At 39.8% G+C, this 71,219-nt stretch overlaps 4 protein-coding genes, 1 long non-coding RNA gene and 8 other non-coding genes across 15 annotated transcripts in view; 1 reads left to right on the top strand and 12 right to left on the bottom strand.

Annotated features, from left to right (window-relative positions):
• The window catches only part of spp1 (secreted phosphoprotein 1), an 8,807-nt gene extending 3,483 nt beyond the window's left edge, over positions 1-5,324 (top strand). The window contains exons 2-8 of one of the 3 annotated variants that reach the window (XM_071466652.1): positions 579-650; positions 822-866; positions 964-1,026; positions 1,721-1,774; positions 1,894-1,989; positions 2,783-3,121; positions 4,090-5,324. In XM_071466652.1, the coding sequence (XP_071322753.1) occupies positions 597-650; positions 822-866; positions 964-1,026; positions 1,721-1,774; positions 1,894-1,989; positions 2,783-3,121; positions 4,090-4,515 (1,077 nt within the window). In that variant the 5' untranslated portion in view covers positions 579-596 and the 3' untranslated portion in view covers positions 4,516-5,324. Of the gene's footprint in view, positions 1-578; positions 651-821; positions 867-963; positions 1,027-1,720; positions 1,775-1,890; positions 1,990-2,782; positions 3,122-4,089 lie in introns of all 3 variants that reach the window. The other 2 variants (XM_071466653.1, XM_071466651.1) reach the window with 2 other exon arrangements.
• On the bottom strand, positions 1,441-2,906 carry LOC139611760 (uncharacterized). The gene is made up of 3 exons (XR_011686351.1): positions 2,762-2,906; positions 2,006-2,052; positions 1,441-1,650 (listed from the first exon to the last, which is right to left on the bottom strand). It is a non-coding gene; the product is annotated as an uncharacterized lncRNA (long non-coding RNA).
• A 9,743-nt stretch (positions 5,325-15,067) lies between the features above and the next one.
• LOC139611781 (mucin-2-like) lies at positions 15,068-18,882 on the bottom strand. Its single transcript, XM_071466695.1, has 3 exons — positions 18,744-18,882; positions 18,402-18,473; positions 15,068-17,507 (listed from the first exon to the last, which is right to left on the bottom strand). The coding sequence occupies exons 1-3, from the start codon at positions 18,873-18,875 to the stop codon at positions 16,539-16,541; spliced, it is 1,173 nt and encodes a 390-aa protein (XP_071322796.1). The 5' UTR covers positions 18,876-18,882; the 3' UTR covers positions 15,068-16,538.
• A 3,918-nt stretch (positions 18,883-22,800) lies between these two features.
• trnap-ugg (transfer RNA proline (anticodon UGG)) lies at positions 22,801-22,872 on the bottom strand. Its single transcript has one exon. It is a non-coding gene; the product is annotated as a tRNA-Pro (tRNA).
• A 1,040-nt stretch (positions 22,873-23,912) lies between these two features.
• Positions 23,913-23,984, bottom strand: trnap-cgg (transfer RNA proline (anticodon CGG)). The gene has a single exon. It is a non-coding gene; the product is annotated as a tRNA-Pro (tRNA).
• A 326-nt stretch (positions 23,985-24,310) lies between these two features.
• On the bottom strand, positions 24,311-24,382 carry trnap-agg (transfer RNA proline (anticodon AGG)). The gene has a single exon. It is a non-coding gene; the product is annotated as a tRNA-Pro (tRNA).
• A 413-nt stretch (positions 24,383-24,795) lies between these two features.
• trnap-agg (transfer RNA proline (anticodon AGG)) lies at positions 24,796-24,867 on the bottom strand. Its single transcript has one exon. It is a non-coding gene; the product is annotated as a tRNA-Pro (tRNA).
• A 13,037-nt stretch (positions 24,868-37,904) lies between these two features.
• Positions 37,905-41,087, bottom strand: scpp8 (secretory calcium-binding phosphoprotein 8). Its single transcript, XM_071466637.1, has 3 exons — positions 40,931-41,087; positions 40,589-40,660; positions 37,905-39,928 (listed from the first exon to the last, which is right to left on the bottom strand). The coding sequence occupies exons 1-3, from the start codon at positions 41,060-41,062 to the stop codon at positions 39,383-39,385; spliced, it is 750 nt and encodes a 249-aa protein (XP_071322738.1). The 5' UTR covers positions 41,063-41,087; the 3' UTR covers positions 37,905-39,382.
• Positions 41,088-44,953: 3,866 nt separating this feature from the next.
• On the bottom strand, positions 44,954-45,025 carry trnap-ugg (transfer RNA proline (anticodon UGG)). Its single transcript has one exon. It is a non-coding gene; the product is annotated as a tRNA-Pro (tRNA).
• A 1,040-nt stretch (positions 45,026-46,065) lies between these two features.
• trnap-cgg (transfer RNA proline (anticodon CGG)) lies at positions 46,066-46,137 on the bottom strand. The gene has a single exon. It is a non-coding gene; the product is annotated as a tRNA-Pro (tRNA).
• A 326-nt stretch (positions 46,138-46,463) lies between these two features.
• trnap-agg (transfer RNA proline (anticodon AGG)) lies at positions 46,464-46,535 on the bottom strand. Its single transcript has one exon. It is a non-coding gene; the product is annotated as a tRNA-Pro (tRNA).
• A 413-nt stretch (positions 46,536-46,948) lies between these two features.
• trnap-agg (transfer RNA proline (anticodon AGG)) lies at positions 46,949-47,020 on the bottom strand. Its single transcript has one exon. It is a non-coding gene; the product is annotated as a tRNA-Pro (tRNA).
• Positions 47,021-57,794: 10,774 nt separating this feature from the next.
• Positions 57,795-68,891, bottom strand: parm1 (prostate androgen-regulated mucin-like protein 1). The gene is made up of 4 exons (XM_071466632.1): positions 68,710-68,891; positions 65,735-66,478; positions 61,782-61,860; positions 57,795-59,633 (listed from the first exon to the last, which is right to left on the bottom strand). Exons 1-4 carry the CDS (start codon positions 68,741-68,743, stop codon positions 59,555-59,557), a joined length of 936 nt encoding a protein of 311 aa, XP_071322733.1. The 5' UTR covers positions 68,744-68,891; the 3' UTR covers positions 57,795-59,554.
• Between the last annotated feature and the right edge of the window lie 2,328 nt (positions 68,892-71,219).

Genomic DNA, 71,219 nt, shown 5'->3' with positions numbered 1-71,219 from the left:
CGAGTGCTTTGCAGAATGATTGATGGAAACGTAAACTAGACTCAAATGGCAGAAATTGTAAATTAAATCTTTCAGGCCAAACACCCACAGACCAGTTTCATCTTTCTAAATCATACCTGCTATTTTCTCACCAGAGAAATCAGCCAGAAACATCCTGTCTCATAGTTTAACAAACCACGCTCCAGCATTATGTGATTTTCTTGCACTGATGACAGAGAAAATGTTTCAGTGTGTTGAAAAGAGTTGTCACAGACACATTATTGCTCCTTTAACGCTGTAATTAAAGACTTAATGACTTCCTGTGACATATCAAGGCCCCAAGAAGCGCCACTACTAGTTAACACTCAATGCAGCCTCCTTTTTTAGGAAGGAATCTGGGCGAAGGAATTTACTGACAAGACGTGAAGCTCATTTTCAGTTTGACATGTCATTGTGTTTCCTGTGAAGTTATGGCCTCAGCAAAAAGTATTTTGGTGCTGAACAATCTCAGCATATTGTGATTATGTTTTATTGTTTTATACTGAGATGTTTTATAGTGTGACTATAACCTGCATGTTTCTGTTTTTCTTCCTGTCCAGACACCAAACTGTGACATCATGAAGGTGGCCATTGTTTTCGTTCTGCTCTTCGCCACAGTCCTCTGCCGGCCGGTGAGTCATTTTCACTGACAAGTCAAAACTGCAGCAACAGCAGCATCGTTGCTTTTAGACACCGTTACATTACATTTCTGACACGAATTTGCAGTCAATCATTTTGGGTCATTTACTTGAATTTTCTAGTTTCTGATTCATTTTTTAAATATATCTTTGTTTGCTTTGTAGGCAAGAAAAGTTTCTGACAGCAGTTCAGAGAGCTCTGAAGAAGTGGTGAGTATTTAGAGAGAGAGCGAGAGAGAGAGAGAGAGAGAGAGAGAGAGAGAGAGAGAGAGAGTGAGACATCCATGCTGACTGATGTTGTCCACAGGTCCGACAACCAGCAGCTCCAGCCATCAAGGAACAGGAAGCAGCAGATGCAACACCCGCACAGGTGAAATATTTCTTCCCTTCATCCATTTATTCATTTCTTTCACTTCATTTTCTCTGGGTTAATCTACTCTTTTCTTCTCTTATCATATTTTCTTTTCATTTATTCTCCATTTTCTCTCCTCTACTCACTTCTCTCATCTCTTTTCTCTCATTCCCTCCTCTCAGTACCTTTTCATATCTCTCTGGTCAGTCAATTTCTTTGACAACCCATTCACTCAAGTCTGGATCAGGCAAAGCAGGCAACTACCCCAGGGCCCTTGGTCCCCAGGAACCCACAAAAGACCCAACTTAAATTCTGTATATATCCTGAATTAAGAATATGCACAACTAAAACAGATCAGGGTTATCTCAGACTGGACTTTTTATTTTTAACAACATATTTTTGTCCCTGGAGCCCAAAGTGGGTTAATCCGTGATTCTTTGTCAGTATATCCCTCACCCCCAAATCGATTAGAGTTCTTTGGAGCTTTCCATCTCAGAGACAAAAGAGCTGTGTTGTGGGGGAGGCTAACATCTGTGATGCCCCTCATCCACTTTTTGAAACCCTGCAAATGAAAGGGCAGGTTGTGGAGTAGGTGGGGATCAACTCAGATCCCTGTTTTTCTCAGCACACTGACGCTGTGTACTGCAAAGTAGCAGAAAGGAGGAGAAAAAGGAGGATTAATCAAATGCATTGTGTGTCTCTGATGTTGCAGAACATCGTAGCTGCCGGCTCAGAGGAGAGCAAAGACAGTTCAGATGAGGATGAGGTGAGAGACGACTAATCAACAATTCAAATCAAATCAGTCATAATTTATCAGAACTGCTTGTCTTGACTACACCTCTGGTAAAGTTTATGACTGTGCGTATTAATGTTTTTTGGCAGCAGGCAGCTCCAGCAGATACAACCTCATCTTCAGATACAGCCTCTGTCAACAGCAGTGACGACAGTGATGACGACGACGATGATGAAACAGAGGAGAATGTGAGTATAAACTTACCGGTAACAAATCTGGAGACATTTACAGCACAGAGGCGGTTGCTGAAACTGTAGAATAAGCCTCAGTTATTAAATCTCAAGCCAAAAATAGCAGAATGGTCTGCACTACAGCCAGGGAAATTAAATGTAAGATAGTTATAAAATAATATTGTAGGATGTTGTTTAATTACTGATACAAACAAACCACTACCTGTACCTGTTTGCATGTGGATTACATGTGTCGCAGTGGAAACAGTTCATTTCCATGCCTGTATAATGGTTTATATGTATGTGGCCTGCTCACTTTTGAGACCGGAAGTGGCCCAGACACTGTGCTATTGCAACAAAGTTCTGTATGTATGTACAGATGCTAGGTTGCTGGTCTCTGAGTTTGTGTGTTGTGTAATTTTATAACCGTAGTTGCTCCCAGGTTAATAGACCAGGACAGCACTTCACAAAAAGTAAAAAAAAAAAGTGAAAAACTTCATAAAATGAAGTAAACACAACTAAATTTTAAGTAAACATAACAAGTGGATAAAAAGTCAAAATAACCTAAAAATTGTTATATGAATTTTAAATGTATTGGTTTTTAGATTTTTTAAGATCAACTTGTCCGATTTACAGTGTGGATGTTGTTCATTGCCAGCTTTTCCAAAGTGTACAGGCACAAAGAAAATGTATACTGTTTATACTGTTTTCCCACAGACTCCAGAATCCTCTAATATTCTGGTTTGGTCCTGTGTTGATGCTCCAAACACTAAATCATATTCTTACTCACCTCTCATCTCTGTGACTCCAGGACACTGATGAGGATGAATCCAGCGACAGCTCAGAGTCAGGAGAGTCCTCCACCCCAGCTCCCACGACTGCCGGCCCTGTGATAGTCACAGAGGAGCCTGTGATAGAAACCACCGTGGATCCCATTGTGCCAACCATCGTTACTGACACAGCCCGTGGCGACAACTTGGGAGGCTACCCCGGTGAATACAAATCCATCGTCTACGTGGAGGACAAATCCTACCACAAGGTGCCTGCTCCCTACAAGTCCTACGAGTTTGTTGGCACAGGAAAGAAGATGGCCTACGACATGACCAATGGCAACGAGGTGGAGAAGTCACTGACAATGTACAAGGTAAAGGTTAGTTTGAGCTTTTTGAGAATGAGAATGTGGCACTAGGCTGCTGTAGCACCAGAAGTTGCAGGTCAGTCAAAACAAAAACATATTGCACATATAGCAGTCAGTCCACAGAATTCACAGCCAGTTTTTAAAATCTTTCTTTTGAATAGTTTATCCACCTGGAGTCTTGAGTGTCCAATTTCTGCCTTAATATATATTTTTTACTCCTTTAAGTACAGTAAGGTGTCGAGAAACGGCTAATTCTACCTCATACTAAACCACTATTATCCATGTATAAGCTAAGCTCTTGGATAGTATTTACAATATGGCGAATCAGAGCTGGTGCTTAAAAATGTAGCTAAAGCTTAATAAAACTCCAAAAACCTAATGGGCTTTTTGTCCTAAACTTGAATATATTAACATGTAAATTAGCTGTGGACAAATTCAATTCACTTGTACTTCAGCTAACATTTTAAACTCTTTTCAGCACTTGCACTTCATGTGAAACTTCAAGAGCTTTCAGCCTAGACCTCAACTGACACTTCAACTCCTTTCACTCCTTGCTTACACTTCAGCTGGAACTTTCAGCTCTTTCTATCATAGTCTCTTTAAATGATGTTTCAACTCTTTTCTGCACCTCCACTTCATCTCCTGTCAGTGTTTGGTGTTCAGCTGACTCTTCCAGTTATTTCAGAGCTTTTACTTCAACTTCACTCTCACTTCAACTTATACTGCCCTTCCCTTCTAACTGCCACTTCTGTCAGTGCCTCAACTACAGGGACAGTTTCATTTAATTTAAAGAAGCTATTCTTAAGTTTTGCCATTGCAGTGTTGGCATTAACAGCTGTTTACTTACATACTGTCTTCTCTTTCACTAACATTTTCTTCCACTGTATTTTACAAAAACTTAAATAAACTAATATATAATAAATAACTGAGGACTTACTATACAGATGAATCTGACAAAGAAATCTCTGCCTTACCTCCAGGCTCTTCAGGTCCACTCTGATGTCCTGGAGGAGGACACCAGCACCCCTGACATGGAGAGCCAGGCCTTGGATGCCACCTCTCAGGACCAGGACCTCAGCCCCCGCCAGGCATCCCTTCCAGAGGAGGAGAGCGCCAGCATCAGCGAAGCGAGCGCCAGCGATGCCACCACCAGCGAGAGTGAAAGCTCCAGCGCCCCACAGGAAGAGGAGGAGGAAGACGAGAGCGCCAGCACCGCAAGCGATAGCACCAGCACTAGCCAGGAGTCCGAGGATGAGGAGAGTCAGAGCAGCGAGGAGGCCACGGCCACGCCTGGAGCTGCCGACAGTGACTCAGACGAGAGTGACAGCAATGAGAGTGATTCAAATGAGGAGGGGGCGGGACCTGACACCACCACTGACATGCCAGTGGTCATTACTGCCAAATAAGCCCCACCCATCCAGGAAATGGAGTGGATGGTGGTGTCACATTCACATAAAGAGCGCATGCTGCATCCAGGTGCAAAAAAAAAAAAACCCTCCCAAGCCACTTTCCACTGCGGGGTCAAACAGTGTTCAGCCGATATTTCTTGTTTGTGAAGGAGAAATAATATTTTTGAGCAGTGATATTTAAATAAATCAGTAAGTCTCTACACCGTGTGGTCCAGTCATATTGATGAACCCCATGTTTGACCCTGCAGTAGGAAAGTGGTTAAAGGATGTTGAAGCTGACGACTGCTACCTGCAACAGGAGGTTGACTGACCTCATGACCTTTGTCCCACCCCCTCTCCCCTCTGTTACTGCAGGGTGAAAGGTCAAAACTGGAAAAGAACAAAGAAACAAAGTTGAGTCCTGGTATCTACACTAGCACAACATTGCATTTAATCAAGAATTAATAACTGCAATCTGCACACCTACATTGTTTTTGCTTATAACATAAGAGAGAAAATACACAGTTTATTTAAATATTTGTAATCATTTCAAGCATAATAAAAAATGAATTGACATTAAGTCTGTGCCTGTGTGGCTTAGCTTTGTTGCTCGCTAGTATCAAATCTGCTGGTGTAGATACAGGAACTCATCATCCGGTACAGGGTTCAATCAGGTATAGATGCAGTACACACATACAATCAACACAGCCCAGATCATTTGCACAGTTCCTACCTACACTACATGTTGTTTGTCTCATGTTGTTTACTGTAATGTATCATATTGTACCATTTCTAAAATATTAATAAAGTTCTTTTTCATAAAAATAGATCATCTTTGTGTCTGCTTGTATTAGATGTAAAGACAGGAGAAAGCAAAGCATAAGAGAGTTGCAGAGCAATGATACACACAACCGTTCAAAAAAACTGGAGTAGAGACAGCAAGTGACTGAAGTTTCTTCTAAAAGCTGACCCAGGAAAATCAGATGACGAAAATCAGTGCCACTCATCTGTGTGAGACATATGGAACTGAAGCCATAAGATGACTAGCCTAGCTTAGCATAAAGCAAATATAGAGAAATAGCTAGCTTGGTTCTATACCTTCCAAAACCTCTAAAACTCATCATTTTTCTAAACTGTGGTGTAACTTTTTCTTGATGAATAGTTTATTATTCTGCCATGCCTCTTGTGCAGCATCTATGCTGGTTGCCTGGCAACACCGCTGCAAACACAAGACTCCCATTGTTATGGAAGACATAGATACAACATGTATTGCCCTACAAAACCACAAATTTTTGTTTTGGAAAGCGCAATGCTAGCTATTTCTCCCTACTTCAGTCTTTATTCTTTCACCTCCTATGTAGGCAACTTAACACACAGACAAGAGACTGATATAAACCTTCGTTTCTCACCATCAACAAGAAAACAATCCACCTGCACAGCATGCATGTGCAGCATTTGGGGGCAAAAATATTAGTTAATGCTATTGTGATTCATAGGCTTTCTGTCTAAATGACCACGTACAGTACTGAACGTTTTGCCTTCAGTTGGCTTTTTTAAGCTTGTCCAAGACTGACATTCACAGTAACTCCACCAAATGTTTTTACCATAGACTGTAAATAAAGATGGACGTAGCCTCTGTGATATCACCCGTAGATTTCTGAAGAGTGGTTTTTAAGCTCAGCTCCACCGTCGCCATCTTGGCAGTGCCTGACCCCGCCTAACTCCCAGCTAATCCGAAAATGGGTAAAGAGGTGGAGCATTAGCATTGTTAGGACATCAGGGCTTCTTGCTCCAAGGCTAACCAAAGGCTAATTAAGTTACTAGCTATTTAGCTAATTATTGGGCTGAGCGAACAAGCCAGGTAAGGTGAGTGCAACCACTGATATCTGCTAATTGGTGCTAATATGTAAATAAAATTCTTAATGTGACAAATTTCAGTCACCTCAAAATACAGGGGTACAGACTTCCCCACGTTCCGTTAGTCCATTAACCACACAACAAGCCATATTACTTGACCAGTATTTGCAAAAAAAAAAAAATCTTCCTCAAGTGGCCAGTCGAGGAACTACAGCTTTTGGCACTTCCATTTCCTTTGCTTCATTTTTTTTTATGAAGGAGTTTGCTTGGTATCAATACAATTACTCAGCTGGGTAGATATCTAATGTGCAAGTACTAGTAATCCAGAAGTGGCCAACTTCAAGCACCGCTTACAGGGCTTCACATCTGTACGTTGTTCACAATCGAAGGTCTACTGCTGCTATGAGTAATCAAAACCATTTATCATCACAAATGAAATAACTACCAACACCACACACACAATTCCCAATGACAAAGATCACCCTACAAAACAAACAATTACAGACCAGCAACCAACTGCTAAATGAAATAATCCTCCTAAAATATTTTACTCCACAATTTTCTTCACAAATAATCTGTCACCTGTTGCAAAAACATATTTGAGGAGTGGGGACAGAATGATTCTGCTGCAGAGTGTAAGCATGTTAGTATTAAGACAACCAGGAATATGAAGCACCTCATTTTTGTCTAGACTTATATCCTCATCTGTTAATGTCCTCCCTCCCTTCCACAGACACAGTCCAGACAAATTGAAAGGTTCATATGATGAGTGCCTCCAAACTGCATCACTGAAGCCCCACGGGTGGAAAAACCAGACAGGTAAAAATGTGAATTTTTTTTGTTGTTTTTGTTCTGCTCTCGCTCCTGTGCTCCTCCAGGTACTCTCCCTCCACCCATCTACCCCCACCTCTACCAACACCACAGTAATGCAAGTGATTTATGTTCAGTCGTGCAGACAGAGCATGTCTTGATTTATTATCCCCCACAAGAAATAAAGGCAGACACTGTAAAAAGAAAGAACAAAGGCAACATAAATGTGCAAAAAGATGCCTCTGGAGTTTGCCGGGGTACAACGAAGTAGATTATCATGAATGTATGAACAGTATGTACTCCCTGATATTGATATATTCTTCTTTTTCAATAAGTTGATTAAAAACTGATTTAATAATTCTATTTGTCTCTTCCCCAGTTTTCATTTAGACCTTCTTCAAATGAGTGAAATGGTGCACCTTGGATTGTAACAGTCTCTGTGGTGAAGCTGGTACAGTCGAGGCTATCGCGGTGAGTCTTGTATTGGAAGGTTTCAGCGTTATTTTCCCTCTGGATAAACTAGGTGTGTTATGGTGCCCCTGAGAGCTGAATGCACCGTAACGTAAGAAAACACATGCAAATACTCACAACACAACCAAATACAGAAACCAGCTGCAAGTAGCACTGACGACAGCAGTAGTGTTTCCAGGGGATGCTAAAAAGTGATGAACTAGGCTGGAACGCAGTTGTGACATTTGAAGTTTAAAGCATTGACCAACAAGTGCACTTGGATGTATTATAAAACATCCATGGTCCATCAACATTTTTATATAGCTTTCTGATGTTGTCTGTGCTACTTGCAGTGTGTTTATGTATTTGGTTGTATCGTGAGCATTTGCAGCTCATGTGTTGTCAAATTGATGAAGCTGTTTTCTGAATTTGTGTTTTGTCTGTTTGCATGTTAATGCATTGAGCTCTCAGGGCCACCGTAGTGTGGAGCGCTACATGCATTGAGTATTTCAGATGTTTGGAGTTTTCCAGTATTGATACAGTATTGTTCCCCATTCAGACCACAAGAGTGCAGGGTACACTATGATATGGTGTAGAATGGAAGTAAAACAAACCATACTTAATTATCCCAACATATTAATCCATAGGCTTCACTAGTTTAAGGTTGTAATGCTTTCATATCATCATTTATGGCTGGTAGTTTGGTACTGAGACAGTTCTCTTAGATCTTAGATTTGACTGCACTACTCCTGCTGACTAAACACTTGAACAGCTTTGCACCAGTGGCACCGGAAAGACTTTCAGGACAAGTGCCTCTGAACAGATCTTTGGTTGTTGAACGATGTAATGATCCTGCATGGGTTGGCGTCAATCCATCCTACACTCTCCTACTGGGAGGGCTGCTGACAGCTCGTCCAACACTGTGAACACATCTGGGCTTTAGCTTTTATGTAGAAGACTAACACAGTAACAGGATAAGACTAATTGTGATTACTATATTTATGCATGAGTCACAGTGTGTAATCCTGCAGTGGGATTTAAGACATGAAGAACCGAACAATCAATCAAGTCTTTAAGAACAATTTAGTCATGTTTTGAGTGTAACAGAGTCTTCATAGTCCAAATTATCTGGGAAAAAATTACAAAAACAATATTTATGTTTTAGTGGACTAACCACTGTTTCTCCTTTGTGGCACTGCCTTCAGGGGTAAGTAGTCTCTAATTTGCAGTGATCTGTTTACTGACTGAATGGTCCATGCTTCCTGATCAGAGAGAGCAATTTACATATTATTATGCCCCTTTTTCTGTAGAATGAACGTCACTGAATTTGCATGTAAGTTGGTGTGCTATATACAACATACATACAGTATTTTATTACATATTTACATCCGTGGGTTTAAGTGGGAAATTGTCCACCAGGACTAATCACAGCAGGAAAATCAAAGGCTGACCCCTGGGTCACTCATTTTTCCACTGCTAGACCGAGTTTTAGGGTTACCCTACCTGCCAAATCCCCCGTGATAGCTGGGAGATATATCTAATTAATTCACTCATAATGATGCCCACATGTGTGAGCTTTGTCAAACATGATGAAATCAGACCTTAGAAAGACAGTCATGTTATATGGAAAGTCTGAAGTCGAACAGACCACCGTGTTGTATAAGGTCTGTAAAAACTCTGTGTAAACTAAAAGTGGCAGAACGACAAACCTGTTCCAGCATGCAGTGAGATGTGGGCAGTGTGTCTCTCTTCCAGATGTTAGCCCCCGTCCCAATTTCAAAACCACAGCCAAAAAGCAGCTAATATGAGCTGCTTCACTTTCCAGTGTCACCCCATGTGATGAGACAGAACACTTGGGGGAAGTAATTTACAGAAGGACTGGCGTTTTATATCAGGAAAGACATGGTACCAATTTAAATGTTATTGTATATTGTATATGTTTTTAAAAAAGATATCACCAACAGTCACACCCTTGCAAATGTTGCTATTTTGATACTGTTGCACATTTGCTCCTTGTGCTTTCCTATACAATGTTTACAATATGTAGAAGGATAATAGCATGGACCTGATTTTGTGCACGGGAGAACAGTTATGTAAAAACAGGAAAGGTATGAACACAAACTGTGGAGACAAATTTGGAGGAATGCTATAGTCTAAAATGTTTTTAGGATGTTTTTAAGATTTTGCTTCACTGAAACCAAAAAGTTCCAGAACAAAAATTCAGAAAACTATGTGGACATTCTCGCCCATTCTTTACTTCGCTCCATATAGTGTGTAGTCAGGGGGATTTGGCAGGTGTGGGAACCCTAAGACCTGTACCGTAGTGGTGCAGTGGGGAAAAATGACACACCTCAAAATAACTCCCAAACTGATTTGTTTTGTGAGCTCTGGTAGATTTGTTTTCGTCTTTTAAGCACAGATTTGTTGGCATATTTTTCTAGATCCCACTAAGCCAAAGGAGGCCAAATAAATCAACATCAGCCCTGAGACCTTGCGGATCTTTGTTGTGTCTTCTTATAGTTTCAATAACCCACAGTCATATTCATGTTCTCTCTATCTCCACCAGAAAAAGCTGACGTCAAAAACATCACAACTGTGATGTCCGCCATGGTGTTACCAAACAGCACACAGATCAATGTAAAATATGACATAAAATGCACCTTGAAACATAAGTGTATTAAAGTGAGAGACAAATTTTCTGTCATTTTCTTATTAAAAGAAATTCACACTGTGAAAAATGTTGACAGTTCTGAGTAAATGCTGTGAGTGAGACCAAGTTGCCAAATGTATAGAGTGCCCCCTCCTGGCAGATATAGGACACTGCCTCTGTAGGTTCACACCAATATTAGAATTTACATTGAAACAACTGGACAATGACCCTCAGGAGTGGCTTAGGGGCAGCTCTATGAATGTCCTTGAGGGGCCCAGCCAGAGCCTTGTCATAAGATGTAATTTTTTATCAACTTGATTCAGTCCATATTTTATTGGACTGAATCATGAATCCAGTGCTGTGTTTGAAAATATGTTCTGTGTTGGTTTACAGTAAAAATTATGTGTTTACACACATTTTGATTGTGTATTGTGGGTGATTAACCTTCCTTCTCTTCACAGTACCTTCCATTTCAGTGGCCTCAATACAAAGTCCCAGGACCAGCAGCAGCAGCTGTCAGTGCTTCTCCACACCTGGTAAGACCCTTGTTAACCACACACGCTCTGAAGCATCTTTAGTGTTGTAGTAGACAGCTGGCTTAGCTGCACCACTGTGATATCGGTGCTGGACCAGTCACAGTTTGAAAAGTTGATCAAGATTGAACGTGAACATTCGATCTTGATCAACTTTTCTGTTGATTTCATTATTGAACACTCCTGCTGTGTCCTCTTTGAAGATGGACAGACAGATGATTCCATTTCCACTGCGATGTTTAATGACCTCTGACCTTTTGCTGTCCATATTAGTATGTGGTACTGCTCTTAGACAAGACTGTATGAAACTTGTCTTGTTGTGAGTTTCATGTTAACATGACATATATCCTGAGAACTCCACCTGTGGTGTTGTACATCACATTTCAGCATAATATTTATTGGTGTCACAGTTTATGGACCTAATGTGAATGTGTATTTATAAAGCTAAAGAGAAGAAGCACCTTCCCTAAATGGCCCTGGGAGATCAACGCACTGCTACTTAAGTAAGAAAACACATGCTAAAAAATTCAGATAACACCTTTATCCACTGACACATGCATTGCAAATACTCACAACACAACCAAACACAGGATACAGAATTCTTTATTCTTTTTATCTTAATACTGGAGAGTTTTATCTCTTTGGGTATCAGACAATTATTTACACAGGCCTTGTTGATTTTCCTCAGCTTGTCCTTGGATTTTCCAAAAGAAGAGCCACAGATGTTGACTTGATCCTGCGCCGCCTCTGACAGACGCTTGGTGATGGCGTCGATGTCGACTGGCTGTTGGGATCCATTGGTTTTGCTCGGGACTTTTGTGAGGAGCCTCAGGAGAAGAGCAGTCATGAGCTAGTTGGTCATCTCATCTGATGTAGAAGAGGAGCTATCAGTTGACTCTGCAAAGAGCCCCTGACCGAGCTCCTCAGGGGTTAACACTGGACTGGGGGGACATCCTTCAGGAGTGGGGGGACATCTTTCAGGACTGGGGGGACATCCATCAGGAGTGGGGGGACGTCCTTCATGACTGGGGGAAGAAACTGCTGGAGGCTCAGAGAGTTTGTCAGGAGATTCTCCTGGAGCCAACTTGGGTGACGTCAACTCACGACCATCAGCATGGTCACAGACATTGAGGCCATCCTCTCTGACGGATTCAGATGGTGCAGCCTCAGGAGGTGGTGTCTGACTTAAATAAGACGGTGTTGGGATCTGCTGGTCTCTGGCTTCAGGGGACTCCAGTCTCATGATGTCCTCCTCTTCTGGTGTGGACAGCATCTTTGTGATTACATCCTGGATGTCAGTCAGTGCACCAGACACTTCCTCACTGTAGTTGGTTTTCTCTGATGGTTCTTTGTCCATCCACAGTAGCACCTTCTGTAAGAACGTCTCCACTGAGTCCTCTGTAATGGCGTACAGAACCTCAGGAGAAAACGGTGACCGGGTGGCCTTCCTGGTTAATTCAGGGATGACAGAGTCTGAAAGACATCTGTCCGTTGAAACCACAGGAATTTGATCTGTCAGGCCAGCCATCAGATGTTCGTACAGTTTATCGACCAGTTCCTTTGAGAACTTCCTGATCTCGCCACTGGCCTTGATGTTCTCCAGTGTTTTGCTGGCTGCAGGATCCTCTGGCTGGTGTAACTTGTGAAACAGTCTGTCAACATCAGTTTTTATGGCCTCAGAATTAACTGTAGACCTCTTGGTCCTCATGCTGACCTCTGACACCATGCTGGTTGGACTGGGAGTTTCAGGTGTAGGCCTGGGAGACTCTGGAACAGCTCCTGGCATCAGACATTCATCTTCAGTGAGTGTCAGCTGAGGGGACCGTGCACCCTGCTTGAGCCTCACCAGGAACTCTAGGCGTCTTGTCCTAAACTTGCTCTTCAGCTCTGCCACCATTTTTACATATTGTTCTTGGGCAAACCTGGAAAATCTTTGTTTGTGGTAGATCTGGATGGAGTCGGTGGTGTCGTCTGAAGGTCTGGCCTTGTTGAAGATTAACCTCATATCAAAATGAAGCGTTGGAGAGATGCTTTTCTCACTGCATCCGGCAACATATTCAAAGTTGTCATAATGCAGATCTTCTTTTATAACTTGAACGATATCAGACGCTGCATCCTGAGCATCCAGAGAGATGACAGCCCGGGGAGAATCATCGCCCTCTTCTTCCATGTCTGGTGTCTTGCTGGACCATTTTAGAAAAATGTCAGTCACAGCTTTAGTGGCAGACGGGACGGAAATCTTTGATTTTACACTCTGAGGTGTTTCACATTTCTCTGGTTCCTCTATTTCAAGGACCTCTGGTGTTGACTCAGAGCTTTTGTATGAGGAAGACTCTGTGATTTTTGGCTGCCAACACTCTCCCAGGCACTGGAACTTCAGTCTATCCAAATATCGTCTCAGACATTTGGTAGCGTGAGACACCATTTGACCAAGAGATCTGATGTTGGACACGGAGCCACTGACAAAAACAGCCGGCTGTGACGGCCAAACAGGGCTGTTGATGGCTGCAGACACAATGGAGTTTACCTTCTGTGAAACTTCCTCTTCGACTAGTGCTGTCAGCTGTTCAGCACTGTCATATTTCTCCTGTGGGACATCGAGAGCGAGAGCAAAGCTCCGAGAGAGCGAGTCTCCCACATTTGTGTTGAGGTTCTCCAGAAATATGTTTATATCGGCCTGAGATTCCCTCTGGTGAGAGCTGTCCTCAAGCATTGGCTTCACAACTCTCAGGACAATTGTACAGAGAATCTGTATCACTTCTGTACACAAGTCAGTCAGTGCAGCTGTTGTGGCTGAGTCCTGAATCCCTGCAGATAACATGTTCCACTGTACTGCAGAGAACCTTTCAAAATATTTATTCACCACGGGCAAAAGAGCCTCGGGTGTGACGACGGTAGAGTTGTCCATCATGGATACGGATTGGTCCATAACAGAAGATTGTTGTTTTACAAAGCTGCTGTAACTGCTTCACTTTGTTTACAACTTACTGTGAATGTTCAGTGTTTGAATTCTCACTGTGGTTGAAGAGTGTGCGTTTGAAGTCACTTGTCTGGAGTGAAAACAAAAATGCAGATTTTAAAAACCAGCTCTATATATAGACGTTCCACTATATGACATCACATGGATCAAAGGCATTTCCCGTCTCTCTCTCTCACATAGCCTACGTCATTAAGGCAACTCTCTCTCTCGTGCTCTCACAGACGCACGCATGCGCACATACAGCTCATTCCTCATGAATGAATGAACACAGCATTCAAGTTGAAATCAACTTGAATGCATCATTCCTGTCATTAAATGAGTTCAACGCGTCTTTTCTTCACTCCGACAGATGACCGGAAGTCCGCACAGTCCGCGGACCACCTGTGCGCTCATGACGCACGGGAATCAACTGCGGACCCCCCCTGAAGCTGAGGGGTCATCATTTCAGTAAGAGCAGTTTTCTACTTTGTTGTACAAGACGAAATACAACCTACAGTTTCTACGGTAAAAAGTTAGCGTGTGCGCTTTGTTCATTTTTCTGTCTTCGCCAAAATATCTCCATTTAACCGTTATTGTGTTTTGCAGTATATTGAGTGTATATGGGTGAGGGGAATGTGAGAACACGCAAAATCTCATTCACAAAAAGCCCAGAATCCGGGGATGTTTCCAACTACATGATGATGAAATCTGTTGGCAGGCCTCTTACATACTGGCAATGCCATAAAGTAAATACACAACATACTCAGACAGACATGCTTAACATCTGCAGGTGTTACAATCATCCCCTTACATAGCACTGAAAGCATTTCATTAATTTTGATCATATTCTCTCATCATATATCATTGTATAAGCCTCGGCAGTGGAAAAGAAAGACTGACAGAGGTGTGTCTGTCAATGTTTTAAAAAAAACAAGCCAGTCAGATCAGTTGTGAAGACACATGGGATCTGCAGTGTAACTGAGCAGATACTACAAAGCACTGCAGAAGCTGATAGACCAGGGGTCTAGTGATCTTCCCAGTGTGGCTTACTGGAGCAGCAGCAAACCCTAACCCCAACACATTGTAGCGTTCATCAAACATACACACCGTTAGGAAAGTTTGTTGTGGGCATACACACAGTATTTGATACTAATATTTGCTTTTTTATCTCTTGCACTGTCCACTTTGCTGCTGTAATAATGTAAATTTCCCCTCTGTGGGGCTAATAAAGGAATATCTATCTATCTATCTATCTATCTATCTATCTATCTATCTATTAGGCACCGAGACACAAAGATTGCTCTTCTCTGATAATTTAGATAGTTTATTTTTCTCTATTAGAAATACTGTAACTATTTAATACAACAGATACAATCATGCAAATTCCTGTTCAACAAAATGAAGTTTGACACAAGTTAAAACAGAAACAAACAACATTAAGATGTTGTCTCCAGATCTCTTTGGGCCATATTTAATTTGGGAAAAGATAAATTCACAGCACATAATTAAACAAAACCACTGCAGCAATAATGAAGTCAACATGCATTGACAACAGACAAGTGCTAACACCACAAACAGGACAACCAGGACACACCCTCCACAAACTATAAACGCACTGCCGTGGGATACAGTGGGATACTCTGGATACTTCCATCCCTGTTTTCTGGTAAAGTGTCAGTGAAATATGTCGTAACAACGTTTGTCTCTCTGTAAATACTCAACTGTGATGAATCAGCACATCAAATACTGTTTGTTTTTTCCAGGTCAGATTAATAAGATGTTTGAGATGTTTGTTTATTTTGATAAACCTGTGCCACAGGTGCTGAAAATTCTTATTAAATAGCAAAAAAAGAAAATTAAAAATGAATACTTTAAACTTATTTAAAAGTTAAAATGAACTACTTTGGCACACTGGGAGAAAACTGGGAGTACTTTACTGAGCCATATACATCTGAATATATATTTCAAACAAAATAATGTTTTGCTTTTTTTAAACTGAACAATATTTAGAGTAATATGCAGTATTTAATAATATATATATATATATATATATATATATATATATATATATATATATATATATTGATTACAGAAAATGTAAACTTCCACATTAACTAGTGGTGGCAGCAGATATTAATAAAAATCAGCTTTGAGTTTACCACCTTTAATATCTCTAAATACAACCAAAAGCTCCATAAAGACTAGATTTATTTGAGTTTTTATGGGTAATTTTTAACTCCCACCCAAGTGATAATTACAGCTGCTTTTTTTCAGCAGACTCTCTGGTCCCGCTGTAATTTAAAATGAATCCCCCAATCCCACTCTTTTTTTTATTTTTTAAATTTTTTTATAAGCTCAGTGTGAAATGTGATTTTTGTGTGAAGATGGAGGCTAATCTGATAGATGGAAACGTGCTAACACTCTAAACCTGGAACCTTTCTAGGCTATCTTTCCCATTATCCATTATTTTGCATTTACGTCTGTACTTGCTGACGGTGGTATAAATAAGTAAGTCTGCCAATCAAACATATTGGAACAGAGCTTTAAATGAAAAAAAATAAAATAAAATAATACAATAAAATAACAATAAAATTGCTCATTAAGAATAACACTCAATACACACTGCTACAACTCACCCCTTATGGGTTAGTGATACTGTCCTTACTGAGTATCTCTGCTTATTTGGTAAACTTTACCTCCAAAGCTGCTAAAGCCCCGTTCACCCTACTGGCTACAGCTAGTTGTAAAATTACAGATGGTTAACAAGACTGACACCTTGTTGTTAGTTGTCTCCTCTTCTCTCTGTGGTGGGAGTTGGTGTTGGAATATCGAAGGTAACACAGCGAGTCGGACCGGGGGTTGACATGGCAATGGGTGTGGTCTCTGCCACGTTCGGCCTGTCTGTTTCCACTGTGATTGGTTCAGGGGTGAATGCACCCCTTTCAGGGGTGGTCATGTTAGGGGTGATCATGTTAGGGGTGGTCATGTCGGGGGTGATCATGTCGGGGGTGGTCATGTCGGGGGTGATCATGTCGGGGGTGGTCATGTCAGGTGTGGTCATGTTAGGGGTGGTCATGTTAGGGGTGGTCATGTTAGGGGTGATCATGTTAGGGGTGGTCATGTTAGGGGTGATCATGTCGGGGGTGGTCATGTCAGGGGTGATCATGTTAGGGGTGGTCATGTTAGGGGTGATCATGTCGGGGGTGGTCATGTCAGGGGTGATCATGTTAGGGGTGGTCATGTTAGGGGTGGTCATGTTAGGGGTGGTCATGTTAGGGGTGATCATGTTAGGGGTGGTCATGTTAGGGGTGATCATGTTAGGGGTGGTCATGTTGGGGGTGATCATGTCGGGGGTGGTCATGTTAGGGGTGATCATGTTAGGGGTGGTCATGTTAGGGGTGGTCATGTTAGGGGTGGTCATGTCAGGGGTGGTCATGTTAGGGGTGGTCATGTCAGGGGTGGTTGTTGCAGCAGTTGTTGTGGCAACAGTCGTCGTGACAGCAGTCGTCGTGGCAGCAGTTGTCGGGGCAGCAGTCGTCATGGCAGCAGTCGTTGTGGCAGCAGTCGTCGTGACAGCAGTCGTAGTGGCAGCAGTCGTCGGCGCAGTAGTTGTCGTGGCAGCAGTTGTCACAGGTGTCGTGGTCTGATCAGTGACTTCCTCTGATGACTCCTCAGAAGATCGAATTTCTGAAGAATCACTGGATTCTGATGACTCTGACGACTCTGAGGAAGAGTGTCGATGGTTGAAAGGCTGCGAAAACACATTTACTGTGTCATTCTTCAGTGCCAGTGCAGGTGGTAGTAGGTGCTTTATGCACAGAAGAAGAAAGTATCAGAAAGTGTGGGTGTGGAGGTCAGGATGGTGGAGAGATGTGATGCACATCCAACTTTGCTCCCGCAGACTGTCCCATCGCGATCCAGCAATTAATGTTAGCTTTAAAAAAAAAAAATCACAATCTTTTCTTAACCTTAACCACATTATTGGTGCCATGTGCCCTGCAGGCAGGCAGCTGTCCACCAATGTAATTAGAAATTGATATTTGGTTGAATGCAGGTTGTGACATCAGGTGACCAAAATACAGCGTCACAACGTCTAATGCCAACGTCTGTTTAATGTGGAATGGTGATGACAGCTGACGTTGGCTCGAAGTTGTGTTGTTCTGTAATCAAAGTCCAAAATCTTCCAAATGTCTCATGCCAACGCCTTTTCTCATACCAACATATATAAAAAAATAACATTCTAGTTATGAGCAAAACCAAACACCTACTACTGTCACAATGTCAGTTAGCTACTGTCAGGTTTTGACATTAACCAATCCAATCAAAATCTGTCCAATGTAATGTCCAACATCTTTATAACATTACATTGATGTCCGATGCCTGCTGGGTGCAGGCAAAATATCACTTTAACAATGCATTAAAACAATAATTAAACACAATCCAGTGAATTGTCTAATTATGTCTTTGAATGTCAAACTGAATTTGATTTCTCCTGACATTTTGTATATGGATACTGCAGCTATCAGGCATCATGTTCCAGTTTTTGTGGGAATGCGAGTTAGAACAACATGAAAGGCACAGTCAGTGAGAGAGAAAGGAGAAGTTTGGAGGGAAAGATTAATATGCAGTGCTGTGGTTAGCTCACCGGCCTGGCAGAGGTTGTTGTAAGATATATGATGACAAGGGCGGTTGTCAGAAGCTTCATCTCTCCTCCTGCCTGCCAAGAAGGAAAGCCACAAGCGAAAACAGAGTCATTTACACGCTGACAGAGGCTGTGTGTTAGAATCAAGTTTCTACTGGAAACTCTGAATGAACATTACGGCAGATAATGTGGCTGATATAAAATCCATCACGTTTCCAAAAGAGGTAAATAATCCCATACTTGGTCACTTTCTCATAAACCCATAAAAAATCATGAAATATAAATTAGAAGAAAAAGAAAAAAATAAAATAGAAATAAAACATGGTAATAAATATAAAGACTTACCAGTTTTCTGCAGCACCTTATTTGAACTTCTTTTAAATCTGCTATAAAACAATAGGATTCTGTGCAGCTGTGATCACTGTTTCTCTGTTTGAGGGCAGACAGATGTCTGACCTCCACACAGGACTGGTTCATTATATGCTGCCTGGGCAGAGGGGCTGGGCAGGGCTGTGATGGGCAAGAGATGGGGGTGGGGGTGGGGGGGTGTTTGAGTGGTTGAGCAAAACTGGATATCCTGCGGTTAGAGTGGAGGGGAGGAGCTGAGGAGGTGTTGTTTCTTGAGTTATGTTTTTATTTTTCTTTGGCACATATATATTTATTTTACTATTTTTAATCTCCTACATGGGATGGACGAAACACCACAAACACCTGAAGTACACTCTAATCAAATGTTGTGTGATAATGCACAAAAGTAATCAGATGTTTTACTGTGGCAGATTGTGGTCAGGTGCATCCTGTTTAATTTAATTATCTATGAGATGTGTCTACAACTTGACTGGAGTTCACCTGTGGAAAACTGGATTGATTAGACATTAGGTCTGGTGTTAGACTGCTTTGATTGGGCATTAAGAACTATTGACTGGTCACTAACAGCCAGACTTCAACACTTGTTACTGGGTCCTCTATGAGTGTTCTTTAGCACTGTAAGCTAATGATTGCTTGTGTAATCTAAAACTAAAGCCATAGAATATAATAATACATAATCCCATAATGTATTTAATTTTAAACCCACCTCCATCCCCAACAAAACTTCATTTATATCTAATTATCTGTTCTTTCATGGACTCTTATATTCAAAATAAGATTTTTAAAACTATGAGAGAAATGTGCTGCTACCATGTGGTGTAGACCGCTACGTCTAAAAGGGAAATTGCAAATAGTCAACAATAAATAATCCTAAAAACTGCAATTTGCAAGTGGCCAAATAAATCCAGCAGATCTAGAGAACAAATCTCATGGATAAACTAAAGCTAAAACCAGGCTACTCTCATCGGAGTCAAGTCGCTGAGTTTGAGAAAAGTCGGCTGCTAACCATTGCATTGTCACATAAAAGCCACACACAAGCACACACACGCTTGCAAACTAGTTGCTACTGATGCTGCTTATGTTCTGTACAGTTTCACAGATTGACAGATTTTACACAGTTTACAATAAAAACTTCCCACAAATCATCTTCATATCAGACAGTTCCAGACCTCAGGATTTGCCTCAGTGCCAGTGTTCAAGCTGTGGAGGAAGGGATGGTGGAAGACATGTAAGTTAAGTATGGTGACAGGAGCTGATTGAGAAATGACAAATGGTGATGAAAGACTGAATGACGTGGTAGAGAAACGCAGACAGAAACCAGCAGTGTGCAGCAGACGGTGGAATCTTACAGTGGAGTTAGAGTGGAGCCACACTTTGATCCAACAGTGTGTGTGTGTGTGTGTGTGTCTGTGTGTGTGTGTGTGTGTGTCTGTGTGTGTGTGTGTCTGTGTGTGGTTGTGCTTGTGACACCACTGTGTTACTTTATCACTCTAAAACTTCCCTCTCCTCTCTTTCTCTCTCTTCCCATCACCAAAATCACCGAAGGCTCAGCTCACCTTGGCCCCTGTAAAATGGTTGTGATAAATATGATGGACATTTTCTTTTAGGTTAACATGAGGTTGACATGACAGCTATTGGGCAGATTGACATGAGATGTCCCAGAGGTGCCCAGAGCATCTGATTGTCTGACTTTTCATCTAATTCCACCAACAGGTCGATTTGTTTACTTGTGTGGTGAAATATGTCACAACATATGAGATGGATTAGCACAAAACTTTGTAGATATCCATGGTTCCCTGAGGATGAATCTTAATTATTTGGTGTCACATTTTCAAAGGCACCACACTGCACTGAGAGATAGATGCATCGTGCCTGACTTACGTGCACTGTGGATTCTGTAACAGCTGATTCATTCAATAATCTGAACATGTTATCACATAATGATACACATAATGAACACATAATATCATGAGAAAGCCTCCTGTTCTATTATCGCACTGCAGGACAAACAGTATATTTACATCCACAACTCCAACCAGTCCTCCAACCTGAACAACCATGCAGGTTGTTTTTTTCAACCCTCTGATACGACCCATAGGATTGTCTCCTGAAACCATGGTTGCTATGGTTACAGTAACAAATACATGGACTGTACCAAGGGTGGCACATTGCATCTTTGTTGCAATGGTTACTTTAAAAACAGTCATGGCTTGGTTAAGTTTAGGAAAAGATGGTGATTTGGACTAAAATAAGTACAACATTAGACAATCTTTGTTGCCATGGTTACAATGATAACAACGAGGTTAACTTTGTCGAACGGTCACGGATAAGAGACACAACAAACTGCTACTTTCACATGGGAATCGAACACGGCTCTCCTGTGTCATATTCCTGTTTTGTTGACCCATCCATCCACCCCAACCTCCTCCTGTGTGGACTTTGTCGCTCTATAAACTACGTTACAGCGCTTTTCTCTTTGCTCCTGTCATAGTTACTGTGACCACTACATGTGACCTAACAACAAAATGTAACTATGGGTCATAATAACCGGCTGCACAGACGACCTGTGGGCTCGTTTTGTGTAGGAGGACAGTCTCTTTACATCTGTAATAAGGCTGTTAATGTCATTATTGCTGGTAAAATACACACATGCAACATTATCACAGCACACACACTGCACGTCTCCATCAGCATGAGACATAAACCTGCTGTGAATACTCCTTCATCCACGTATCTAATGTGAACCAAGGTAAATTTGCTTGGAGTCTGAGTCAGAAATAACTGGGGAAACAGTGTCAGCCACATTGATTCCACTTTATCCAGAGCCCTTCACTGGAAAATTTCTAATCTGGTCAATTATTACCATCATCCAGCCGTAGTCTTTGCTCAGGTATGGTCATGTTCAGGACAGCTAACACATTCAAGCTAAACTTTTCTTCATGATTAAACTGTAAAAACAAAACATTGCAACAGGACACTTTGAGGTTAAGTAAGTGAATCAAGGTTGTAGGAGTTAACAGTAAAAGATTCCCCCTCTGCCTTGTCACACTTATTTTCCTCTGTGATAATTTAAGACCAGACTGTGCCCTCTTCCTGTTTTCATGAATAAAACCTTTATTTTAGCCTTATATTTTAGGACATCTTGCCCACTTCATAAGAATATGTAAATATAAATAAATATACTCTGGCTGTTTGCTGGCCGCTGAGAATCTCCCAGGTCTTGCTCAAGCACAGGCTTACAACATTTCCAGAAGGATGTGTCAGCAATGCTGCTCCTGTTAACATCACAGAGCTTCCTCATGCTATTGTTGTTTCGCATCAGATTTTACTGGACTATTACAAAAGTCATGACAAGAAGCGTGTTGTTGTCAAAATGACAAAATTGCTCTATATCTTATGTTGCTGTGACACAATTTCTAGCATCAAGCGTAACACTGCAATTTCTGGAGATAGCAAGATAATCTATGTGGAGAAAAAAATATCATGTTGGGTGGAAGGAGGGGTTGAACCTCAGGCCCTCCTCAGCATCATTAATCCCCCCCACATCTCATAGTAACAAGCTGCTTTCACAGGTGCACTGCAACCCTGACCTTTTCTGTACATTACAGAGGAGCTGTACCTGAGAAGCCACATGTTTGAATCAGTTGGACCAGACATTAACCAGACGTTACCCTGCCAGCTCTCTGGTACAAAGTCCATGTTATGTCCTTTTGAGCCAACGTGTGAATCAAGCTGATGGTTGTCCAGAGAATTCAGTGAGTGAGAGAGTGGGTGTGTTGACGGTGTTTCCATCAAGTCTCCTGCACGCTCATCCCAAATACCACCTGGCTGCTGTTGGCACGCCAATGATACAATAATTTTAAGGTAGGACACTTTACATAAGCAAATCCTTTTTGGGAAACAGTCTTCACAAAGTAGCAGAGTCTTGTTGTGGCTTCTACACTAAAGAGTGTGTACACTACTTCATAGCAACCAAATAGCCTGCTTTGACACATTTACAGACATTTCTTTTGACTTTATCATTCTGAACAACGGGCTCGTCCGGGATTTGAACCCGGGACCTCTCGCACCCAAAGCGAGAATCATACCCCTAGACCAACGAGCCGCTGATTAAACTGTTTATCACAGTAAAAATCTCACACACCCTTTGATTTACAGTGTTTATTCTCCATTTCCATTAGCACTTGTTATAGCATTAAGCGTGACAATGCAACACAATAATAAAGGTGGTGCTTGTACTTTACTGAAGTAGCTAAGTCAATTTTATAAAACACAACCCATCACAAAATAGCAGAGTCTGGTCATCACTTTCAGATGTCTATGAATATTTCTGCTCCAAACATCTCAGATTGTTTCATTGAAATAACTATGTGAGGAGATACACAACCAGACCTCAATGAAAGAATAAATGAGCTGTTAGAGGAGACTTCTTTTCTGTAGAATCTTGTTTTGGATTGTGTTAGGACGGACATGATGAAAAAGCTCATTGAGTACATCTCCTCTGACATGCTTGTAGACATCTTGAATGGTTAGAGGAGAACAATGAAAACCTTAATAAACCAGAATAACTTCTAGTTCCATTGCAAATATCCCACATCACAATGCCAGATAGTTATATCCATTATTTTAATTGAATTATCTTTAAATTAAAAAAAAATGTATGTGCAGACTTTACTGAAAATGGTTGGGAACACTCATTGCCAACTATTGCCAACACATCCTGAGATGAGGGGGCAGACAGGGGCAAAAAAGTGGGCTGGGAAATTGTCTCTAGTCAGCCGTCTCTCTAGACAAAGCGTTTTAATGGCTCATGAAATTGAGGGACCCCTAGCGGCAGAAGTTACATACTGAGCGTTTAAAATGGACTCTTTCAGTGTTACATTAACACTGCCGAGTGTAGTTGTTATTGCTTACCGTGTATGAGTTGTTATCATTTTCACCAGAGACACATTTCTGCTCCAAACATCTCAGATAGCTTCATTAAAATGTTTAGATAACTATGTGAGACAGACATTGGCCCTTAATGAGACTCATAACATTCTGTACATGACCAAACAGCTAATCTCTTCAGACATGTTACAGATATTGTTTCATAGGAGGTGCCTTTTTAGGCTTTGGAGGAAGTAGCCTTTCATTCCGAGGAAGGGGCTCGTCCGGGATTTGAACCCGGGACCTCTCACACCCGAAGCGAGAATCATACCCCTAGACCAACGAGCCGCAGGGATGCGAACAAAAATCTCTTTAAAACTTTACAGGGCTCATGGCACTGCAACTAATGACCTGATTTTACTTTACTTAAATATCCATTTTGTATAACAAACCCCTTCTACAATGGTGTCCAGCAGAGACCTGATACAGTACCCTGCTAAGGATTTGGAGTTGTGCGCCACTGTTTTTGTTTACCTTATTCAAACAGTTTATGTTAGTTTTTTCTCTAATTTGTGACCAAGTCAAAGTAATATGTTTTATACTTTATTTTGTTAAGAGGGATGTAAAAAGACATACTTGTAACAATGTTACTCTACTGTTCTAGTCCTAAGAACGGGCTCGTCCGGGATTTGAACCCGGGACCTCTCGCACCCTAAGCGAGAATCATACCCCTAGACCAACGAGCCACAGCAAACTTAGCTGTATCTCAATAAAAATCTGAAATTCTGAGCTCAACCCTAAAATACGACCAAAACCCTTCACAAAGAAACAGAGTGTAGGTGTGGTTCATTTTCATCTTTCAGATGTCTGTGAGTTGTTAGCTTTTTCACTTGAGACACATTTGCGCTTCAAACACATTGCTTCATTTAAATAACAACGTGAGGCATAAAGAGACACACAATCAGTCCTTAATGAACAGTTAAAGGAGACGCATTATATCCTGAACAAGTCAGAGAAACACAATACATTAGATTACATTGCCTTAGGAGGAAACATGACCAGAGAGGTCACAGAGTGCATCTTCTCTGCCATATTTGTAGTGGTAACAGGTGAATTTTAGGATTTTTCTAACAGCCGTTTCTCCTCTTGCTCATGCAACGGGCTCGTCCGGGATTTGAACCCGGGACCTCTCGCACCCTAAGCAAGAATCATACCCCTAGACCAACGAGCCACAAACTGGAACCTATTTATGACAAGAATGATCTCACACACCCAGTTTATTTGGAACGCTCATGTTCATTGTCATTAATAGTCATTAAACCATCAGTGGTGGCACTGCAACACAGTCATACTTGGTACTTGTAGTTGACTTAAAAAAACATTTTATAGAACAAAGCTTAGCAGAGACTTGTTGTGGCTCCTTGTCCTGTTTCAGATGTCTAGGAGTTTCACTAAACAGACATATTCCTCTAAATCTTTGATTCTGATTGTTGCATTTGAATAACTGTTTGGTACCCAAAGAGATAAAACTATCCAGTATTAAAGTCAAAAATAAAGAATTGACAAGAAGCATTGTGCTCCATCCGTCTAGCAGACTTCCAGAGACACAGCGAGACACATTGAAGGTGTTCTGGCAGCATGTGGGGGCCCAACACTTTACTATGTGAGGTTATGTTAGTTTTTCCTTTAATATGTGACCCTTCTGTACATGCTAGTTTATAACATCCAAGTAACACAACCCACTAGTTCATCTGGTAGGTCTACTGTCATGTCTTTACAGACATTTCTGCTGTCTTTGCTATTGATCATTTTCGTATCATTTTAAACATCAGACTTGTTTGGCATTTGAACTCACAAACACTTGCACCCAAAATGAGAATCTAAATAAACCAGTTGAATTTGAAAGCTGAAAGAAAAATCCTAGTTGTTGTTGCTTATCATCTATAAGTCGTTACATTTTTGACTAAAGAAACATTTCTGCTGCAAAACATCTCAGTTGTTTCATTTTAACATTTACATAACTATGGGATACCTAAAGAGATACGGAACTTAATGAATGGTTAGAGGAGACACAAATTTCACAGTAAGAGCCAGACAAACATAGATCCTATTGCCTTGGGAGGAGACATGTCCAAATAGCTCACCTGCCCTGACATATATATACACATTTTCATGGTGGGGGGCATTTTTGGGATGTACCATTACTTTACTCTTGTAAACAAGACTCTACCAGAGAGAAACACATCATTACTTCCTGTCATTTTACTATACACTTCCTCTGAGGGTTTTGTTCACAGCCATGAAGGCAATAACAGGCTCATCCGGGATTTGAACCTGGGACCTCTGAGACCCAAAGAAAGAACCATACCCCTAGACTAACGAGCCACTGATGTCTTTTTCACAGGGCTGATGTTAATTGCCATGAAAGTAAAAAAAAACAAACAAACAAAAACAAAAAGAATCAATCAAGAGGTATGCTGCTCCATCCCTCCAGTAGAGCTCAGAGACTTGTAGAAGCAATACCAAGACACACTGAAGCTGTTCTGGTGGCTCAATGCTTTACTAAGAGAGTTTATGTTAGTCTGACCTTTAATTTGTGACCGTTCTGAACATGCTAGATTGTAACATCCAAAAAACACATCCCACTACTTCATCTGGTAGGTCTGCTGTGACATATTTACAGATGTTTCTTCTGACTGTATCATGTTGCTAATGACAGTTTCTGTATAATTCTAAACACGTCCGTGATTTGAACTGAGGATCTCTCAAACCCTGTTTGACATTCATACCAAAATACACAAACGAGCCTCTCATACAGGGCAATTTAGGACTAGCAAGCTCTCACACATCCTGTTTATTTACGGTCTTAATTGAAGCCATTGCCAATCGTGGCATTGCAAAAGGGTCATAAACTTGGTACTTGTAACTCACTTGTAAAGTATTTCTGTGTAATACTTCATTGCACTCCTACTTTACTTTAAGAGGGAAATATACATATATGTTATATATGTTATATATGTTACTATTTTTATCATAGCATAAAAAAATAACAATACAAAAGATGATGCATTTTTATAGATAAAACTACAGTGTGTATAGGAGTCTTGATAAATGATGCTTATATGTATATTTATTTATGATATATTTATATTTATAATATTTATATCAAGGCACTTTGATAAATATGGTTCTTCGACAGCACCAACATCAATGACAAACATGTAAGTGTATGTGAACTAACACAACTTTGAAAGGCAGTGGGAGTGTATATTTCTATTAGTAATGACGGTATGATTGAAAAATGATGACTCATGGCCAGCTCAGTCATGGCACAGGCAGACAGGATTGCAACAGCATCGAGATTTGAGTTGTTCATTGTTGGACATCAATGGAAATGTCATCAAGCTGATGTGATTAAGTATACTGTGGGAAACTGGATCAAATTATAATTGCTCCATGGATCATTGTGGACTTTTCTAGCTCAGGGAATGTGATGTTCTTGTAAAACAGAAGTTGTAGTGAAGTGGTCGGCATGAGTGAGTCTGCAAATAAAGCACAGGGTTCCTGCTGCTTCCTGTGACTGATTGGTTAGGTTTAGGCTACTACTAAGACTACTTTGGTTCAAGTTTGGGAAATTCATTATTCTGAGTTTTAAAGTATTCAATAATAAACACACCTTGTGCTTCAAATCACTAATGCCTTTATCAAGATTTTTCCAACACCAGCATCTTCCCTGAACCTTCACCAAATGCTTTCATTTGCCTAGATATAACTATAAATACATTAACCATGCTTTGCTTCCATGAGTGGATATTCTAGTAAAAACAATATAATGTTAGTGAAGGTTTTGAACAGAAATTCAGTGCAAAGATTTTGCAAGATCCTGTAGGTTCAAACCATCCAGACATCGTTACATGTCTTTCAAAACGTATTTGCTAAGTTGTAGTAAAGCATATAAACATCATTTGTAAAAGAAAAGGTTGACTGAACAGTATCCTGTTCTGCACTGGGGTAATATGATTGTGAAATGTGTTTTGTCACTCTCACAAATGAAAGGATGTCTTTCAACAACCAAACAAAAACATCAAATTACTTTTTTCAATAAATGATTTGTAATACAGACATTTTTTTAAATCACAAATTACATGAGGACATCGAGGTAATACTGGTTCTGAACAAATATACTAAAGAATGCAAACACTTTATTGACCTTATGTGTTTCAGGAACAAGGCAGTGTTCCCACTGTTATTTTGCCTTAAACTTCTGTCTGCACTAGCATCAGATCAGTTCTCCCACACAGCACTGAGATCAGCTGGCCACTGATACTCACAGTGACTGCTCAGAATGTGTTGGTGTGTGGCTGTTACAAAGGTGATTTCTTCATACAAAACACTGAGTCACACTCGAGACTCATCCAGTTATACAATTACGAGACACAGTCCTGTTTATCTATGAAAAATGTTGACCATTCTGAGTAAATGCTGTGAGTGAGACCAAGTTGCCAAATGTATAGAGTGCCCCCTCCTGGCAGATATAGGACACTGCCTCTGTAGGTTCACACCAATATTAGAATTTACATTGAAACAACTGGACAATGACCCTCAGGAGTGGCTTAGGGACAGCTCTATGAATGTCCTTGAGGGGCCCAGCCGGAGCTCTGTCATAAGATGTAATTTTTTATCAACTTGATTCAGTCCATATTTTATTGGACTGAATCATGAATCCAGTGCTGTGTTTGAAAATATGTTCTGTGTTGGTTTACAGTAAAAATTATGTGTTTACACACATTTTGATTGTGTATTGTGGGTGATTAACCTTCATTCTCTTCACAGTACCTTCCATTTCAGTGGCCTCAATACAAAGTCCCAGGACCAGCAGCAGCAGCTGTCAGTGCACACACCTGGTAAGACCCTTGTTAACCACACAGTAGACAGCTGGCTTAGCTGCATCACTGTGATATCAGTGCTGGACCAGTCACAGTTGGACTTTGTCATATTTCAGTTCAACTCCAACACAACAATGACACATTTTAGAACAATTTAAATAGAACAATAATCAGTATTAATGTCAGAGTAATAATGTCAGAGTTTCAGGTGTCATGCTGAGCTTGACTTCACCTTATGATTAAACTTCTTGCAGGTTGATTAGACCAGTAAATCAACAAAGCTGACAAAATTTTCTTTTACTGATGTGAGTAGGTGTGAGACAGGTTTCACATTCTAACAGCTGTGTCTTAACTAAAAGGTGATCTGTTATTCTGTAATAACAGTAACATCCACCACTGAAGGTTGGAATAGTTAGGGACTGTTTGTACTGCAGGTTTGAGTCCTCAAAACCAGTTTAAATGAGCAGAATCAAAAACCTACAATTCACAGGTAGATGTAATTACATCAAATGGGTCATTTTTGATAGTGAGTCAGTTAGAGATAAAAGCTTGTTCAAATCATGTTCACATGAACACACACTCTGACCTCTGTGACCCCCTCCGGGAACATTCATTCACATTCAATCTTGATCAACTTTTCTGTTGATTTCATTATTGAACACTCCTACTGTTTACAATATGTAGAAGGATAAGAGCTAGTACCATGGACCTGATTTTGTGCACTGTGTCCTCTTTTAAGATGGACAGACAGATGATTCCATTTCCACTACGATGTTTAATGACCTCTGACCTTTTGCTGTCCATATTAGTATGTGGTACTGCTCTTAGACAAGACTGTATGAAACTTGTCTTGTTGTGAGTTTCATGTTAACATGACATATATCCTGAGAACTCCACCTGTGGTGTTGTACATCACATTTCAGCATAATATTTACTGGTGTCACAGTTTATGGACCTAATGCGAATGTGTATTTATAAAGCTAAAGAGAAGAAACAACTTCCCTAAATGGCCCTGGGAGATCAATGCACTTTATGAGCTTCTTTACAAATAAAATTGTCTCTGTTAGAGAAAAAATTCACCATCTCCTCCCCACAGCTGGCTCAGATGTACTGTCCAGTTCAGCAGCCTCAGAGTCCACTGTAACTGGTTAATATTTTGACTGTTTTACTCCTGTACATCTCTCTGAGCTCGTTTCAACAGTTTCGTCATCTAAACCATCGACTTGTCTTCTTGACCCCGTTCCAACAAGGCTGTTCAAAGAAGTTTTTCCTTTAATCGACAACTCTATATTAAGTCTGATTAACTTATCTTTATCAACTGGTTATGTACCGCAGGCTTTTAAAGTTGCAGTAATTAAACCTCTACTTAAAAAGCCTACTCTTGATCCTGATGTTTTAGCCAATTATAGACCTATATCCAACCTCCCCTTTATTTCCAAAATCCTTGAGAAGGTTGTTGCAAACCAGTTATGTGATTATTTGCACAGAAATGGTTTGTTTGAAGATTTTCAGTCAGGTTTTAGAGTCCATCATAGCACAGAAACAGCTCTGGTTAAGGTTACCAATGATCTCCTCATAGCCTCAGACAATGGACTTGTCTCTATACTTGTCCTACTAGATCTTAGTGCTGCATTTGATGCCATCGATTATAAGATTTTATTACAGAGACTAGAACATATGGTCGGCATCAAAGGAACCACACTAAGCTGGTTTAAATCATATTTGTCAGATAGACTCCAGTTTGTTCATGTTAATAATGACTCCTCTATCATCACAAAAGTCAGTCATGGAGTTCCACAAGGTTCGGTGCTAGGACCAATACTCTTCAGTCTATATATGCTTCCTCTAGGAAACATTATTAGGAGGCACCAGATAAATTTCCATTGTTACGCAGATGACACCCAGCTGTACTTATCCATGAAGCCAGGTGAGACTAACCAGGTAGCCAAGCTTCAGGTGTGTCTTAAGGACATAAAACCTGGATGACCAGTAATTTCTTACTCTTAAATTCAGACAAAACTGAAGTTATTGTAATTGGCCCAAAACACCTCAGAGATACACTATGTGATAATATACTGACTCTGGATGACATCACCTTGGCCTCCAGTGCTACAGTCAGAAACCTTGGTGTCATTTTTGACCAGGACTTGTCCTTTACTTCACATATAAAGCAAGTCTCTAGGACAGCCTTCTTCCACCTGCGCAATATTGCTAAAATCAGACCCATTCTGTGTCTAAAGGATGCTGAAAAACTAGTTCATGCATTTGTTACCTCAAGACTGGACTACTGTAACTCTTTATTGTCAGGATGTCCCAAAAATTCAGTAAAAAGCCTCCAATTGATCCAAAATGCGGCAGCACGAGTACTGACAGGAACTAGGAAACGAGATCACATCTCTCCTGTGTTAGCCTCTCTGCATTGGCTCCCTGTAAACTCCAGGATAGAATTTAAAATCCTCCTCCTCACCTACAAAGCCATTTATGGCCAGGCACCATCATACCTTGGAGAGCTTATAGTTCCCTATTTTCCCAATAGGACACTTCGCTCTCTAAATGCAGGTCAACTTGTGGTTCCCAGAGTTTGTAAGAGTAGAATGGGGGGCAGAGCCTTCAGCTATCAGGCTCCTCTCCTGTGGAACCAGCTCCCAGTGTGGGTTCGGGAGGCAGACACCCTCTCTACCTTTAAGATCAGGCTTAAAACTGTCCTGTTTAGTAAAGCTTATAGTTAGGGCTGGCTCAGGTATGTCCTGACCCATCCCTTAGTTATGCTGCTATAGAGCTAGACTGCTGGGGGATTCCCATGATTCACTGGGCGCTCTCTCTCTATTTCTGTCTCTCTCCCTCTCTCTCTCTCGATGACTTCATGCCATTAACTTTGTATTTTTTTCTCTCCCGTAGTTTGTGCTTCTCCTCTCTCTCCCTCTCTCTGTCCTCATTCTGCAGGTCTCTCTGCCTCGGGAGCAGCAGGACCCAGATCCACCACTACTCATCTTTACTATTAACCACTGTTACCTGTCATTATTATTGATAACACCATTACCTACACAGCTGTTCCTGGTCTCTCTCTCTCTCTCTTCTCTCCTCTCTCCTCCCCCCACCCCCTCTTTTTATCTTCCCCTAAACCCAACCGGTCGAGGCAGACGGCCCCCCACCCTGAGCCCGGTTCTGTTGGAGGTTTCTTCCTGTTAAAAGGGAGTTTTTCCTCCCCCCTGTCGCCAAGCGCTTGCTCTTTGTGGGAACTGTTGGGTTTTTCTTTTTAACAAAGTAAGGTCTTGACCTTACCCTGTAAAGTGCCTTGAGATAATGTATATTATGATTTGGCGCTATACAAATAAAATTGAATTGAATTGAATACTTAAGTAAGAAAACACATGCAAAAAATTCAGAAAACAACTTTATCCACTGACACATGCATTGCAAATACTCACAGCACAACCAAACACAGGATACAGAATTCTTTATTCTTTTTATCTTAATACTGGAGAGTTTTATCTCTTTGGGTATCAGACAATTATTTACAACAATCTGAGAAGTTCAGAGTGAAACTTCTAAAAACTCACACATCTGAAACGTAACAAGGAGCCAAAGTTCATTACTGTGTTGCAGTGTCACCCTTGAGGTTTTCACTAATATTACTGGCAATGAAGATAAGCCCGGTGAAAAAGGTTTGTGAGAGATGGGATTATCTGGGGCTTGTGGGTCTAGGGGTATGATTCTTGCTTGGGGTGCAAGAGGTCCTGGGTTCAAATCCCAGATGAACCCTTTGTTTGCATTAATTAATAGATGTTAGCAAAACCCTCAATATATCAGAGTAAATGTTATTCTGACCATGAGTATGTCAGAGATGTATCCTGTGACTCCTTTGACATGTCCTTCCCTACACTATATGATCTAATAGGTGTTTCTTTGATTTGTACATGGAATAATGATTCTTTCATTAATCTCTGATGGTGTATCTCTTTAGATACATACATAGGTATTTAAATGAAACAATGTTTGGTGCAGAAACATTTAAAATTATACAGAAATAACCATTGGCAGAACCCTCAAATGCACCTGTCCATGAAATGAAAATTGTGAAATGAAACTGTTCCCATCTTAGTAATATGCAGCAGAAACACCTTTGTAAGAATTTTTTTCATTAAAAAACTGGTTTAACATATAATTTTCCTCCATTTAGAGTGTCTTAAAATAGACTATAAAACAATTAGAGAGGTAAATTACAAACATTGCAATGCCATTGTAATCAGTGGTGGTTCACACATACACAAACACACACATACTTTTTTGTAGTCGTTACCCCCTCAACAAAACACACCATTTTGCACAAACTAACTTTTTATTAAATATCAGAACAACATGTACAGTGATAATACCAAAAATATATACAATCACAAATACAAATTGTAACAAGTCCTTCATCACACAAGTAGAATAACACACTGAAGAGAATCTAATTATTATTACTTATTATTACTTCATCGACACACCGTCAACCAAGAGTCAAGACTAAACCAATTCACCTTGGTGTGCAGATTCATTTTGTATTATTTTTTAAAGATTTTACACAACCCAGAAAATAACATGTATATGAAACTATAGGCCTGTATTCACAATATTATGAATTAAATGATTGACTTTAGCCTACTAATTGCATTAGTTGTGCACTATTAGATGGATCTCCTGCTCCAGAAGGGAGACCTGAGGTTCAGAGGTGAACCATATCATCTCGTATCCGCCACTGGATGCTTTTGTTAATAGTTACTCTACATAAGAACTTTTTGGTGTGAAACACATTAGATCCAGATCTGTCTTCACCTTTGTAATATAGGATTAGACTGTTACATGTCTTCTGGTTAATTCCATCAGACAAAGTAAACATCTTCTTCTGTGAAGCTCAACTTGTTGTAATGATGTGAAAATTAAACAGGCACCTAAGGAATACACACAACAACATTTTTAGTCCTAATCTACCTGAATTTCATATTTATACCTTGTGAACTTGAGAACAGAGGAAAACACAGCTGAAATCAAAATGTGATTATGATTCTGAATTTTTTTATTATTTAAAATGTGGGGGGGAACCGGAGCACCCGGAGTAAACCCATGCCAGCACGGGGATGGTGTTGACCACTGAGCCACCGTGCAGGCCTGGATGTTTCTCACAGCGGACTTTTTGACTTGTAAACCACAAAAGATTTACAATCAGCTGACAGTTATTTGTCAAAATGTTCACTGTGAGAAAGGTCTGTTGATGGCATTCATCTTGAAGGAAAGCAGCTCTCTAGGTTCTGGACGACTTTTCATCTCATCTGACCTGCGACAAGTCAGGTGAGGTGGAGGGTGGGCGTGAAGATTTGAGAACCTGGTTGTGGTTTCCGTCAAGATGAATGCAGGATTGGGGAAGGGGCAGGGGTTGGGGATGTGGGGGAAGGGGGAGGGTATATAGGGGGGTTGTTGGTTGCCCTTGATGCACCACATGAAGGGCTTGATCAAAGCCTTCCCCACAGATGAGAAAAACCGGGCAACTTTGGACTTCTTCTTCTTGGGTGGACTGAGGACGGCATTCAGGTGGATCTCTAGATACCTCACAAGAGCATCATCAAAAGATGTGTCGTCTGATGCTGTGGCGGCCTCCAGTAGTTTTTCTGGAGAGCCAAACTCCGTGTGAAGGTCTTTAGTCAGGGCCTTGTTGATTTTCCTCAGCTTGTCCTTGGATTTTCCAAAAGAAGAGCCACAGATGTTGACTTGATCCTGCGCCGCGTCTGACAGACGCTTGGTGATGGCGTCGATGTCGACTGGCTGTTGGGATCCATCGGTTTTGCTCGGGACTTTTGTGAGGAGCCTCAGGAGAAGAGCAGTCATGAGGTAGTTGGTCATCTCATCTGATGTAGAAGAGGAGCTATCAGTTGACTCTGCAAAGAGCCCCTGACCGAGCTCCTCAGGGGTTAACACTGGACTGGGGGGACATCCTTCAGGAGTGGGGGGACATCTTTCAGGACTGGGGGGACATCCATCAGGAGTGGGGGGACGTCCTTCATGACTGGGGGAAGAAACTGCTGGAGGCTCAGAGCGTTTGTCAGGAGATTCTCCTGGAGCCAACTTGGGTGAGGTCAACTCACGACCATCAGCATGGTCACAGACATTGAAGCCATCCTCTCTGACGGATTCAGATGGTGCAGCCTCAGGAGGTGGTGTCTGACTTAAATAAGAAGGTGTTGGGATCTGCTGGTCTCTGGCTTCAGGGGACTCCAGTCTCATGATGTCCTCCTCTTCTGGTGTGGACAGCATCTTTGTGATTACATCCTGGATGTCAGTCAGTGCACCAGACACTTCCTCACTGTAGTTGGTTTTCTCTGATGGTTCTTTGTCTATCCACAGTAACACCTTCTGTAGGAACTTCTCCACTGAGTCCTCTGTAATGGCGTACAGAACCTCAGGAGAAAACGGTGACCGGGTGGCCTTCCTGGTTAATTCAGGGATGACAGAGTCTGAAAGACATCTGTCCGTTGAAACCACGGGAATTTGATCTGTCAGGCCAGCCATCAGATGTTCGTACAGTTTATCGACCAGTTCCTTTGAGAACTTCCTGGTCTCGCCACTGGCCTTGATGTTCTCCAGTGTTTTGCTGGCTGCAGGATCCTCTGGCTGGTGTAACTTGTGAAACAGTCTGTCAACATCAGTTTTTATGGCCTCAGAATTAACTGTAGACCTCTTGGTCCTCATGCTGACCTCTGACACCATGCTGGTTGGACTGGGAGTTTCAGGTGTAGGCCTGGGAGACTCTGGAACAGCTCCTGGCATCAGACATTCATCTTCAGTGAGTGTCAGCTGAGGGAACCATGCACCCTGCTTGAGCCTCACCAGGAACTCTAGGCGTCTTGTCCTAAACTTGCTCTTCAGCTCTGCCACCATTTTTACATATTGTTCTTGGGCAAACCTGGAAAATCTTTGTTTGTGGTAGATCTGGATGGAGTCGGTGGTGTCGTCTGAAGGTCTGGCCTGTGAGGCAAAAAACTCTCTCACCTTGTTGAAGATTAACCTCATATCAAAATGAGGTGTTGGAGAGATGCTTTTCTCACTGCATCCGGCAACATATTCAAAGTTGTCATAATGCAGATCTTCTTTTATAACTTGAACGATATCAGACGCTGCATCCTGAGCATCCAGAGAGATGTCAGACCGGGGAGAATCATCGCCCTCTTCTTCCATGTCTGGTGTCTTGCTGGACCATTTTAGAAAAATGTCAGTCACAGCTTTAGTGGCAGACGGGACGGAAATCTTTGATTTTACACTCTGAGGTGTTTCACATTTCTCTGGTTCCTCTATTTCAAGGACCTCTGGTGTTGACTCAGAGCTTTTGTATGAGGAAGACTCTGTGATTTTTGGCTGCCAACACTCTCCCAGGCACTGGAACTTCAGTCTATCCAAATATCTTCTCAGACATTTGGTAGCGTGAGACACCATTTGACCAAGAGATCTGATGTTGGACACGGAGCCACTGACAAAAACAGCCGGCTGTGACGGCCAAACAGGGCTGTTGATGGCTGCAGACACAATGGAGTTTACCTTCTGTGAAACTTCCTCTTCGACTAGTGCTGTCAGCTGTTCAGCACTGTCATATTTCTCCTGTGGGACATCGAGAGCGAGAGCAAAGCTCCGAGAGAGCGAGTCTCCCACATTTGTGTTGAGGTTCTCTAGAAATATGTTTATATCGGCCTGAGATTCCCTCTGGTGAGAGCTGTCCTCAAGCATTGGCTTCACAACTCTCAGGACAATTGTACAGAGAATCTGTATCACTTCTGTACACAAGTCAGTCAGTGCAGCTGTTGTGGCTGAGTCCTGAATCCCTGCAGATAACATGTTCCACTGTACTGCAGAGAACCTTTCAAAATATTTATTCACCACGGGCAAAAGAGCCTCGGGTGTGACGACGGTAGAGTTGTCCATCATGGATACGGATTGGTCCATAACAGAAGATTGTTGTTTTACAAAGCTGCTGTAACTGCTTCACTTTGTTTACAACTTACTGTGAATGTTCAGTGTTTGAATTCTCACTGTGGTTGAAGAGTGTGCGTTTGAAGTCACTTGTCTGGAGTGAAAACAAAAATGCAGATTTTAAAAACCAGCTCTATATATAGACGTTCCCCTATATGACGTCACATGGATCAAAGGCATTTCCCGTCTCTCTCTCTCACATAGCCTACGTCATTAAGGCAACTCTCTCTCTCGCGCTCTCACAGACGCGCGCATGCGCACATACAGCTCATTCCTCATGAATGAATGAACACAGCATTCAAGTTGAAATCAACTGTTCTCTTAGTTTCTTCTTCTTTTTATTTTATCTGATTGTATTTTACTGTGCTGTCACGTCAGTATCAACAGATTAATTCCTGTCATTAAATGAGTTCAACGCGTCTTTTCTTCACTCCGACAGATGACCGGAAGTCCGCACAGTCCGCGGACCACCTGTGCGCTCATGACGCACGGGAATCAACTGCGGACCCCCCCTGAAGCTGAGGGGTCATCATTTCAGTAAGAGCAGTTTTCTACTTTGTTGTACAAGACGAAATACAACCTACAGTTTCTACGGTAAAAAGTTAGCGTGTGCGCTTTGTTCATTTTTCTGTCTTCGCCAAAATATCTCCATTTAACCGTTATTGTGTTTTGCAGTATATTGAGTGTATATGGGTGAGGGGAATGTGAGAACACGCAAAATCTCATTCACAAAAAGCCCAGAATCCGGGGATGTTTCCAACTACATGATGATGAAATCTGTTGGCAGGCCTCTTACATACTGGCAATGCCATAAAGTAAATACACAACATACTCAGACAGACATGCTTAACATCTGCAGGTGTTACAATCATCCCCTTACATAGCACTGAAAGCATTTCATTAATTTTGATCATATTCTCTCATCATATATCATTGTATAAGCCTCGGCAGTGGAAAAGAAAGACTGACAGAGGTGTGTCTGTCAATGTTTTAAAAAAAACAAGCCAGTCAGATCAGTTGTGAAGACACATGGGATCTGCAGTGTAACTGAGCAGATACTACAAAGCACTGCAGAAGCTGATAGACCAGGGGTCTAGTGATCTTCCCAGTGTGGCTTACTGGAGCAGCAGCAAACCCTAACCCCAACACATTGTAGCGTTCATCAAACATACACACCGTTAGGAAAGTTTGTTGTGGGCATACACACAGTATTTGATACTAATATTTGCTTTTTTATCTCTTGCACTGTCCACTTTGCTGCTGTAATAATGTAAATTTCCCCTCTGTGGGGCTAATAAAGGAATATCTATCTATCTATCTATCTATCTATCTATCTATCTATCTATCTATTAGGCACCGAGACACAAAGATTGCTCTTCTCTGATAATTTAGATAGTTTATTTTTCTCTATTAGAAATACTGTAACTATTTAATACAACAGATACAATCATGCAAATTCCTGTTCAACAAAATGAAGTTTGACACAAGTTAAAACAGAAACAAACAACATTAAGATGTTGTCTCCAGATCTCTTTGGGCCATATTTAATTTGGGAAAAGATAAATTCACAGCACATAATTAAACAAAACCACTGCAGCAATAATGAAGTCAACATGCATTGACAACAGACAAGTGCTAACACCACAAACAGGACAACCAGGACACACCCTCCACAAACTATAAACGCACTGCCGTGGGATACAGTGGGATACTCTGGATACTTCCATCCCTGTTTTCTGGTAAAGCGTCAGTGAAATATGTCGTAACAACGTTTGTCTCTCTGTAAATACTCAACTGTGATGAATCAGCACATCAAATACTGTTTGTTTTTTCCAGGTCAGATTAATAAGATGTTTGAGATGTTTGTTTATTTTGATAAACCTGTGCCACAGGTGCTGAAAATTCTTATTAAATAGCAAAAAAAGAAAATTAAAAATGAATACTTTAAACTTATTTAAAAGTTAAAATGAACTACTTTGGCACACTGGGAGAAAACTGGGAGTACTTTACTGAGCCATATACATCTGAATATATATTTCAAACAAAATAATGTTTTGCTTTTTTTAAACTGAACAATATTTAGAGTAATATGCAGTATTTAATAATATATATATATATATATATATATATATATATATATATATATATATATATATATATATATTGATTACAGAAAATGTAAACTTCCACATTAACTAGTGGTGGCAGCAGATATTAATAAAAATCAGCTTTGAGTTTACCACCTTTAATATCTCTAAATACAACCAAAAGCTCCATAAAGACTAGATTTATTTGAGTTTTTATGGGTAATTTTTAACTCCCACCCAAGTGATAATTACAGCTGCTTTTTTTCAGCAGACTCTCTGGTCCCGCTGTAATTTAAAATGAATCCCCCATTCCCACTCTTTTTTTTATTTTTTAAATTTTTTTATAAGCTCAGTGTGAAATGTGATTTTTGTGTGAAGATGGAGGCTAATCTGATAGATGGAAACGTGCTAACACTCTAAACCTGGAACCTTTCTAGGCTATCTTTCCCATTGTCCATTATTTTGCATTTACGTCTGTACTTGCTGACGGTGGTATAAATAAGTAAGTCTGCCAATCAAACATATTGGAACAGAGCTTTAAATGAAAAAAAAAAAAAATAATAATACAATAAAATAACAATAAAATTGCTCATTAAGAATAACACTCAATACACACTGCTACAACTCACCCCTTATGGGTTAGTGATACTGTCCTTACTGAGTATCTCTGCTTATTTGGTAAACTTTACCTCCAAAGCTGCTAAAGCCCCGTTCACCCTACTGGCTACAGCTAGTTGTAAAATTACAGATGGTTAACAAGACTGACACCTTGTTGTTAGTTGTCTCCTCTTCTCTCTGTGGTGGGAGTTGGTGTTGGAATATCGAAGGTAACACAGCGAGTCGGACCGGGGGTTGACATGGCAATGGGTGTGGTCTCTGCCACGTTCGGCCTGTCTGTTTCCACTGTGATTGGTTCAGGGGTGAGTGCACCCCTTTCAGGGGTGGTCATGTTAGGGGTGGTCATGTTAGGGGTGGTCATGTCAGGGGTGATCATGTCGGGGGTGGTCATGTTAGGGGTGGTCATGTTAGGGGTGGTCATGTCAGGGGTGGTTGTGGCAGCAGTCGTTGTGGCAGCAGTCGTCGTGACAGCAGTCGTCGTGGCAGCAGCTGTCACAGGTGTCGTGGTCTGATCAGTGACTTCCTCTGATGACTCCTCAGAAGATCGAATTTCTGAAGAATCACTGGATTCTGATGACTCTGACGACTCTGAGGAAGAGTGTCTATGGTTGAAATACTGCCAAAATCTGTTTCCCCAGATCGGCCGTCCGTGTTTCATACCACTGTCAGGGATGTTGGCATTGTGATGCCAGTACCTTAGGAACTGTGGAGGACAAGTGAAATGAATGAGTCACTGCAGTCAGATAATGGCAAATAAAAGCCACAATTCCTTGTCTGATTTCTTAGTTATAGAAATCTGACTTAATGCTGGATGATTCTGCAGGACAGACATCACATCAGTGCCAGTGCAGGTGGTAGTAGGTGCTTTATGCACAGAAGAAGAAAGTATCAGAAAGTGTGGGTGTGGAGGTCAGGATGGTGGAGAGATGTGATGCACATCCAACTTTGCTCCCGCAGACTGTCCCATCGCGATCCAGCAATTAATGTTAGCTTTAAAAAAAAAAAAATCAGGCAGCTGTCCACCAATGTAATTAGACATTGATATTTGGTTGAAAATCTGTCCAATGTAATGTCCAACATCTTTATAACATTACATTGATGCTGGGTGCAGGCAAAATATCACTTTAACAATGCATTAAAACAATAATTAAACACAATCCAGTGAATTGTCTAATTATGTCTTTGAATGTCAAACTGAATTTGAATTCTCCTGACATTTTGTATATGGATACTGCAGCTATCAGGCATCATGTTCCAGTTTTTGTGGGAATGCGAGTTAGAACAACATGAAAGGCACAGTCAGTGAGAGAGAAAGGAGAAGTTTGGAGGGAAAGATTAATATGCAGTGCTGTGGTTAGCTCACCGGCCTGGCAGAGGTTGTTGTAAGATATATGATGACAAGGGCGGTTGTCAGAAGCTTCATCTCTCCTCCTGCCTGCCAAGAAGGAAAGCCACAAGCGAAAACAGAGTCATTTACACGCTGACAGAGGCTGTGTGTTAGAATCAAGTTTCTACTGGAAACTCTGAATGAACATTACGGCAGATAATGTGGCTGATATAAAATCCATCACGTTGCCAAAAGAGGTAAATAATCCCATACTTGGTCACTTTCTCATAAACCCATAAAAAATCATGAAATATAAATTAGAAGAAAAAGAAAAAAATAAAATAGAAATAAAACATGGTAATAAATATAAAGACTTACCAGTTTTCTGCAGCACCTTATTTGAACTTCTTTTAAATCTGCTATAAAACAATAGGATTCTGTGCAGCTGTGATCACTGTTTCTCTGTTTGAGGGCAGACAGATGTCTGACCTCCACACAGGACTGGTTCATTATATGCTGCCTGAGGGGCTGGGCAGGGCTGAGTGATGGTTGAGTGGTTGAGCAACACTGGATATCCTGCGGTTAGAGTGGAGGGGAGGAGCTGAGGAGGTGTTGTTTCTTGAGTTATGTTTTTATTTTTCTTTGGCACATATATATTTATTTTACTATTTTTAATCTCCTACATGGGATGGACGAAACACCACAAACACCTGAAGTACACTCTAATCAAATGTTGTGTGATAATGCACAAAAGTAATCAGATGTTTTACTGTGGCAGATTGTGGTCAGGTGCATCCTGTTTAATTTAATTATCTATGAGATGTGTCTACAACTTGACTGGAGTTCACCTGTGGAAAACTGGATTGATTAGACATTAGGTCTGGTGTTAGACTGCTTTGATTGGGCATTAAGAACTATTGACTGGTCACTAACAGCCAGACTTCAACACTTGTTACTGGGTCCTCTATGAGTGTTCTTTAGCACTGTAAGCTAATGATTGCTTGTGTAATCTAAAACTAAAGCCATAGAATATAATAATACATAATCCCATAATGTATTTAATTTTAAACCCACCTCCATCCCCAACAAAACTTCATTTATATCTAATTATCTGTTCTTTCATGGACTCTTATATTCAAAATAAGATTTTTAAAACTATGAGAGAAATGTGCTGCTACCATGTGGTGTAGACCGCTACGTCTAAAAGGGAAATTGCAAATAGTCAACAATAAATAATCCTAAAAACTGCAATTTGCAAGTGGCCAAATAAATCCAGCAGATCTAGAGAACAAATCTCATGGATAAACTAAAGCTAAAACCAGGCTACTCTCATCGGAGTCAAGTCGCTGAGTTTGAGAAAAGTCGGCTGCTAACCATTGCATTGTCACATAAAAGCCACACACAAGCACACACACGCTTGCAAACTAGTTGCTACTGATGCTGCTTATGTTCTGTACAGTTTCACAGATTGACAGATTTTACACAGTTTACAATAAAAACTTCCCACAAATCATCTTCATATCAGACAGTTCCAGACCTCAGGATTTGCCTCAGTGCCAGTGTTCAAGCTGTGGAGGAAGGGATGGTGGAAGACATGTAAGTTAAGTATGGTGACAGGAGCTGATTGAGAAATGACAAATGGTGATGAAAGACTGAATGACGTGGTAGAGAAACGCAGACAGAAACCAGCAGTGTGCAGCAGACGGTGGAATCTTACAGTGGAGTTAGAGTGGAGCCACACTTTGATCCAACAGTGTGTGTGTGTGTGTGTGTGTCTGTGTGTGTGTGTGTGTGTGTCTGTGTGTGTGTGTGTCTGTGTGTGGTTGTGCTTGTGACACCACTGTGTTACTTTATCACTCTAAAACTTCCCTCTCCTCTCTTTCTCTCTCTTCCCATCACCAAAATCACCGAAGGCTCAGCTCACCTTGGCCCCTGTAAAATGGTTGTGATAAATATGATGGACATTTTCTTTTAGGTTAACATGAGGTTGACATGACAGCTATTGGGCAGATTGACATGAGATGTCCCAGAGGTGCCCAGAGCATCTGATTGTCTGACTTTTCATCTAATTCCACCAACAGGTCGATTTGTTTACTTGTGTGGTGAAATATGTCACAACATATGAGATGGATTAGCACAAAACTTTGTAGATATCCATGGTTCCCTGAGGATGAATCTTAATTATTTGGTGTCACATTTTCAAAGGCACCACACTGCACTGAGAGATAGATGCATCGTGCCTGACTTACGTGCACTGTGGATTCTGTAACAGCTGATTCATTCAATAATCTGAACATGTTATCACATAATGATACACATAATGAACACATAATATCATGAGAAAGCCTCCTGTTCTATTATCGCACTGCAGGACAAACAGTATATTTACATCCACAACTCCAACCAGTCCTCCAACCTGAACAACCATGCAGGTTGTTTTTTTCAACCCTCTGATACGACCCATAGGATTGTCTCCTGAAACCATGGTTGCTATGGTTACAGTAACAAATACATGGACTGTACCAAGGGTGGCACATTGCATCTTTGTTGCAATGGTTACTTTAAAAACAGTCATGGCTTGGTTAAGTTTAGGAAAAGATGGTGATTTGGACTAAAATAAGTACAACATTAGACAATCTTTGTTGCCATGGTTACAATGATAACAACGAGGTTAACTTTGTCGAACGGTCACGGATAAGAGACACAACAAACTGCTACTTTCACATGGGAATCGAACACGGCTCTCCTGTGTCATATTCCTGTTTTGTTGACCCATCCATCCACCCCAACCTCCTCCTGTGTGGACTTTGTCGCTCTATAAACTACGTTACAGCGCTTTTCTCTTTGCTCCTGTCATAGTTACTGTGACCACTACATGTGACCTAACAACAAAATGTAACTATGGGTCATAATAACCGGCTGCACAGACGACCTGTGGGCTCGTTTTGTGTAGGAGGACAGTCTCTTTACATCTGTAATAAGGCTGTTAATGTCATTATTGCTGGTAAAATACACACATGCAACATTATCACAGCACACACACTGCACGTCTCCATCAGCATGAGACATAAACCTGCTGTGAATACTCCTTCATCCACGTATCTAATGTGAACCAAGGTAAATTTGCTTGGAGTCTGAGTCAGAAATAACTGGGGAAACAGTGTCAGCCACATTGATTCCACTTTATCCAGAGCCCTTCACTGGAAAATTTCTAATCTGGTCAATTATTACCATCATCCAGCCGTAGTCTTTGCTCAGGTATGGTCATGTTCAGGACAGCTAACACATTCAAGCTAAACTTTTCTTCATGATTAAACTGTAAAAACAAAACATTGCAACAGGACACTTTGAGGTTAAGTAAGTGAATCAAGGTTGTAGGAGTTAACAGTAAAAGATTCCCCCTCTGCCTTGTCACACTTATTTTCCTCTGTGATAATTTAAGACCAGACTGTGCCCTCTTCCTGTTTTCATGAATAAAACCTTTATTTTAGCCTTATATTTTAGGACATCTTGCCCACTTCATAAGAATATGTAAATATAAATAAATATACTCTGGCTGTTTGCTGGCCGCTGAGAATCTCCCAGGTCTTGCTCAAGCACAGGCTTACAACATTTCCAGAAGGATGTGTCAGCAATGCTGCTCCTGTTAACATCACAGAGCTTCCTCATGCTATTGTTGTTTCGCATCAGATTTTACTGGACTATTACAAAAGTCATGACAAGAAGCGTGTTGTTGTCAAAATGACAAAATTGCTCTATATCTTATGTTGCTGTGACACAATTTCTAGCATCAAGCGTAACACTGCAATTTCTGGAGATAGCAAGATAATCTATGTGGAGAAAAAAATATCATGTTGGGTGGAAGGAGGGGTTGAACCTCAGGCCCTCCTCAGCATCATTAATCCCCCCCACATCTCACAGTAACAAGCTGCTTTCACAGGTGCACTGCAACCCTGACCTTTTCTGTACATTACAGAGGAGCTGTACCTGAGAAGCCACATGTTTGAATCAGTTGGACCAGACATTAACCAGACGTTACCCTGCCAGCTCTCTGGTACAAAGTCCATGTTATGTCCTTTTGAGCCAACGTGTGAATCAAGCTGATGGTTGTCCAGAGAATTCAGTGAGTGAGAGAGTGGGTGTGTTGACGGTGTTTCCATCAAGTCTCCTGCACGCTCATCCCAAATACCACCTGGCTGCTGTTGGCACGCCAATGATACAATAATTTTAAGGTAGGACACTTTACATAAGCAAATCCTTTTTGGGAAACAGTCTTCACAAAGTAGCAGAGTCTTGTTGTGGCTTCTACACTAAAGAGTGTGTACACTACTTCATAGCAACCAAATAGCCTGCTTTGACACATTTACAGACATTTCTTTTGACTTTATCATTCTGAACATCGGGCTCGTCCGGGATTTGAACCCGGGACCTCTCGCACCCAAAGCGAGAATCATACCCCTAGACCAACGAGCCGCTGATTAAACTGTTTATCACAGTAAAAATCTCACACACCCTTTGATTTACAGTGTTTATTCTCCATTTCCATTAGCACTTGTTATAGCATTAAGCGTGACAATGCAACACAATAATAAAGGTGGTGCTTGTACTTTACTGAAGTAGCTAAGTCAATTTTATAAAACACAACCCATCACAAAATAGCAGAGTCTGGTCATCACTTTCAGATGTCTATGAATATTTCTGCTCCAAACATCTCAGATTGTTTCATTGAAATAACTATGTGAGGAGATACACAACCAGACCTCAATGAAAGAATAAATGAGCTGTTAGAGGAGACTTCTTTTCTGTAGAATCTTGTTTTGGATTGTGTTAGGACGGACATGATGAAAAAGCTCATTGAGTACATCTCCTCTGACATGCTTGTAGACATCTTGAATGGTTAGAGGAGAACAATGAAAACCTTAATAAACCAGAATAACTTCTAGTTCCATTGCAAATATCCCACATCACAATGCCAGATAGTTATATCCATTATTTTAATTGAATTATCTTTAAATTAAAAAAAAATGTATGTGCAGACTTTACTGAAAATGGTTGGGAACACTCATTGCCAACTATTGCCAACACATCCTGAGATGAGGGGGCAGACAGGGGCAAAAAAGTGGGCTGGGAAATTGTCTCTAGTCAGCCGTCTCTCTAGACAAAGCGTTTTAATGGCTCATGAAATTGAGGGACCCCTAGCGGCAGAAGTTACATACTGAGCGTTTAAAATGGACTCTTTCAGTGTTACATTAACACTGCCGAGTGTAGTTGTTATTGCTTACCGTGTATGAGTTGTTATCATTTTCACCAGAGACACATTTCTGCTCCAAACATCTCAGATAGCTTCATTAAAATGTTTAGATAACTATGTGAGACAGACATTGGCCCTTAATGAGACTCATAACATTCTGTACATGACCAAACAGCTAATCTCTTCAGACATGTTACAGATATTGTTTCATAGGAGGTGCCTTTTTAGGCTTTGGAGGAAGTAGCCTTTCATTCCGAGGAAGGGGCTCGTCCGGGATTTGAACCCGGGACCTCTCACACCCGAAGCGAGAATCATACCCCTAGACCAACGAGCCGCAGGGATGCGAACAAAAATCTCTTTAAAACTTTACAGGGCTCATGGCACTGCAACTAATGACCTGATTTTACTTTACTTAAATATCCATTTTGTATAACAAACCCCTTCTACAATGGTGTCCAGCAGAGACCTGATACAGTACCCTGCTAAGGATTTGGAGTTGTGCGCCACTGTTTTTGTTTACCTTATTCAAACAGTTTATGTTAGTTTTTTCTCTAATTTGTGACCAAGTCAAAGTAATATGTTTTATACTTTATTTTGTTAAGAGGGATGTAAAAAGACATACTTGTAACAATGTTACTCTACTGTTCTAGTCCTAAGAACGGGCTCGTCCGGGATTTGAACCCGGGACCTCTCGCACCCTAAGCGAGAATCATACCCCTAGACCAACGAGCCACAGCAAACTTAGCTGTATCTCAATAAAAATCTGAAATTCTGAGCTCAACCCTAAAATACGACCAAAACCCTTCACAAAGAAACAGAGTGTAGGTGTGGTTCATTTTCATCTTTCAGATGTCTGTGAGTTGTTAGCTTTTTCACTTGAGACACATTTGCGCTTCAAACACATTGCTTCATTTAAATAACAACGTGAGGCATAAAGAGACACACAATCAGTCCTTAATGAACAGTTAAAGGAGACGCATTATATCCTGAACAAGTCAGAGAAACACAATACATTAGATTACATTGCCTTAGGAGGAAACATGACCAGAGAGGTCACAGAGTGCATCTTCTCTGCCATATTTGTAGTGGTAACAGGTGAATTTTAGGATTTTTCTAACAGCCGTTTCTCCTCTTGCTCATGCAACGGGCTCGTCCGGGATTTGAACCCGGGACCTCTCGCACCCTAAGCAAGAATCATACCCCTAGACCAACGAGCCACAAACTGGAACCTATTTATGACAAGAATGATCTCACACACCCAGTTTATTTGGAACGCTCATGTTCATTGTCATTAATAGTCATTAAACCATCAGTGGTGGCACTGCAACACAGTCATACTTGGTACTTGTAGTTGACTTAAAAAAACATTTTATAGAACAAAGCTTAGCAGAGACTTGTTGTGGCTCCTTGTCCTGTTTCAGATGTCTAGGAGTTTCACTAAACAGACATATTCCTCTAAATCTTTGATTCTGATTGTTGCATTTGAATAACTGTTTGGTACCCAAAGAGATAAAACTATCCAGTATTAAAGTCAAAAATAAAGAATTGACAAGAAGCATTGTGCTCCATCCGTCTAGCAGACTTCCAGAGACACAGCGAGACACATTGAAGGTGTTCTGGCAGCATGTGGGGGCCCAACACTTTACTATGTGAGGTTATGTTAGTTTTTCCTTTAATATGTGACCCTTCTGTACATGCTAGTTTATAACATCCAAGTAACACAACCCACTAGTTCATCTGGTAGGTCTACTGTCATGTCTTTACAGACATTTCTGCTGTCTTTGCTATTGATCATTTTCGTATCATTTTAAACATCAGACTTGTTTGGCATTTGAACTCACAAACACTTGCACCCAAAATGAGAATCTAAATAAACCAGTTGAATTTGAAAGCTGAAAGAAAAATCCTAGTTGTTGTTGCTTATCATCTATAAGTCGTTACATTTTTGACTAAAGAAACATTTCTGCTGCAAAACATCTCAGTTGTTTCATTTTAACATTTACATAACTATGGGATACCTAAAGAGATACGGAACTTAATGAATGGTTAGAGGAGACACAAATTTCACAGTAAGAGCCAGACAAACATAGATCCTATTGCCTTGGGAGGAGACATGTCCAAATAGCTCACCTGCCCTGACATATATATACACATTTTCATGGTGGGGGGCATTTTTGGGATGTACCATTACTTTACTCTTGTAAACAAGACTCTACCAGAGAGAAACACATCATTACTTCCTGTCATTTTACTATACACTTCCTCTGAGGGTTTTGTTCACAGCCATGAAGGCAATAACAGGCTCATCCGGGATTTGAACCTGGGACCTCTGAGACCCAAAGAAAGAACCATACCCCTAGACTAACGAGCCACTGATGTCTTTTTCACAGGGCTGATGTTAATTGCCATGAAAGTAAAAAAAAACAAACAAACAAAAACAAAAAGAATCAATCAAGAGGTATGCTGCTCCATCCCTCCAGTAGAGCTCAGAGACTTGTAGAAGCAATACCAAGACACACTGAAGCTGTTCTGGTGGCTCAATGCTTTACTAAGAGAGTTTATGTTAGTCTGACCTTTAATTTGTGACCGTTCTGAACATGCTAGATTGTAACATCCAAAAAACACATCCCACTACTTCATCTGGTAGGTCTGCTGTGACATATTTACAGATGTTTCTTCTGACTGTATCATGTTGCTAATGACAGTTTCTGTATAATTCTAAACACGTCCGTGATTTGAACTGAGGATCTCTCAAACCCTGTTTGACATTCATACCAAAATACACAAACGAGCCTCTCATACAGGGCAATTTAGGACTAGCAAGCTCTCACACATCCTGTTTATTTACGGTCTTAATTGAAGCCATTGCCAATCGTGGCATTGCAAAAGGGTCATAAACTTGGTACTTGTAACTCACTTGTAAAGTATTTCTGTGTAATACTTCATTGCACTCCTACTTTACTTTAAGAGGGAAATATACATATATGTTATATATGTTATATATGTTACTATTTTTATCATAGCATAAAAAAATAACAATACAAAAGATGATGCATTTTTATAGATAAAACTACAGTGTGTATAGGAGTCTTGATAAATGATGCTTATATGTATATTTATTTATGATATATTTATATTTATAATATTTATATCAAGGCACTTTGATAAATATGGTTCTTCGACAGCACCAACATCAATGACAAACATGTAAGTGTATGTGAACTAACACAACTTTGAAAGGCAGTGGGAGTGTATATTTCTATTAGTAATGACGGTATGATTGAAAAATGATGACTCATGGCCAGCTCAGTCATGGCACAGGCAGACAGGATTGCAACAGCATCGAGATTTGAGTTGTTCATTGTTGGACATCAATGGAAATGTCATCAAGCTGATGTGATTAAGTATACTGTGGGAAACTGGATCAAATTATAATTGCTCCATGGATCATTGTGGACTTTTCTAGCTCAGGGAATGTGATGTTCTTGTAAAACAGAAGTTGTAGTGAAGTGGTCGGCATGAGTGAGTCTGCAAATAAAGCACAGGGTTCCTGCTGCTTCCTGTGACTGATTGGTTAGGTTTAGGCTACTACTAAGACTACTTTGGTTCAAGTTTGGGAAATTCATTATTCTGAGTTTTAAAGTATTCAATAATAAACACACCTTGTGCTTCAAATCACTAATGCCTTTATCAAGATTTTTCCAACACCAGCATCTTCCCTGAACCTTCACCAAATGCTTTCATTTGCCTAGATATAACTATAAATACATTAACCATGCTTTGCTTCCATGAGTGGATATTCTAGTAAAAACAATATAATGTTAGTGAAGGTTTTGAACAGAAATTCAGTGCAAAGATTTTGCAAGATCCTGTAGGTTCAAACCATCCAGACATCGTTACATGTCTTTCAAAACGTATTTGCTAAGTTGTAGTAAAGCATATAAACATCATTTGTAAAAGAAAAGGTTGACTGAACAGTATCCTGTTCTGCACTGGGGTAATATGATTGTGAAATGTGTTTTGTCACTCTCACAAATGAAAGGATGTCTTTCAACAACCAAACAAAAACATCAAATTACTTTTTTCAATAAATGATTTGTAATACAGACATTTTTTTAAATCACAAATTACATGAGGACATCGAGGTAATACTGGTTCTGAACAAATATACTAAAGAATGCAAACACTTTATTGACCTTATGTGTTTCAGGAACAAGGCAGTGTTCCCACTGTTATTTTGCCTTAAACTTCTGTCTGCACTAGCATCAGATCAGTTCTCCCACACAGCACTGAGATCAGCTGGCCACTGATACTCACAGTGACTGCTCAGAATGTGTTGGTGTGTGGCTGTTACAAAGGTGATTTCTTCATACAAAACACTGAGTCACACTCGAGACTCATCCAGTTATACAATTACGAGACACAGTCCTGTTTATCTATGATATAGGCTTAGTGAAAAAATGGGCCAGGTGAATTAGACCATTGTCATGGCAGGAAAAGCACTGGAGTGATTAATCATGTTAATGATGGCTACATTCCATTTAGGTGAACCATTTCCAGGTCTCTGGCATTGTGCATGCCCTTTGTCAGGGCACACTGATTTATTTATTATTTGTTTTTGAATCGTCTGTCAGCATTCACCCTGTTGTTAGGACTGGCAGATGAAAAACCAAAAATTATGTGAAATATGAAAAGTGCAAGTAAAATGTGGCCTAATGGAGTGGTTTCATTAAGTCTAATTAGTGGTCTGACTATGTTTATGCCCAACGTAATCTGCTGAGCTGTCAAAAACTGACAGCTCAGCAGATTACTTTGATTACTTTTAATATTTTCATATATTCCAACATTCATCAGAACAAGCCAGAAAATGATATCCACCCTCTGAAAAGAACTCACCACAAGATCATAAACACTACTGCAACAGCATAGATCTTCAGGTGATAAGAGGATGATATTATCAACTTCTAATTTCTACATTTCTAAAACTCTATTTCTAATATAGTGAGACCAGAGATGGCCCAGTTTTAACTGTTCAGTATATGAATTTGCCTACTGTAATTCAGAATCTACACTTAAAAACAAAGTTTGTCCTTGAACACTTTGAACACAAAATCATGTCTTGGGTCTCTTGTGAGGAGTCATACCTTTAAAGAACTGACATGCTGAATCAACACAAATAACTGTAAGGACAAATTTTAAATCTCTTCCCAAAAGATCCATCACACCCAAAACCTGCTTACAATCGTCACAGTTTTTTGATAACATAACTTTGTATTTAAAGGAAAGCAGTTTTTTATATCATAATTATTTAGTTTAAACATGCATATGTTCCTCTTTTTATTCTCCATGGTTTTGTGTCTTGAGAAAGTTACATGTCTAGAGTGTTCTCAAATATACTGCAAAAGCAAATAACCTGACAGACAAACAGAAGGCATAATTAGGGTTATTTGTAGTTAAGGAAAAGCAACAAACATCAGGTGAATTTTGGAGGATTATCTCCTCAAGATCTGTGAAATACATCAAATGTCTGAAATGCTCCTTTAAAGAGAAGTCAGAAACATTTTTAGCTTTTCTGAATCAGTAAGGGACTTTGTCTCTGCAGTATAGTATGTTTATAGACAATATATTCTTTACAGGAAGACTCAACTGTAAGATGTTTGTGTGTTGCATCTTGTATGTTTAGAAACCATTGTGATTAGTGACATCTACTGGTAATAAAAATCTTGTGCAACCTCAACTTCACAGTAACTACTGCTTCAGTGGGTGGACAGATAAACAGAAACACCTCACACTGCCAACATCAAAATGATCAAAATATCACTTTTATGAGCGGAAGTACTAATATGCAACTCATGCAGTGAGTAATTCACACATTCAACTCAGCATGAACTGGTTCAAATGGAAACAAGAGAGTTTGTTCACAATCCACTTGTAACACTACAGATGACTGTTTCTGCACACACTCATTCAACAGTGCAGGCAGGATATTGCAAATTAATTATCACTGGTTGACAACATTGCCACAAATATGAATAATAGGTGGCCTATCAACAGGAGCCCTAACTATGCCTTGCAAACTGACACTTATTCACTGAATAAATGCTAAGACAGTAATCCTTGTTAAGTGGAAACACAATAAAACAAAGGAGAAAATATCTTCATATTAATATGAAAACACTGCCAACTAACCAGACTGTTCTGGACCAGAATTTTAGTCATAACTACCTTCCCTAAACCTGTGTCAAACCAAACTGACTTGATGTCAAAAAAGAGAGAAAGAAAGGAGCAAAGCTAGTCTACAGCCAGGCTAGCAGCCCCATGTGGCTGGCACAGCGGTGCTTTGAGCTAAATGCTAATGTCAGCATGCTAACATGCTAACAGTTACAATGCTAACAAGCTTAGGTTTAGCAGGTATATTTTTGACTGTATGTTCACCATCTTTATTTAGTATGTTTGCATGCTAACATTTGCTAATTAGCACACAATGTAGAATGTTTACAACATGGTGGCGCTATAATACTTTGTCTGTGAGCCATGTCTGGACAAAATCCTGTGCTAGTACATCAAGTAGGCAGACATGGAGTGTCACTCTACAGTGGAAACTTAAAAAGTCTGAATCACCAAAGACATTAGGATTCATGCTCTAAGGAACATTAAAGCCTCTAGCAAATGTCATGGCCACCAAACAGTTGTCAACATACCTCACTCTGAACCACAGCACCACTTTCAAACTCATGGTGGCGCTAGATGCAAACTCAGATTTCAATAGTTATTGAGATGTTTCATTCTAGGTCAAAGAGGTAGACTGACTGACAATCACAACACTGCTCACACTGTAATTACATATTAACCACATCACACCCTGGATAATGTTTCCTTGTTATCTTGTCTTATTGCATCCTCATTTAGGTCACATAGTATTGCTTTGTCTCTGTGTTTTGTTAGTAAGCTACCATTTAATGTTGCTTTGCTGTTTGCATATTGTAGATTTTTTGTTGTTGTTCTATGTCTACTGCATAAAAAAACCCCTCACCTCACAGATCCCACCGGTAAACATGAAACTGTAAGAGATCACAGTGTTTGGTTCTCTTTGAAACCATGCTATGGTTCAGTGACCAGTATGTGTCACAGCTTTAGTGAAGAGTGGGTATGAGTGAGTTTGACGGCATCATGATATGTTTCTGTTGCTCAGTGACAAACAGCTGCAACATTATTAATGTGGCAAGAGGAAAAGTCTCAAAGAGCATGAGGATGTCTGTCACACGCAGGGAAGTGTTTTAGTAAAGAGGAACCAGGTGTACCAACACTAAAAGACTGAAACAGAGATGATTAATACATCTAAGGCTGTTTCTGTAGTTTCATCCAGGTCCTCTGGGTTTATCAAGTCACTGGCAGCAGAGCGTGTGCAGGTGTGCAAGTGTTTCTCATATTGAGTTTTACTTCAAAAATGTGAGCAGATCACATCAATGCTAACCCAGAAATGTTTAAGTTCATATAAAAAAATCCCCCAATGCATGTTTCAGTCTGGATAATTGAACAGGAATGAGGTTTCAGTGGTTTACTTATTAAAAAAAAAAATGTTCACGCTTCATGTGATAAAAACAACCACAAAAATTCATACAGCTTTTCTCTCCTTTCCCAACTTCACCAATGTACACTTTGGAGTTTATCAACCAGGCCATGAAAAGTCATATGAAAATGTTTTTAAATTTCCTTTCAGCCCAAGAGTGAAAACATGTCAAAACAAGAGGAAACCAGAGGGAGTGAAGCTTCAGTGGGCAGAAGAGTCAGCAACCTGTTTTCCACTGACATGAAACTGCAATTCAGACTATGGTTTCCGTTCTGTTAGTAGACCTCTGTGTGTGTGTGTGTGTGTGTGTGTGTGTGTGTTAGTGTGTGGGTGGTTTTAACGGTGTCAGACAACAGTGTATATAAGTGTATATATACATAAAATGTATCGTCTTTCACAAATGCTGCCTTTATGGTTCAGGTTTCCAATTATAACTAATAAACTTTTCAGGTAATGTCAATTTCTATCATTTATTTTCAAAATCTCCGTTGTAATAATATTTTTTGAAGAACAGTCGTAGCATGGATCTTAAGATAGCAATGTCAGTTTGTTTGTCAGTCTGTCTGTTCACCACTTGCTCCAGACTAAAAGAACTCAGCAGGACAGTTTTTTGTTTGTTTTGTTTTGTGCAGATGCATCGCCATGAAATTTTGGCAAACCTTTGTTCAGATATTCATGTTCTACTGATGATGAATACTACTTCCTTTGGTGATTCACAGTATTATTTATAATACCTTGGTTTATAACTAAAAACCCACACAATTAATGACATTACTATCAGGTTCAGCTCCTAATGGCAAATGATAGCATGTTGACATGTTAAACCAAGATGACGGGGAACATGACCTTCTTAACATAGATTATAGTCAAGCAGTAACTTACTGTGATGTCATCCATTGGTTTGTGAACTGCCGTTTTGAAGCCTCAAATTTGTAATTATGCAGTCGCCACCAGAAGAAACCATATTTGGACAAGAAGGTGGAGCTGACCTGCTCTGTACTCTATCTTGACAGGCAGGTGGCCGTGTGTGATACAGTCTGCATACCTTTCTTTATTACTATTTTCCTCTAAATGGGACCATAATTGAAAAAAATGAACATCATGTTGTATTGAAGAAGATCTGAAACTAGCAATTGAGACCATAAACTCATTAGGAAAATGTTTACTGAGGTAATAAATCAAGTCAGAAGTAGAGTCATTTTCTCATAGACTTCAATACAATCAGACTTCTTTTTACAACCAGTGGAGTCGTCCCCTGATGGTCATTAGATGGATGCAGGTTTAAGGCACTTCAGCACTGGCTTCACCTGGAGTCTACGTGCATTTTTATATATAGTCTATGATTAAAGTACATTGATTAAATACGTAACAAAATTTTATATTTTAATCTTGTAAAAACACAGACTTTGTTTTAAAGAGAAGGCGTAGTCTCAAAGGCTGAGCATCCTCAGCTCTGTTGTTGTGTTTATACTGCATGTTGTGGTTGTGAGCTTTGAGCAAGTGATGAGTAAGAGAGGAAGAGGCTTCTTCCTGTTTCTCCTTGTGTGACACCATATCTGTATAATGAGGGCAGCGAATGACCTAAAGGAAAACCACTTGACTATTCACCAAATTTCACACGGACTACTTACTCCTTCTCTTCTCTTTCTTTCCTGCTACTTTTTCTGTTATCCCATCAGGACTCTTCATGTAATTGTACTGTATTGTCACATACTGAAGAGTACGTACCTTTAATAGCTATATCTATCAGAAACAGTAACAGTGACAGACTCAGGCTCATTTTAAGGACTGTTTTTGTTTGTTACATCATTTTATATTCAGGTAGTGATCTTAAAAGATGCCCAGATGATTCTAAGGTTAAAAAAAAATCCCACCCTGCATTGTAATTATAAAGAAGCACACACACACACCCACACACACACACACACACACACACACATACTGCTTAGTGTATTTAGGGCCTGATAATAACAGTGTAGCAGAAGAATCGGCTCCCTCTATTATTACTTCTGCTGCCCAGTAATGACGACAAATACAGAGGTCGTGTACCAGTGGTGCAAATTAAACAACTGATTTACAGAACAGTTTTGATATACAACATGAACATGTTTCATGTCCATACATACATGAACATTCATGTATGTTGAAATCACAAGCACCATTATGAAATTCATATCATGTTTGAGTAATGTCCTGTGTGACCGGTAGCTCATGGTGGCTAATGTTAGCTCACTTTTTATATAGATGCATAACATTATTGACGGCATGATTGTATCTACTAAAGCCGCTATGTTAAACATGTCACAGATAAACATTTAAATGGTTTATCGCAAGGATAAAACATGTTACAATGAAATAAAATTCTGTTCAGAGCCTGGCCTCTTCACATCAGTGGCAGCCATCTTGCTTGTTAAGGTAAATGCTTCAGCTACCTGTCAGTCATATAAAAAAACCTGCCCCAATTTAGATAAGTTGGTTTGTTTTAAATAGTTTTAATTTTTTAAATTTAAATTATTTGGATTTAAATACAATTTGAAATTCAAACTATTTTTAAGATGTATAAACTACAAAAATCTATATTAATTTCAGCTGTACCTCAACCAGCTAAAACATTAAAATGCTGTTTACACATTATTCCACATATAGGAATAATGTAAGATGATGAGGGCCATTCTGCTTAGTGAGTGCTTGTGAGATGTACATGTAAATATATTTTGCTGATGATACTTCTATTTACCCATAAGTAACATTTTTGAATGCAGACATTTCCTTGTAGTGGATTATTATTATTATTATTATAGTATTTATACTTTTAATTAATTCAAGCATCTGACTGCAAGTTGCAATTTTATTTGGATGTTAAGAGAATAAAACAAGATGTAAACTCATTAATTCATAATAAAATAGAGAGTGAGTGTTAACACCGGTTAGGACACAACTTGTGTCTTCAGACTTTTTCTACACACTGTAAAGCACAGTATATTAGTGACATACAACTAAGAACGTTCAGGCCAAAAGATAAATAGTGTATTTGGTCTTAATACATTTCCTAAATCAGAAATTGGGAGTTGACATTTTTAGAATCTCTGTGGAGATAAAGAGCGAAGATGGGGGAGTTAGAAAAATTACATGGGTGAGCTGGAATGGGGGTAAAGTAGAAAGAGAGGAGGAGAGCGTGGGCAGGAGAAGAGGACTTCATGGGGAAGGATTTGAGAAAGAGGAAGAATGGAAGCAGTTAGTCTAGGAGGTCAGCGATGACAGGACTGTTATTAAAGCCTCCACTAATAAACACTTTGCAGCCCATTGAGGAGCAGAGATGAAGACATGTGCTAAACCCCAGAATCTATGTGTGTTTTATACATGTATCATTTGTGTATAAAAGTGTTGTCATATATTTTCATTGGTTTCAAATGTGTCTGTCCTTTTTGAAGTTGTCATACGGTTGTTCTGTAAAATGTTTGTTGCATACTTTTATAGTCTATAGTGACAAGAACAGAGGGAGCTCTAAATGGATATATATAAATAATTGAATTGTTAAACTTTGCTAGCAGGATATATGGGGGGCGATGCTGGTTGATATATGTGCTGTCAGTCCACCACTTTTTGTCTAAAGCCAATGAGACTTTCGTTATTGATTTACCAGTTAATTATTTTTTTCAATAATCATTTAGTCTATGAAATGAAAGAAAACAAGAGAAAAGAGTCAAAGTTATTCGACTGACAATGATATAAAAAAAGAAAAACACCAAAGTTTCATAATTGAAAAGCTGAAACCAGAGAATTTGGTGTTTTTGCTTTATAAGTGTCTAACACAAAACTGCTACCATTTGTTTCATTGTGACTTTGATTCAAAGCAAAATATATTGAAAACAAATAGTATTCATTACATCTCATATCTTCGTAATCTAAGAAAAATTCAGAGAAATTCTGAGGTTTGTGGTGACCACCACTGTCAGCAGTGTCGTACAAGTAACGATGTAAAACTAAAAGTAATGTGATTATTTTTTCAACAATGGGTAGTGTAAGGGATTACAATTATGACTTCAGTAATTACTTTACAGATATTAATCCCAGTAACACCAGTAACAGTAACAGACCGGTCTGTGATATGGTTAAGGTGCAGGGTAGCTGTTCGCCTTTACCAATGCAACTCCAGATATTTCTGAGTTTCTCTTGAAGGACCCACAGTTTTCTATTTGAAGTGTTGATACCCTTAAGAAGATATATTTGTGGTTTTAAGAACCAAAAACCATTTCAGTAGTTTTACATCTCCTCTCTCAGGCTTCTCTCTGGAGCTCTAGTAACAACAAGTTGGTGACCCAATCAGAGGAGAAGATCTAAGCCTCTCTTCTGATTGGCTGACTGTTTTCTGATTGATTGAATAAAAATATAGCAGATTTCAGGTAAACACTCCAAACAAGTCTTGGACTGAGGCTTTGATACTTTCACAGTATTAATATAGAACATAGACCTGCTTTATAATTAGAAAACACATGGACATCTCATTTTATACAATCTGGGACATTTACAGGATTAATACAGGACTTCTGGATGAACTTTGTGCAGTCACCAAGGCTAAGCTAGTTGTGTGATGGTCAGTAAACCCCCCCTAATTGTAGGACTGCCTGTTTGTTGAACTGCAATATCTCTGGTTCTATTTGTAGATGTGATGGATAAAAAAGATGCCATGTGTGGATGTGGACGATTTAGCGCACCTTTGATGGAACTGGGTAATGAAAGCAACAAGTACATTACATTTACAGCTGAATAATTAGTAACTTTTGATTTTTATTTCTAGATTTTTTAATAAACAGTGCAGCTGTACAAACGTTGGTAACACTTTAGTTTAGGACCAAACACAAGGCTAAGAAGCTTTGAGCAAGAGAAATATGAATATACAGCTAGTAGCCGCATGTGGCTGTACTTAGGCATAGCTGTGCTTAGCTAAATGCTAATTTGACCATGTTAACATACTCAGACTGACAATGCTAACATTCTGCTATTAAGATGGTATAATGTCAACTATGTTAACCTTCTTAGTTTAGTGTGTCAACATGCTAACATTTGTTGGAACCCAGCACAAAGTACAGCAGTAGATGATGAAAACTTCATTAGTTTGCACATGTTAGGTCATAAACCAAAGTTTTGATGATGATGGCAAAAGACAGAGGATCTCCAAAGTTATTGAAATTATTACAGTCACAAAAGTACAAGGAAAAGATCAGGAACATTAATTGCTTCACCAAATTACATGACAATACATCCAGTGGTTGAACTGGTTGAAGTGGTAGCGCTAAAGGAAAAGTCAGGGGATCATCTGAATCATAAGGATTAATTAAACCTCTGGGAAGCATGAATGTCTGTGTGAATTTTCATGGGAATCCATCCACTATTTGTCAGCATATTTCAGTCTGGACCAAAGTTGTGGACCAGCTGACCAACAGACTGACATATTCATCCCTAAAGCTACACCATTAGCAAGGCTACCATTAACCTTTAAGTTTCTCTCTGACTTTCCTCTGTATGACCATCACAGTGACTCACATTATACTTTTATCACTTAAATGCACAATACAAAACAATACAACCCTGTTGCAGTAAAAAATCAGACTTAAGCAATAAAACTTTCACATTTTTCTTTACCTAAATACAAACAATTCATACTGTATTAAATACTGAAGAAATGAAAATTACATTAAGAAATGCAGTCCCAGGTCAGCGTCAGGTCTTCCTCATCTATACACAACATCCTGGTTGAGGTCACATACAGTAATCCAATTCCTTATGCACATATTAGATGCAAAACTTTTTTTTTGTGCAAATACCCTTTAAGAATCACAATATCTCTGATAAAGACATTTATTTTGTCTGTGATTTAATCTGTGAAACTTCAGTTATGGTCATATGACCATGTGCTGTGTCTATGCAGCCAGAGCTCTTCAAAAAGCTCCCTGAGTAAAAATGTTTCCTCTCATGTTTACTTGGGAATTAAAATCAAGGCTACTTGAACAAAGATCAAGAGAAACGTCACATTTGTTTCGCAATGGAGTGTTATCGAGACATCAAGCCACATATCACAGTAATAAAATGTGATTGTCCTGAACTTGTTACACACAAACATAAAAACACACAGAATGGCTCCTTCTGAAGTCCGAGGACTTTGGAGGTCAAAAGTTAAGATTCAAGGGTCGTACATGGGGTTGCTGAAGTTTTCATAAGTGTTGAAGTCACCGTCCAGTAGAGGACCGTAGAACCTGCGTCTGAATAGTGCAGCAACGAGGACAAATAGAGTGTGAGATCACAAAGTAGAGAAAAGAGAAAGAAAGAAGGAAATTAATAAAACTTTATTTGTAAAGGCCTTTCATACATACAATGTAGCATAAAGTGCTTTGCAAAATAGAAGCGATAAAAAGCACTCCCCCCCTTCATGCTCTCTATGTCTCTCACACCAAACTCACACACACAGTCACCCCCATTTACATATAAATAAATGGAAAGATAAATGAATAAAATTCAATTAAAAGCCACAACCAGAAGACCTGAGGGGTCATAGAAAATTCACAAAGCATCTTAAGGCTAAAAGTAGCTCCTAACTTGCCAATTTGGGAGAAACTCCAAAAAATAACAGGCGTGTCAGTCCTAACTTTCGGACTCCTACTTTTTTTGACTAAGAGTAATTCTCAAAGCCACTTGGCACTAAAAGTGGCACCTAAGTCTGGGAGAAGTTCGAAGGAGTGGAGAGGACTCCTAACTCACTAGGACCAAATCACAAAGAATAATAAAAGGGCTGCGGTCACTTCACAGCGCTGCGCTGCTTGGCAACAGGGAAAATGCAACTTTGCAATGCTGACAACTTGGAGCTCTCCCAGGCGTCTGTAAGCCGATTGAGACATAGATAGACTTACGCGTACTCTTAGTGGTAAGATAAAATGGTTTGTGAATATGGGCCTTGATGAATAAGTAGGACGAAGACCATTAAGAGCTTCATAAACCAGTAAAATCAATTCTGAAGCAGTAAGTTAGACACTTTAGAATTGGTATGATGTGGCCTCTCTTTCTGTTCTTAGTCAACACTCGTGCAGCTGAGTTTTGGAGCAGTTGTAGTTGAGATATACTTTTCTTTCGGAGACCAGAAAGCAGAGCATTACAATAGTCAATACAGCTAGTAATAAAAGTGTGCAGTAGTGTCTCTGTGCTGGCTTGAGAGAGAAACAGCTGCAATGTTTTTCAGATGATAAAATGCAGTCTTAGTTATGTTCCTAATGTGAGGCTCAAAGGTGAGATCCAAGTCAAAAATGACTTGGTTTTTCACTTGATTACAATTTCACATTGAGTTGCTCTCTCTGACCTTCAGTACCAATGACTAAGACCTCTGTGTCATCCTGATTGAGCTGTAGAAAATTCCATAACTTGATATCCAAGATATGCTGATGACATCTCTAAGTGGAAGCATGTAAAGGTTAAAAAGTGCTGGACCTAAAATTGAACCTTGAGGAAAACCACAATTCATTTTATGACTTTTAGATGAACATTAATTTATGACCAGTTAAAAGCAGAACCAGAGAGGCCAAGACTGTCTAAAAAAAATGGAGCGGTCGACTGTATCAAAGGCTGCACTTAGGTCGAGCAGTGCTAATTACTACAGATGGTTTTTTCATATCCATATTGGACCTGAGGTCTAGTGCTTTCTCTGTACTGTGATTGGTCTGAAAACTTGAGTGTCCATTAAATCATTAGACTGGTTAAAAACAAATTTCCCTAAAATTGTACTTAAAAATGGTAGAGTGGAAACTACTCTATTGTTATCAAGTATGGAGGCATCTAAATTGTTTCTCTTCAGCAGGAGTTTAACTATGGCAGTCTTAAGAGCAGTAGGGAGGACACATTTAGAATGTTATGTAAATAATAATTAAAACAGCTGTAAAAAGTTTTTAAAAAAGGATGTGGGAATGGGAACTAAAACACAGACTGTTGGTTTTAATTTGGAAATAACTTTACTAAGCATCTCTGTATCAACCAGGACAAAACTCCCCAGTGCTTCCTCATGCAAAAACAAAGGTTCTGTGGTGTTAAAAGTCATATTTTGTTATTGGAAAAAATCTAGTATCTAGTTCATTTTTTATAGCACTTTTCAGTAAAAATTCTGTTTAAATTTGTCAGTCCTATGAACTTTACCAGTCAAAAAAAGACCTAAACTATATGCTATATGCTACACCTCATGGGTACTGACTGTACTCAGTAAGGTTTAGCAGGGAGTCATTTGTAATTGCTCTTTTGTGGTTAATTCGATACACATGTAAGGCCTATGACACTATGTTTTTAACAGAATGTCAGGACTTGAGCTTCAGCACAGTAACAGTTGCATGTTGATGTAATTTGTAAGAGATTTGTTTGAGGTCTGCACTCACCGGATCCTGTAGTAGTACAGCCCACCTAACACTACGGTGACAATCACAATGAACAGAATAATGATGGCTGCAACACCTCCTGGAGAAAGTGACAGGGAAAAAAAGAAAGATACATTAAATATGAAAATATTGATGATGGGTTAAAAATATATTTCATCATAGGACAGAGTAGGATCTGTCCAAGGTGTTTCTAACCATTTCCCTCCAAAGTTTCTTACTAAATTTCATTCTTTCTTCACTGTCTTTTGTTTCTTATACATAATGTTTTATAACTTAAACCATACATCTGCAGCTTGTGTATCTCATTAACAAGGATAACTTTTTGAAAACCACTTATTAGATTTGATGACTTTTAAGAATACTTTTTTTTTTTTTTCATAAAATCATATAACAACAAATCCTGTGACTTTTTAAACTGACCTCAGCTTCTCTCTTGAACAGAGTCACCAGTCCTGAATGACTGTGTTCAGTTAGTGGAAGAGAGCAGCAACACATTCAGTCGACCAATCAGCAGCCAGACAGTTAAGTGAATTGGCTGTGAATGTGAGTACCTTTCAATCAATTATTTTCATTGTTTGTCCAGGGAACTCATTTTCCTCCCTCTGTTTTCATTACATTCATTTAACGTGACTATTTAAGTTTTATTTTGTTCTCAAAATATACCTAATTTAGAAGAGTCAGTTGACATAAGTGTCTGGATCCTCTCTACTCATGATTTTTCCCAGATAGCAAAATCTAACTTCTGGGCATGCCTGCTGCACAGCCTGAGTCTGGCCTATATAATTCCATCTGGATAGATTCCAGCTTTTATCCTGTGGTGTTGACTGACAGCTGGAACATATTCTGTATGTGCGCCAGAATTGGACCCAATGTGGACAATCATGCTGTATATGAGCCATGAGAAACGATCATAAACTGAACTCTGTTGTAGACAGGCTGCTGAACTGTTAACCTTACAGAGCTGCTTGTCTGGCCTGGTTTCGTACCCAGCTGAATGTGACAGCTCAGAATAGCAACAGTCTGAGCGCAGTACTGAACTGAAGTAAGTTAGAATCAGCTCTGAATGTTGTGGCTGTATGACCTGTGATGTGTTAATGTTTATTTGAGCTGTGATTAAAAAAAGTGAAGAAACTACATAATAAATATTTGAACTGAAGTGAACAAAATCATTTGCATCACTAAAGTGATTTGTGATTTCCACCCTTTTGCTAACTAACACTATTAAGCATTTAATTGAAATTTTGACCTGATAATGACCTGAAATGGAAAATGAATAACCAATGTGAATGCAATTCATTCTTAGGGCAGTGTTAATGTCTGTGTCAAATTCGATGGCAATCCATCCAATAGTTGTTGAGAGGTTTCAGTATGGAGTGGTGGTGGAGCAACCAACCAACATATTGTCAAAGTGACAATCCCACTAAGTTTCTTTCAGTGCTTTCAGAATGACTTTGAGACATAAAACTTGCCATGCAGTGGCAAAATATAGTGAGACCCAAAATCAGTAAAAAACTGAAACATGCACAAAACTTCACTAGATCGTTCTTTTAGTGTTACAGTGTCTAAAAGTGTTAATGAGGTAAAGGATGGGTTTTTAATGAGGACACAAGTCGTGTCATCTAAACATCTAAATTCATCTCACAGTTCCCTGACACTCTGACCCTTACAGTACGTGTACAGGCTGATTATACTTCTCTGTGTGACCGACTTTAATCTTGTTCTCCTAGTAAATATTTAACTTTGTTTCAGGTTAGACTCGATGGCCACTATTCCGTAATGTACCATGGCCTCACGATAACTTCCTCGACAGCAGACCAAACTGACCTTTGAGCTTTAGCATTAATTAGTAATCTCTTTGTGAGAAACTTAACAATACACTGTTGATGGTCTGTTTGGTTGGTTGCGTATTGAGATAGGTTACACACTCCACATCACTCTTAGAATCCAATCGATAACCATCCCCTTGAAAAAAAAGGCTCCCTTTGGGGTCAAAATTAAAGTGATAGTTTCCATAACTACCTCACACAACCCCACATCAAATAACCCAAACTTTTGCAACAGATTCCTTATTTCAGTTTCAGCAGGAAGTTGGAAGGGTGTTTTAAGGATCTGTGCACTCTACTGGATGCTTCGACAAAATGTGGGACCTTAACTCAAACAAATGACCTGTTTATTGTTGCCTGTTTGCTGCTGATTATCAACCTTGAACTCATCATGGAACGAGCTGTCTGATCTTTGAACTCACTTGGGTTATGTGTAAAATAGAGGTTGTGCTACACACTGAATAGATTGAGACTGATAATTCGCCCCTGTTATAGATGATACAGTAACAGCTGCTGACTTAATTGTACTAAGCAGTTAAAAAGAAATGAAAAGTTACACTTGCAAATCTGCACCAGGATCCAAATATTAGAAGTTTTCAATATTTTGGAGGCCATGGGTCATTTTATTTGGGTGAGTTTTGATGAGTTTTTTATTGTAGATCAGGAATGAGTCCGGCCACCAGGAGTGCCAGATTTTCACCTTGAAAATGTCTCAAAATGTGACAAAAGATGTGAGGAGCCATTTCTGTATAAGCAAGACTAAAAATCTACAACCATGCCAGCTGATCTGTGAGGCTGTATATGGCACTGTGGGGCTTAAAGCTAAATGCTAATGTCAACAAGCTAACATGCTCAAACACAATGGCAATAACATTCTGATGTTTAGTAGATACAGTGTTTACAGTGTCCACCATTGTACTTTAGTGTTTTAGCTAATTATAGCACTAAACTCAAAGCTGACACTGATGGGAACCATGAAGGTACAAAAGTTTAAGGCAGTCCAACTTGTGTGGAGATATTTTGGTCTGGACCAAAGTGGTGAACCAACCAACGTTGCCATCCCCAGTGCAACACCATGAGCATGGCTAAAAATTAAGGGTTGCAAGAAATTAACAAAACCTCTTACAAAAGGAATCATTTCTACTGTATTTCAAATGTGCAGCCAGGGTCTAAATGTAGTTCCTGACCTCCTGATTGTCTGCTAAGTGTATAGCTACAGTAAAAAATTCGAATTTAGTTCCTTTGGTGAACATTTCCATGCATAGTTGTTAAGACGTTTAACAGGACCGGAGACAGTCGAGTTCATAAACCACTGCCATAAAAGTAATATCAGATCTAACAGTTAATAGTGACGGGGAACAAAGTATTTATGGTTCCTGCACACAAGAGACAGAGTTCAAACTCAGTTTCTGAACAACACCTAATACCTGGAGTTGTCTGGGACCGTGTCTTGTTAAGTAGGGCAGATACAATAAAAGCATAAAAGGTAGAAGGTTTTGTGAGAAAACAAGCATTTCCTGGCAATATATTCTAACTGTGCTTTTATAAAGAGGTTATGAGTAGCCACACATCAGAGGTCATTAGTGACAAACAGTTTGTGTTGGATTGTAAATTTAAGTTCAGTGATAAACTGTAAATCTATGTTCAGTCATTAGCTCTAGGTTCACTCGTTTCAATGAGATCACTGCATTTGCACAGTGGGTTTAGTCAGAAATTAAAAAAAAAAAAATTTAAAAAAATTGCAGGATTGTTGTCCAGCATAAAATGTGCCCTGGTTGACATTTTTGTTGTTTTTGAATTATCTCAACGATTATTATTAGATTGTCATGATGTTTGGTGAAGAAATTTATGGTCTTCAGAGGCTTGTAATTTTAATGTAACACCATCATGTGGTCTGAGCTTTAATATGCATTTAATGTACGAGTGATACTTAGAAAATATATGACACCTCAGCTCCAATTAAGTGTTAAGTTATAATTTTTATGTTCTTATTGTGTTTTGAGTGTAAAATAAATCTTTAATGAGTCCTAAATTAGTTTGTGAATAAACTTGTCATATAACAGATTTTACATTGTGCAAATCTTAACTAATAAAAAAAATAAAACAAACAAGAAATTTGACGCTTTGTACCTGAGCTCAGAGCTTCGGACTTGTGTCCCTCTTGATCCAGTGTGGTGGTTTGGGTTGGGCTGGTAGTGGTGCTGGCGGTGGTGCTGGTGGTAGGTGAAGTACTGGTGACCGTGTTGGTGGTGGTGCTGGGGAAGTTGCTGGTGGAGATACTGGTGGAGGTGCTAAGCGAGGTATTAGTGATGCTGTTGGTAGGGGTGATGGTGGAGTTGCTAGATGAGGGATCAGCAGTGGTGCTGAAGTGGGTGCTGGTGGAAGTGCTGATGGAGGTGCTAAGTGAGGCATGAGGGGTGGTGCTGATGTTGGTGCTGGTGGAGGTGCTGATGGAGGTACTAAGTGAGGCATGAGTGGTGGTGCTGATGTTTGTGTTGATGTTGGTGTTAAGTGAGGTAACAGCAGTGGTGCTGGTGGAGGTGCTAAGTGAGTCATTAGTGGTGGTGCTGATGTTTGTGTTGATGTTGGTGTTAAGTGAGGTAACAGCAGTGGTGCTGGTGGAGGTGCTAAGTGAGTTATTAGTGGTGGTGCTGATGTTGGTGCTGGTGGCGGGAATTTGGGTGGTGCTGTTGTTTGCTGCAGTGCTTCTTGTCTCTGTGGCAACAGCTGTTGATTGAAGATTTGTGGTAGATGGAGGTGATGGAGATGAGGAAGAAGATGAAGAAGACTCAGAGGAAGTTTCTGTTTGTAATGAAGTGATGGTTGACGTTTGGTTGTCTGGGTCTGCCGTTACTGCACGGCTCAACAGTAGACCTGCAATTCAAGACAAACGATGTTTACTGATTGTCAAAGTTGATTTAAAGTGCATTCCCACCAAGTGTTTCAACACATGAGAGCATACAGTAGTCATTCTTGATGCTCTGATCAGCTCCTTTTCCCACAGCCTCTCAGGAGAGCAGTGGAATAATTATTCACCTCTACATATTTGATCTCTATCTTCTCTTATGTCATTTCTTTAATTTAATGATTTTTTTTCTCCTCATCTTGAAGGGGCAGTTGGCTGATTTTAACATAACAGTCAGTTTATTTAGTGTGAGTGAAAACCTCGGCTTGGAAACTACAAATTGATAACAGAACGCCTGCGTTTCAAACCGGGGGATGGAGTTTAAAAAATGGGTGGTTTCAGCAGGAAGGGAAAGTCTAATGAAATAATGTTATGAATAGTATCATGAGAAACGTGAGATCGATTGTTTTTGATGCTTCAAACAGGAACTAGATGGTACATTTCATTTTGTTTTTATTGAGAAATAATAAATTAGAGCAACAAAAATTGACATCTGAACTCTAGAGTATGCATTTTGGTTATTTTGGACATGATGTAATTTTAATGTGTTATGTGGGAGTGCTGTGAAAATCAGCCACAACCACCTAACTAAAACCAATCAATTCTGCAGGCACAGTTATTGTCCAGTAAGATTCAGCTTTTGCGGCTAAGTGATTCAAGAATAAAATACAACAGTCATCACAGTATCAGGCAGAAAAACAAATGGGCAGAATAAGCAAGCAGATAAGTTAAAATAGCTCCACTGCTCAAAACAAGCCAGGCTAGGATAACGACCTGTAGCCTTTCTAGAATAGCAGAGGATATTCCAAATATTAATGCCCACGTTTATCAATCACGAGTGTACAATGTTCAGGTATCCACAGTCTTTCCACCCTGTGAAGCACTGCATACAGCATAGTTATGTATACATGTAAACAAACATATAAACATGAACAAAACCATAAGTAAAAACAATGCTAATTTTTTGCGCAAGACTTAAACACATTAAGAGCTTGAATCAGGCTTCATATCACAATTTTAAATGTATTTTTGACTCGATACTGACTGACACTGCTGACTTTTAAAAAATGAATCGAGATAGTCCTTAATGATAGACACAGTATATTATGGTATTTTAGTAGCTGAAACTTTAAACAAAGCTTCACCATTTTTTCGATCGCTCTCATTTTGATCAATCACTTGCTCTGATCACTCTCAGAACAAACATAAGGCTCAAAAACCTTGTATCTAACAATGACAAGAGATTTACATGCTGTGAAACAGGAACATGTAAGAGGCAACATTTTGTCGTCATTGTTTCAGTGAACAGGAAATTAGAGCAGTGATCTGGTATGATGCATTCAAGGTTTCAGTGTATTCACAGTGCTCAGGTCACAGTGTTTTAAACTGGGTCTTTTTACGGAGAGTCACTGCACAGCTACACTGGAAAAGAATAAAAAGTGTTTTTTTTTTTCATCCTTTGATAAAAAGTGTCATTAATTCATTCTCATTTCAGAGATAATTTAATGAAGAATGCCTTATACAGTTATGTAAGACTCGTGTCACGACCCACAGGTTTCACAGAGTCAAAGTGAAAAAGAGCAGCCGGTAGGAATTTCTCATACACTTTCTCACTTGTTAAAAAAACAAACTAATTAGATTTTAGGGCTCTGCACCAAATCAAATATTAAAGAAGCATTCTGCTGTGTGACCTTAACATCCATCAGCGACAGCCAGCCTTTGATTTTTTTTTTATTGAAAATTGTGACACCGTCTTTAAAACAGTTGGAAAATTCTGTCTTTAAAGATCCTGTAACTTGAATTGTGAAAATGTTGAGAATGACTTTGCTGAACAGGAAATTATCTCACACAAACAGAAACTTCAATGAAATTTGGAGAAACCCTCAACAATAATCCATCAGTTAGTGAGAAGGACATTTCTGCAGCGGAGCCTGCATTTTAATCTGAATTTAGATGGTAGTTGAGGTGGCTTGTTAACTTTTTAATGTCGATGAGCGTACCCGCCACCTCCAGGAGACAAAATTTCACAACGGACTATTGAAATCTAGCTGCTGAATTACATGTATTGATACTGAGACCTGATCCTCAGCATATTCTTGGTCACAACATTTACACTAAAGGAAATAATTGCACACAAACAGAGATACAGAGGTCTAAGCAGGAAATGAAGCAGCACGCATTGATATCACAGTTTACTTACATGTTATCAGACCTGTCAGGCAGACCCTCATCATTGTATTCCTTTTACTGTATTTATCTCTACAAACACTTGTGTAGCTGCGGCTCGGTGCTCTGTGCTCCCTGTGGACAGCTGTAGCGTGTGTGTCTGTGTGTGTGTGTGAGAGAGTGTGTGTGTGTGGCTTCCTGTGACTGTAGGTGACTGATTGTAAGAGCCTGGGGGCGAGGCTACATGATGACTGAGTAATGTTCAAAACCTCACAGGGCGGCTGCTTCATAGCAAAACCTAAAAAATGAAGACTTAAAAACTGAAGACCACAAGAAGAATGAATAACAGGTCACATGGTAGATTATTTTTAACAGATGTTAACATCATTTCTGTTGTACTTAGAATTACCAGTGAGCTTACTGTGCTGTGCACTAATATTTTATTTATTTTTAATAATTTCTGCTGGTACTTATATGATTTTATAAATAACTGTATAGAGAGAAGTAGATTTATTTATTGGTCCAAAATATTTCTGAGGTAAATAGTTTTGCTGGAATTAAATAAATTAGCAGATGTAAGTGTTTTCTCTGGGGGAATTGATAAAGTTACTTTATTCATTGGAGTTACCCACTTTTTTTATTGTATGGCTGTGACCTAATTAAATAAGATCTTTTTCAGTGTCTACTTCACTCTTCTTTTTTTTTCAGTCCATATAAATATGATTAATATATAATGAATGAGTCCCAGTTCTGTTGTAATTATTAATCCATGCCAGCAGAGGGCAGCACATACATTTACAATGTGGCCTGGGGCCTCTAAACTAGCAGAGAGATTTTAAAGAAAACAACAGGATTACAACCCACTGTTAATCTATCAGCCCATGAAATACAGTAAGGATAAGTATGAATTAATCAAGGACCTACTTAACTGCTTTGTGCCAAAAAGAGGTCTGGCCTGTCTTAGTTGTGTTCCAAGATTACATATGTTTCCTAATGTTTTCTATAGGTTTAATCCTGCTCAAGCACACACACTTCCTGCTTTCTGTTTTAATTATTATTATTATAATTATGTCTGTTGGTCAGTTACTTTGTTAGTCCACAACCCGGGCTCTAGTTTAATAGTCCAAAGCACATGGACTAAAGTGCGTGGCGCAAATGCTTTAAGGACATGTCCACATCACTTTTACTCTATTAACAGTGTAAGAAAGAGGCACTGTGTCATGGTTCAAAGGGGTGGTACTCAATCTCTTAATTAATCATGGGAGTGTTTTGGGCGTAACATACAATAAACATATCAGAGTGCCAGGTCCCATTCCCTTGAAAAGTGCCACAAACAGAGTGTACGCGCATTGTGTGCCCACCTATGTAGGCACATTACTCTCTTGATAATGTGCCCTTTAAATAATAGTGAAATACTGTGCCACTGACTAAATACCAGATTTTTGCTGGTCAATCGTGCAATCGCTTTCCACTGCCTCAAGATAGCAATGCACCTGACCATGCCTCCTTTTCAGACCAACAGGCCCATGGGTGCTCAGATGAGCCCAAGCGTATTTGCTCCTTAAACAACATGGGCACCAGACGAGAAAAAGACTGCGTCGGTCTGACACTTGCAAAGAGATGTGCGTTGAACTTTGCACTGCTTTGTCCCAGATGTAAGCTAGAGCCCTTAGGTTGAGACTAATGGATTACAATGAAATTATGTACAGACTGTCATGGTTCCCAGATGATACATCCTTGATCCCCTTGCTTTATCTCTACCACCACTGCTGGCCTAAAATTTCAACTACTGGATGGATTGTTGTGAAATTTTGTACATATATACAGGATGAACTGTAATAAATCTGTTGTTTTAACCTTTCTGCTTACAGTACAAATTAACAAATGTTGGCATAATACATTCTAAACTAGGATGATGAACATGTACAGTATATATAACATGTGAACATGTGTATAGGATGATGAACTGGTGTTGTTGGTTTGTCCAATACCACTTGTTACCTGGTCGGTGGATCATGTATAACCATGGAGGTCAGAGCAGCATCACTGGAGGACTGAACTGAAGCTGTAGTGGTCTCATTAACAGGTGACAGGGAAGGTTGGGTAGATGAGGACTGGAGGACTGTGGTTGGTGTTACTGCTGGGGGTTTCGCTGTCCCCTGTTCAGGTGTTATGGACTTCAGGCTCTAATGTTTTGGTGCTTCTTGTGGTATTTTCAGTTACAGAGACAGATGTAGTCTGACAGTTTATGGTGGTAACAAGTTGTTCGAAGCCCTGCAAAGTCAAGAGATGTCTGTGGGCTACAATATTGAAAATGTAGATTTGATGGATGAAAGCACACGAATCAAGGGCAATTTAGTTCTCAAAGGTATTTGGAACACAAAACAAAAGATGTCTGTGACATTTGAAGCCAAGAAACCAGATTAATTTATGCTAATATAGTGAGCTAACTACTTAGCGAGGCAACCAGTACTGTACTATGAATGTCTCATTCGTGAACTCATGGCTATGTACTGTACAACCTGGCAGAAAGCGTAAACTTTT

This window comes from Trachinotus anak, unplaced genomic scaffold, assembly GCF_046630095.1.
Source record: "Trachinotus anak isolate AG129_WGS33_773 ecotype Australia unplaced genomic scaffold, CSIRO_AGI_Tana_v1 ptg000028l, whole genome shotgun sequence".
Classification (NCBI taxonomy): Eukaryota; Metazoa; Chordata; class Actinopteri; order Carangiformes; family Carangidae; genus Trachinotus; species Trachinotus anak.
The sequence above is the reverse complement of the archived record's forward strand: the minus strand, read 5'-3'. Positions and strand labels throughout refer to the sequence as shown.

Coding starts and splice junctions, on each gene's coding strand:
- scpp8 (XM_071466637.1), bottom strand. CDS start 41,062: ATGAACCAGTCCTGTGTGGAGGTCAGACATCTGTCTGCCCTCAAACAG. Junction 40,661..40,930: donor TAAGGTGCTGCAGAAAACTG/GTAAGTCTTTAT, acceptor CCTTCTTGGCAG/GCAGGAGGAGAGATGAAGCT. Junction 39,929..40,588: donor CAACAACCTCTGCCAGGCCG/GTGAGCTAACCA, acceptor TGTCCTCCACAG/TTCCTAAGGTACTGGCATCA.
- LOC139611781 (XM_071466695.1), bottom strand. CDS start 18,875: ATGAACCAGTCCTGTGTGGAGGTCAGACATCTGTCTGCCCTCAAACAG. Junction 18,474..18,743: donor TAAGGTGCTGCAGAAAACTG/GTAAGTCTTTAT, acceptor CCTTCTTGGCAG/GCAGGAGGAGAGATGAAGCT. Junction 17,508..18,401: donor CAACAACCTCTGCCAGGCCG/GTGAGCTAACCA, acceptor GTGTTTTCGCAG/CCTTTCAACCATCGACACTC.
- parm1 (XM_071466632.1), bottom strand. CDS start 68,743: ATGATGAGGGTCTGCCTGACAGGTCTGATAACAT. Junction 66,479..68,709: donor CCTGACAGGTCTGATAACAT/GTAAGTAAACTG, acceptor CTTGAATTGCAG/GTCTACTGTTGAGCCGTGCA. Junction 61,861..65,734: donor GTCCGAAGCTCTGAGCTCAG/GTACAAAGCGTC, acceptor CACTTTCTCCAG/GAGGTGTTGCAGCCATCATT.